The 72,089-nt window shown below is 34.8% G+C and overlaps 3 protein-coding genes across 3 annotated transcripts; 1 reads left to right on the top strand and 2 right to left on the bottom strand.

The window, feature by feature from the left end:
* The first annotated feature begins 29,327 nt into the window (after positions 1 to 29,327).
* Positions 29,328 to 35,761, top strand: LOC118646601. The gene has a single exon (XM_036289832.1). The coding sequence runs from the start codon at positions 29,362 to 29,364 to the stop codon at positions 33,781 to 33,783; it is 4,422 nt and encodes a 1,473-aa protein (XP_036145725.1). The 5' UTR covers positions 29,328 to 29,361; the 3' UTR covers positions 33,784 to 35,761.
* Positions 35,762 to 60,859: 25,098 nt separating this feature from the next.
* LOC118646684 lies at positions 60,860 to 68,378 on the bottom strand. The gene is made up of 10 exons (XM_036290135.1): positions 68,341 to 68,378; positions 67,514 to 68,243; positions 67,162 to 67,468; positions 67,055 to 67,118; positions 66,217 to 66,922; positions 65,861 to 66,059; positions 65,222 to 65,405; positions 64,838 to 65,075; positions 63,305 to 63,579; positions 60,860 to 61,052 (listed from the first exon to the last, which is right to left on the bottom strand). Exons 1-10 carry the CDS (start codon positions 68,376 to 68,378, stop codon positions 60,860 to 60,862), a joined length of 2,934 nt encoding a protein of 977 aa, XP_036146028.1.
* A 101-nt stretch (positions 68,379 to 68,479) lies between these two features.
* Positions 68,480 to 69,274, bottom strand: LOC118646685. The gene has a single exon (XM_036290136.1). It carries the CDS (start codon positions 69,272 to 69,274, stop codon positions 68,480 to 68,482), a length of 795 nt encoding a protein of 264 aa, XP_036146029.1.
* Positions 69,275 to 72,089: the final 2,815 nt, after the last annotated feature.

Raw genomic sequence — 72,089 nt, forward strand, 5'->3', positions numbered from 1 at the left:
TATCGTTGTAATATTTTTGTGTATACTTATATTTACATATAAATATATATATGTATGTACGTATATACATATGAGTATCTCTCTTTCTTTCTTAAATAAATTTAATTAATGTATGTTTAAAAAGTGTTTTATTGTCAAATTGAGAGAGAAAAAGAGAGAAGTGAATAACATTGTGTAATAATATATATATATATATATATGTGTGTGTGTGTGTGGGTGTGGTGTGTGTGGGTGTGTGTTTGTGTGTGTGTATTCTTAGTGATGTATGTACATATATAAATATATAAGTATGTATGTACATATATATACATATATATGTGTGTATGTTATCCCTCTTTCTTTTTCTTTGTGTAAGTAATGTTTTCTTCTGAATATTATATAATATAATTTTTGTCTTTTGATAGTGAAAACGAAAAATATTCTGAAGATAAATTTAATTGGACTGACTAGAGATACCGAGTGAAGAAAAGAGAGAGAAAGAAATTAAAGAATTGATACAGTAAATAGATAAAAGAAAAACCGAAAAAGGAGAAAGAGAGAGAGAGAGAGAGACAGAGAAGAAATAATGAAGAATATTAGGTAACAACAAAATAGACAATAACGTTGCTAATAATGTGTTTATATGTATGTATTTATTTTTATATGTTATGTATGTACATATAAAAATGTATGTATTTACATGTGCGTGCGTGTGTGTGTTCTCTCTTTTTTCTTTATATAAATAATGCTTTCCTTCTCTTTTTTCTTATGTTATACATAGTTCTAGTAAATTATTCGTTATTACTCGTATACTATATTTATTATGAGTAATTATTTAAATTATTAGAACTTTGTATAACGTACGGAAAAAAAGAAGAAAAGCATTACTTACACAAAGAAAAAAGTGAGGGAGAGATAAATAAAATTTACAAATAACACACACACACAGACACACATACACACACATATTTAGATACATACATCCTTTTATGTACGATCATATGAAAATACTTATATGTATATACAGGGTGTCCCAAATCTGGTGTGCAATACTTCATGGAAAGATAGACGGGATCGAGATGAACATAAAAATCCAATATTGTCTTGGTTAGGTCTATCAATAATCAAGATATAAATTTTTTAATTTATGCGAATGAGAGCGCGCCTTGCGCGCCGAAGGAAGGGCTCGAGCCGCTCGAGCCATAGCACGGCCTACTGTCTCAAGCATTGGCTGCCGGCGGCGGCGGGGGGAAGAAGGAGAAGCGTGGCGTCGTCGCCGTTCCCACGTCTTGCCGCACCGCGCCTAAGCTCGCGTCGATGGCTGCTACGCATACTCGCGATTACATGACAAGATTATAAATTATTAATAAAAATATGACAAATTTAAATCGTAATAAACTTCTGTAAATAAGAAAGTCAAAAGAGAGAAAGCGATGGAAACGTATGAATCCTGCAAATAATATAATATTTGCCGCATCAAATTCTCTTATCGTTTTTTATGGAATATTCAATTAACGAAGATTTATCACGATTGATTCTTTATACATTCTCCTTTCGTAACCATCTTATTAGAAAATTACAAAATGCACGAAATACTATCCCTAATATACACTCTTTGTAAAATAACACGATAGAAAAATATTCACGTTTGATCTAAGGACTTCAGGATAATCTATTCGATGCGACTTCTACGGTAATTATAGGTAATCAGAGATCAATGTTATGTCAAGTATCGTTAGTATGATTAACTACAAAGGATTTTCTCTTGTATATGATAGAGAACTTCGAGTTTCTTCTATCGTTAATACATTCTAAGTCACTGAAAATCTGTCGTAATTAATAATGCAATTAAAGGTAGAAGAAACTGTAAGTTTTCTATGGTTATAAAAGAAAATCCTTCGTTGTATTAACAATACATGATATTAAACATTAATTTTTAAGCATAATTATCGTAGCATCGCGCCTAAGCTATCGTGAAATCGTTACATCAAGAGGGAATATTTTCAGTGTTATTACAAAGAGTGTAACATACTATGGATAAGTATTTCGCGCATTTTAGTATGACACCTCTCTCTCTCTCTCTCTCTCTCTCTCTCTCTCTCTCTCTCTCTCTCTCTCTCTCTCTTTCTCCCTCTTTCTTCCTCTTTCCCTCTCAAGCACTACGTAGTACACAAATACAATAAATATTACCACGTTTAACAACATTAGTTTGTACTATTCTACTTTCATTATGTGTAATTAAATAAAGCAGAACGTTGCTACAATTTTTATATTAAAAAGACAAAGATAAAAATATGTATTTCGCGAAGTTAGCAGAATATCTTTCCCTCTAAAGTATTTACAGAAACACGATAAATGTCATTTTCAACAACAGTTCCAATCAATATTATTAGAGTTTCATTAAATGTCATATAAAATTTTTTTAACAAGATTACTATTTTTTAACATTTTTAACATTAAACACGATACGACACTCAGAAAGAAAGTATTGTGCTGATTATTTATCGCAGTTTTAGTGATAATTTTTGATAATTTTTTTTTCGATCGTGTGTAATACTAAAAATATAAAGAAATGATAATTGTTAAAATTTTATTCAATTTACACACATAATGAAAGTAGAATAGTACAAACTAATGTTGTTAAACGTGGTAATATTTATTGTATTTGTGTACTACGTAGTGCTTGAGAGGGAAAGAGGAAGAAAGAAGGAGAAAGAGAGAGAGAGAGAGAGAGAGAGAAAGAGAGAGAGAGAGAGGGGGAGAGAGAGAGAGGTGTCATACTAAAATGCGCGAAATACTTATCCATAGTATGTTACACTCTTTGTAATAACACTGAAAAATATTCCCTCTTGATGTAACGATTTCACGATAGCTTAGGCGCGATGCTACGATAATTATGCTTAAAAATTAATGTTTAATATCATGTATTGTTAATACAACGAAGGATTTTCTTTTATAACCATAGAAAACTTACAGTTTCTTCTACCTTTAATTGCATTATTAATTACGACAGATTTTCAGTGACTTAGAATGTATTAACGATAGAAGAAACTCGAAGTTCTCTATCATATACAAGAGAAAATCCTTTGTAGTTAATCATACTAACGATACTTGACATAACATTGATCTCTGATTACCTATAATTACCGTAGAAGTCGCATCGAATAGATTATCCTGAAGTCCTTAGATCAAACGTGAATATTTTTCTATCGTGTTATTTTACAAAGAGTGTATATTAGGGATAGTATTTCGTGCATTTTGTAATTTTCTAATAAGATGGTTACGAAAGGAGAATGTATAAAGAATCAATCGTGATAAATCTTCGTTAATTGAATATTCCATAAAAAACGATAAGAGAATTTGATGCGGCAAATATTATATTATTTGCAGGATTCATACGTTTCCATCGCTTTCTCTCTTTTGACTTTCTTATTTACAGAAGTTTATTACGATTTAAATTTGTCATATTTTTATTAATAATTTATAATCTTGTCATGTAATCGCGAGTATGCGTAGCAGCCATCGACGCGAGCTTAGGCGCGGTGCGGCAAGACGTGGGAACGGCGACGACGCCACGCTTCTCCTTCTTCCCCCCGCCGCCGCCGGCAGCCAATGCTTGAGACAGTAGGCCGTGCTATGGCTCGAGCGGCTCGAGCCCTTCCTTCGGCGCGCAAGGCGCGCTCTCATTCGCATAAATTAAAAAATTTATATCTTGATTATTGATAGACCTAACCAAGATTATATTGGATTTTTATGTTCATCTCGATCTCGTCTATCTTTCCATGAAATATTGCACACCATATTTGGGACACCCTGTATAAACATACTTATGCATATAATCTAAACAATCTAAGACATTATTTTTTCCATAAATTAGTATGTAGAAATATAATATGTATATATGTATATGTATTTTTTTTAGTAGAAAAGAACCTTCAAATCATGGTGGCTGTTTCTCGATTATCTGCTGAAAGAGAAGAAAAAAGAGAGAAAAAGGGAATAATAAACACAGCCATAAAAAACTTTTTAACTGTGATAATCAGTGAATATTCACTGTCTTTCAGTAATTTTCACTTTATTAGTGTATAATCACTGAAAGATCAGTGTATTTATTTCACTGATTGTCAGTGAAATAAATACACTGATAACCCATAAAAAAATTATTAAATATAATTATTATATATGACGTCATATACAATTATATATATTATATATGATTTATATATACTAGCATATATAATTATATATAAATTATATATGGGCATCATATATAATTTATATATAATTTATATATATTTATATGTATATATTTTTATATGTAGATTCCATTGTTCCTGCCGAGTTATATCTGAAGAACTGCAAATGCTTTATAAGATTATATATAATAATATCTGGTTATATCTGATTGTATTTATTGAAGTTGAGTGATCATATGTAGATATATATATAATCATATAAAGTCAAATATAGTTTCATATATAAAAGAACAAGAACAACGAAGTCTATATATAAATCATATATAAATTATATATGAGGCTCATATATAATTTATATATAATTATACATGCTGTTATGTATAAATCATATATAATTATATAAATTTGGATATAATTATATAAATTTGGATATAATTATATAAATTTGTCTTTTATTTATTATATATATATGTCTGTATAAATAAATAAAATATTTATTTATTAATACTACAAAATGCGTGATATCCGAACAAAATTACCTTTTTTAAAAAAAGGTAAAAAAAAGGCGCCAAGTGTGTGTATGTGCGCCCCTAAGAAAAAACCTATTATATTAGGTAAATTGTCTTATTGTCTTCTCTACGCAAATAATGATATAAAATAAATGCGCCAATTATAAGAATATTTATACAAAATTTATTTATTAAAATTTTTTATTAAAATATTTAATAATAAACGGGCTTGATAATCAAATAATTGAATGATTAAAATCAACTAACGGGATTATAGTGAAGCAAAAACTTGGCATGCCCGGGTCGTTAAATCGCAATAAACCATTAATGTTAAACAATAAAAATATGGAAATTATTTGTACAAATAAAATAATGAAAAAATGATAACCCATCAAAAATTTTACAAAGAAAATATGTCAAGTACATAAACGCATTCGAAAATGGGACAAGATCAATACAATCAGACAAGTATATTTAAAAAAAGACTTAGAAAAATCTTATACAATCTATTAAAAAATTATTTAAATTATTTGTACAAATAAAATAATAAAAATGATAACCCATCAAAAACATAAACACATTTAAAAATTGGATGAGATTAATTAGCCAAATATATTTGGTAAAAAGACTTAAAAAAGTTTTATAAAATCTATCTAAAAGTTATTTAACAAATGGAAATGTTATCAATAATAACTGATAATCAAGCAAAAAGTGATAGATAGTAAAACAAAACCCAAGCCACATTAATCGCATTCTTGTATATATACTTATTGATATCAATAACATAGTCTTGGAAATATTGAAAAAATGCGACGCGGGCACGCCAAGTTTTTGCTTCACTATAATCCCGTTAGTTGATTTTAATCATTCAATTATTTGATTATCAAGCCCGTTTATTATTAAATATTTTAATAAAAAATTTTAATAAATAAATTTTGTATAAATATTCTTATAATTGGCGCATTTATTTTATATCATTATTTGCGTAGAGAAGACAATAAGACAATTTACCTAATATAATAGGTTTTTTCTTAGGGGCGCACATACACACACTTGGCGCCTTTTTTTTACCTTTTTTTAAAAAAGGTAATTTTGTTCGTATTATTTTACGCGGTGAATATTTCAGTGTTTCTCAACTATTACAGTGATGCTCATGCTGGGGATCCTTCCCTTTTAGTTTTTAGTACTTATAAAAATTTCGAACGCCTTCGAGAATGTTCTAGAAAGTTCTAGAACGTTCTAGAAGGTTCTAGAAAAATCGATGAAACTGTTATATATAATACTTTCAAATTTTTATATCTCGACAACGATGAAGGGGTCAAGGGTTGGGGTTAGAACTTTAAAAGTATATAGGGGATGGACCCTAGGGGGTGGTAGGGGTGTGTGGTGTCGGTAAGGTAGGGACCTACCTTACCGGTCGAGACATCAAGATCGGTATAGTAGAAAACTGTTTTGCCGACTGCGGGTTAAGTGGTAAGTAAAATTATCGACGGTAGCAAGTTGGTAATTTATCTTTACAATTTTATCGACAGCAGCAATTTGATGCAACACCTTTACAACTTTATCGACAGTAGAAATTGATGCAATACCTTTACATTTTATCGACAGTAGCGACTAACAGTATATGATAAAATAGTTAATACAATAAGACTGTATCCCGAAAGATAATAATAGTAAATATTAAAAGGTATAATAACATGAGTAGTAATTATGTGTCAAGCGATTAATGAAACTGAGTACAATAAAAGTATAGCGTCAAATAATAGTTAAACAGTGTAATTAAAGATTGAACGAATATAATACGTGATAAATGGATAATGTTAAATCAGTGTACGGCCAAGATACGAATAATATCAGAACAGCGTATGTAATATGTTAGGAATAATAGAACATGAAGCAGAATAATTGAAATAAAAGTATTTGAACAAATATTACGTGAAGTTAAAAGAAATAACTGTATGATTATTATAATAGTTTTTAACTGAATGATTGAATGATAAGTGCAGCAAATTAATAATATATAAAATAATATAATAATGAACGATATTAAATTAGTATATAATTACGCGTGTTGTGCAGCGTAAGTTTAGTAAGTATAAAATCGAATATATTAATAAAAGAAATAAATGAATCATAATATATTAAACAAATCGTTGTACGAATAAAGGAAGTTAAATTAATAATTAATGAAATAATGATTAACAGAATAAAAATAAAAAATTTTACACGGGACGTGACAACATTTGTAGTCGAATCGTTCAAAACACACTGTTTTACCTAAAAAAGGAACTTCTTGACGTTAGGCACTGTATGGACATCAGATTTCATATTTGGAATCGTATGTAGTGCTTTTCGATACATTTGTAGTCGAATCGTTCAAAACTCATCGTTTTTACCTAAAAACAGAAACTTTTGATGTTAGGCACTGTATGGACATCAGATTTCATATTTGGAATCGTATGTAGTGCTTTTCGATACATTTGTAGTCGAATCGTCCAAAACTCATCGTTTTTACCTAAAAACAGAAACTTTTGAACATTAGGCACTGTATGGACATCAGATATCATATTTAGAATCATATGTAGTGCTTTTCGATACATTTGTATTTGAATCGTTCAAAACTTACTGTTTTTACCTAAAAAAGAAACTTTTTAACATTAGGCACTGTATGGACATTAGGTTTCATATTTGGAATCGTATGTAGTGCCTTTCGATACATTTCTAGTCAAATCGTTCAAAACTCACCGTTTCTATTTAAATAGAAAAATTTTTTAACGTTAGGCACTGTTTGGACATCAGATTTCATATTGGGAATCGTATGTAGTGCTTTTCGATACATTTGTAGCCGAATCGTTCAAAACTCATTGTTTTTACCTAAAAACACGAACTTTTTAACGTTAGGCACTGTATGGACATCAGGTTTCATATTTGGAATCGTATGTAGTGCTTTTTGATACATTTGTAGTCGAATCGTTCAAAACTTATGGTTTTTACCTAAAAACGGCCACTTTTTAACGTTATGCACTGTATAGACAGCAGGTTTCTTATTTGGAATCGTACGTAGTTGTTTTTAGGGTTTTTCGATACATTTGTAGTCGAAACGTTCAAAACTCATCGTTTTTACCTAAAAAAAAAAACTTTTTAACATTAGGCACTGTATGGACATCAGGTTTCATATTTGGAATCGTATGTAGTGCTTTTCGATACATTTGTAGTCGATTTGTTCAAAACTTATGGTTTTTACCTAAAAACGGCCACTTTTTAACGTTGCACTGTATAGACAGCAGGTTTCTTATTTGGAATCGTATGTAGTTGTTTTTAGGGTTTTTCGACACATTTGTAGTCGAAACGTTCAAAACTCATCGTTTTTATCTAAAAACAAGCATTTTTTAACGTTAGGCACTGTTTGAACATCAGGTTTCATATTTGGAATCGTATGTAGTGCCTTTCGATACATTTCTAGTCGAATCGTTCAAAACTCACCGTTTTTATTTAAATAGAAAAATTTTTTAACGTTAGGCACTGTTTGGACATCAGATTTCATATTTGGAATCGTATGTAGTGCTTTTCGATACATTTGTAGTCGAATCGTTCAAAACTCATTGTTTTTACCTAAAAACAGAAACTTTTGAACATTAGGCACTGTATGGACATCAGATATCATATTTAGAATCATATGTAGTGCTTTTCGATACATTTGTAGTCGAATCGTTCAAAACTCACTGTTCTTACCTAAAAAAGAAACTTTTTAACATTAGGCACTGTATGGACATCAGGTTTCATATTTGGAATCGTATGTAGTGCTTTTCGATACATTTGTAGTCGAATCGTTCAAAACTCATCGTTTTTACCTAAAAACAGAAACTTTTGAATCGTTCAAAACTCATCAAAAGGCACGGTAGTGCCTCGCGCCAAGTGTACGCGCAGCGAGGCACCACCGTGCTTCTTTTACGCGAGACGTCGTTTCAGGTTTTTTCGCGAGAAAACCGTAATTATCGGATCTCAATAACGACTGAACTGATGGATTTCTCAATAAGCTTAATGAAGAGCTCGCATCCGACTTATATAATAAAAATATTTTTATTTTTCCGCTACGTGATTTACGAGCGGAGATATTGCGATAAAAATTTTTCGCTCAAGAGTAAATCAAGTTTAAGAAACGTCGTAGTCATTGTCGTCATTTTTATTATTATCGTCGTCGTCGCCCGGCGCCTAGGACGAATGGTGGGGATTTGTACTGTTGTATCCTCGTTTATAAACGTTTGACGAACAAGGATGAACGATGCACCATGCGCATGAAACGGTACGCACCTTTATGTATCGTGATTGGTGATCGAGACCGCGCCGGCGCGTGTCGATCGAGAGAATATTGACAGTTCGATCGAGGTTAGTAATGTGATTGATAATGTGATGTGCGCGAGGTTATCATGCACGTAATTTGCATAATAATCTTTACCTAATATCGTTCGTGAATTACATCGTGGAAGGAAATACGGCTGTGCCTATTTTGAAGATATGTATAATCAGATAAGTTACACAGAATTTTCATTTTTTATAGAATTAAACTATTCTGCGATAAGATTATTCCTTTGTGTTGTTCTTTTTTAGTTTAAAGGAAGAATTACAAATTTAACAACGTTACTTACAAAACTAACAAAGCTACTAGTAACGTTCAAGAAATACGGCAGTGGCTCGCTTAATTAAAGCTACTATTCTCATTCCTCAATGCTCACTATTTAGTTTGAATTATTTAAAAGAAAGAGGTCATTCAAGAGACACGGTAGTGCCTCGCGCCAATTACAATACTTACAAAGCTATTATTTTTTTTCTACATGGTAAGAAAAATTTCTTTAATATTGTTTATTCCTTTAATATTCCTTTAATAATCCTATATCTTTACTGTTTATTTATAAGGTTATTTCTTATTTTGCAGTCACATTTATTGTAGATTATTTCTTATCACATTTATTGTAGATTGATTATTGGTGCAAGGCACTACCGTGCCTCTTGAACAAGTTTGCGCTCATACATAAAGAAAGAAAAAAGTGAATGAAGTTGCGAGTATAGTATTGGTCAGATAATGCTTGCTTTGAGGCTGTGGTAGTCATCAATACTATTCCTCAAGATGGTCACATGAAAGTTAAATTTCTACATGGTAAGAAAAAATTTTTTTTAATACAATATATCTTTACTGTTTGCTTATTCCTTTGGTACAATTATATCTTTATTGTTTTTATAAGGTTATTTCTTATTTTGCAGAGTCACATGTATCGTAGATTGATTGATTAAATGTCAAGTTTGCGCTCATACATACAGAAAGAAAAAAGTGATTGAAGTTGCGAGTATAGTATTGGATAATGCTTGCTTTGAAGCTATGGTAGTCATCAATACTATTCCTCAAAATGGTCACATGAATATATATTTTTACTGTTTGCTTATTTTGTTTTTATAATTATTTCTTATTTTGTAGTCACATGTATCGTAGAATTGATTCAATGTCAAGTTTGCGCTCATATATAAAGAAAGAAAAAAAGCGAATGAAGTTGTGAGTATAGTATTGGTCGGAGATGTCAGACAGAGCTATTGTAGATGATTTATGCAATACTTATGCATATCTTTAGTGGGCCAGCCATTAGTAGAATGAATATCGTATTAGATGATCCATAATCTACTTTACAGTGTAAAATTTTCAAAAAGTACCATATTATATGAAAATCTTCCGTAATCTACTTTAAACAGTGTAATTAAATTATTAAAAATTACTTCATCTACCTGCTTGCTTAGATCCATATTATAAAATGCCCCCCCAAAAATATGCCATATTTTCCATTCCATGCCATTAATAAATTCTTTTACCAGTTTTATTATTTAATATTCTCCCTCCCTCTCTTTCTCTTAATTTTATAATAATAGTACTTTTTCTAGTACAATAATTAGAATTTATTTATGTAAATAACTTATTATGTTACTTTTTTTAACTACTTTTAATTTTTTACATGTTTTTCTTAATCTTTGGTTATATATTTTTATATACTAATTGTTAATTTTAATTGTTAAATTGTTAAATATTATTTTATTATTTTTATAATAGAAATTATTTTTATTACTAATTGTTAAATTATTTTAATACTAATTGTTAAACTAATTTTACTAAATACTAATTGTTATTTTTATTATTTTTTTTAAACACAGGATTCAGGTAAGTGGGAGGAAAAGGAAACTAAATTTAATTTATATTTAGTACAATTTTTTTTCTTTATTACATTCTTTATTACAAAAAAAATACAAATATATTTAATAATATATTATTATTGTTTTCTTCTGCTTGTTTTCTTCTGCAACGGCCCAAATTGTACTCTGGAACAATAATAAAAGTTATTTATTTTATACGTTAAATATTACTGTGATGTAGTAGCTGCGGATCAAGAAATTTTTTGATGATTCACAGCTACTGTCGTATGATAGTGTACAGATAGTAATTTTTATATACTACTTACTTTACTTATAACTGATGTAAATATTTTGAGCGCCTCTCCCACGGCCTCTTAGACGGACTCGCCCGCGGGCCCTTTCGGTACGAGCTCTGCCAGCACGTTGCCAGCGAGGAGCTGTAAAAAAGAAAAAGAAAACATTAAAATAAAATAATATTAATAACATTAATAAATATTTTATTTTATAAATCTTTTTTTACTTACGTCTTGTTCGTTGCGACTGTAGTTGCTGTTGCTGTTCCTGTGGCGGTGGCGGTGGCGGTGGCGGTGGTGGTGGTGGTACCCAATATGAGTAATAATATGGGTATGACCCATATGACCATGTCGGCAAGGCTGACATCGTCGACGACGAGGCCATCGTCGTCGGCGGTGGTGGCAGCGGGATGGACAGCGGTGGTAATGTTACGTGATGTGGGATGGTCGTTGTTGGCGGCGTTGAGGGGGCGGCCGATGTTGTTGGCGGTGATTGTAAGGAAGCCAACGTCGTCATCGTCGTCGTCGTCGTCGGCGTCGTCGGCGGCGGCGGCGACTTACTCGTAACCTCCATTTGCAGCTTCTCAGATTGAGCTTGCATTTGCAGCTTCTCAACCTGAGAAGCTGCATGGTTAATAATGTCGTCATCATCTGCGTCCATCATGCTGAAATTAAATTAGTTTTAGTTTCTTAATAAATATTATTTTACTTTCACGAGAATACTCTCACGTAATACTTACAGCGTATCTTCGTTTGCCGCCATGTTTTTTACTTTAAGGGCCCGGGCACAAACTTTTGAATAATGTGGGTCACATTACTATATAAAATTGGCGCGAGGCACTACCGCGCCTCTTGACACTCGGATGTAGATAGTGGGAGGGTACTCGGGTAATGTTTGCAAATGCAGCTTTAGAAATTTTATGCCCGTTTGGATGGTGTCTTCATTGTTAATGGATTGTTTATGGCTGTGGTTTGTCTTCAATGCTTCAAGTTATTGATACAAATTGTCATTTTAATTTGATTATCATTAAATCAAAGGTGAGAAGAAAACATTGAGAATAATATTTTAGTAAGTATCAAAATAAATGTGTAATTATTTTCAAAGGAGACTCTCGGAATTTTACAAAATTAGCAAATAGGCATTAATAAGAGTGAAACACGGTTATGTTTATTCTTTCTTTATTTATATGAGTATCTTTATGTATTTATATAAGTACTGTGTTCTCAATCTCAAGTTTTGTTTGCTTCTATCTAAACATTGTCATAATTGAAATAAACTGGAAAAATATTAAAATTTTTATTTTTAAACAGAGCGTCTTTATTGACTTATCTCGGAAACGGCTTTAAATACGAAAAAATATTTTAGATGAAAGTTGTAGGTAGGATATTATGGGGAAAAAATGGATTTGACTTTGATGTGATTTTCAGTCAACGTTATTAAAGTCAAGTTCACATATTTAAGCCTTGTCTCGAATCAAAGCACAATAATTGTCTTGTGTCTTAATGGCAATATTGAAGACGACAAAAAGAAACAAAAATATTGCCATTAAGACACAAGACACAAAACAGTTATTGTACGTTGCTTCAAGACATAAGGCTTAAACCATAAAATATGTCTTAAAAGTGTAAGTTAATCATTCTGCTAATGGTTAACTTACACTCTTAAGCTTATCATGTTTTAAAGTTGTTTCTAAGCTTTAGGCGTAGTTTACAATGAAGAATTAAGTTTTAAGCCGTAAAAAATTGATTAATTACAATTGAATATTTTTATAAAAATCGACTGTGATTGGTCAATTTCTTATGGCTTAAAGCTTAAGTCTTTATTGTAGACTACGCTTTAGGGCCTTAGTAGAATGACTGACTTATAATCTTAAGACATGTTTTATGGCTTAAGCCTTGTTTTGAAACAACGCACAATAATTATTTTGTGTCTTGTGTTTAATGGCAATATCGAAGACGACAAAAAGAAACAAAAATATTGCCATTAAGACACAAGACAGTTATTGTGTTTCAAGACATACAGCTTATAAATCATAAAACATGTCTTAAGATTGTAAGTTAGCCATTCTGCTAAGGCCCTCAGAGGATCAGACTTTTGAAATTCTATTAAGCCTTGTCTTCAATAATCACAATAACGTAGTGATAAGGTAGTAAAGTTGTTGTAACGACTTTACTATCTGCGACAGCCAATGAGTATAAAGGCTATTCTACAATTGCGTAAATGTAAATAGTTGTTGTAAATGTAAAAAACTGACTAATCACATAATGTTATTTATTTAGTGACAAATAATTATTTATTTAGTGAAGAATAATCAACTATGATTAGTTTTTTTTTTTACTTTATGTTTACAGCTACATTTACGCAATTGTTGAATCGCCTTTAAACTTTTATGTTGCAATGACCTTACAACTTTACTACTACGGCCGCTATTGTAGACGAAGCTTTATATGTAATAATTGTATTATTCTTTTACGTGTTTTTTAGTCACATAAACACTTATTATTTACTAGTTCAGAGAAGAGAGGTAAGACTTTTTTCTTTTTTTTTACTCTTTACTATCTACTACTTTACTTTTTTTTCTTTCTTTATTTTTTATATTTATACTTTATTTTTTTACATTATAAGAGGCTGCTGTGCGCTCATAAAAAACGGCTGCTGTGCGCTAATAAAAAAAGGCTGCTGTGCGCTTATAAAAAACGGCTGCTGTGCGCTAATAACAAAAGGCTGCTGTGCGCTTATAAAAAAAGGCTGCTGTGCGCTTATAAAAAAAGGCTGCTGTGCGCTTACATAAATACGGCTGTTGTGCGCTAATACAAAATTGTCTGTTTTTTACGTAAAAATGTCTGTAAAAACAAAACAAGTAATGCTTTCGTTAGAAGAAGAAAATATTATTGTTCAAGGTGGATGGTTAGAAGATATGCACATGGAGCATTTTAATCATCTTTTAAAAAGTAATTCAAGTTATAAACCCGTTAGTACATTGCAAACTTACATTCCTGATACAATACCGTCTATATCAGAAAATGAAAAACATATACAGATTTTACATAGTTCTGATTTTAATTTTGATATTTATGAACCTAGTTCATTACATTTATCTAAGTTACATGAGCTATTGAATACAAATGGACATTGGGTGTGCAGTTACTATGATAGAAAAGACATATATATTTTCGATTCGTCTAATAAAAAGAAGTTGCACAAACGTCATGAACAAGTTTTGAGACGATTATTTCCATTTTATCCTTTTGATAAAAAGCCTATAATATTTCCTACTGTGCAACAACAACCAAACTGTAGCGATTGTGGTGTTTTTGCAATAGCTTTTGCTACTTCGTTATTATTTAACATTAAACCCGAAAAAGTAAGATACGATGTTAGTAAAATGCGCTCGCATTTATTAGATCTTTTTCAGTTTAATAAGATTGAGCACTTTCCACAAGATCTATTGTATGGTGTGCCTCAGACAGTGTTTCCATTAGCAATAATAAGAGCAAAAGAGGCTGAAGCATTTCGTTTACGTACAAAACGTCAAAGTAAAAAAATTCAGTCACAAGAATTAAATAAACAAAAAATTTGCACTTCTCAGCAAATTAAAAAAGAATTATCAAGCATATCAATATCAAAAAATATTAAGCAGTTTAATAAGTCTCAAAATGAGTTGTGTGTAGAAAATATCGATTGTAATAATAAAGATAAAAATAACGTAAAAATTTACGACATAAGCAAAGATATAGAAAATAATTTTCCTAATAATCATCTGCAAAATAAAAACAATTTTGGAGTTAAACATGTTAATAAAGAGAAATGTCAACGAGAAATGACGCTGTCGTCAGAACAGAAAAGTATTATTGCTCAAAATGAATGGTTAAATGATTTACATATGGATCATTTTAATTATCTTTTAGAAAAGTATTCAGCTTATAAACCTGTTGGAACATGGCGAGTACAAACAATAGATAGAATGCAACCGGTATCGATCAATAAAAAGCATATACAGATATTACCTGTTACAAGATTGGGACTACATTGGACATGTTGTTATTATGATACAAAGAGTATATGCATTTATGATTCTTTAAATTCAGAAATGTTAAGTGATTGTCAAAAACAATTTTTGGACAAATTATTTCCAACGTATGATTTTATTAAGTATCCTGTAAAGTTTCCTTTTGTGCAACAACAACCAAATTCACACGATTGTGGTGTTTTTGCAATAGCATTTGCTGTTTCGCTATTTTTTAACATTAAACCCGAAAATGTAAGATACGACGTTAGCTTAATGCGTTCGCATTTAATACAAATGTTTGAATTCAATAAAATTGAGCACTTTCCTCTAGATTTATCCATTAACAGTAGTATTAATTTAAATCAATTTCAAGAAAATTATAATTCTCAGCAAAGTAAGGAAAAATTAAATAATAATTTTTTAATAAAAACGCAAAGTTCACCCAAAAAATGGGTACAATTAACAATAAATAATATTTATGTTGAAAAAGTTAATAAAGGGTTAAGAAATGAATTATATGTTGAAAATATTAATGAGATTAATAATGTTATTGATAATGATATATGTAGTGGTAACAAGCAAGAGAAAATCAACGTTCAAAATACAAATGCAGAAAATAAAAATAAATATTCAGAATATAATGAAAATTCTGAATTAAGGCATATTAATGAAAATAAACAATATCAGCAAGAAAACAATAAATATAGTAACAATCAAATACATTATGATGAAAAAATAGAAAGTTATCGTGTTAAAAAGCGGTTCCGATATAAACAGGATTTAGCGAGTAATCGTGCTAAAAAACGAAAACGATATCAACAGGATTTAGAGAGTAATCGTGCTAAAAAACGAAAACGATATCAACAGAATTTAGAAAATAATCGTACTAAAAAGCGACGTCAATATAAACAAAATTTAGAAAATAATCGCGCTAAACAGCTACAACGATACAAACGAGACTTACAAAATAATCGCGCTAAACAGCTACAACGATACAAACGAGACTTACAAAATAATCGCGCTAAACAGCTACAACGATACAAACGAGACTTACAAAATAATCGCGCTAAACAGCTACAACAATACAAACGAGACTTACAAAATAATCGCGTTAAACAGCTACAACGATACAAACGAGACTTACAAAATAATCGCGCTAAAAAAATAGAACGTTATAAACGAGACATACAAAATAATCGCGCTAAAAAATTAGAACGTTATAAACAAAATTTAGAAAATAATCGCGTTAAACAGGTACAACTATACAAACGAGACTTACAAAATAATCGCGCTAAAAAAATAGAACGTTATAAACGAGATTTAGAAAATAATCGTATTAAAAAACGATGTTATTACAAAAAGACTTTAGAAAAACAACATGCACAAAAACGAATACGTTATTTTATCAATTCTGAGCGTGAACGAGAAAGACAAAAAGAATTATATTTTGATCGTAAGTGGCTTTACAATAAGCGATTTTATCAAAAAAGAAAATCTGAATCTATACTTGCAGAAAAAAATTGCAATATTGCGAAAAATATTAATAAAAAATATGCAAAATTTCGATCTACAAATTTTTTAAAAATTCGTGGGTTTTTTGACACATTTGTTAAAAATATATTAGAAAAACAAAAAATTACAGATTGTAATAAAGATTATATAAAAGAACGATTGAAAGCAGAACAAATTGTACGCTGGTGTTTCAATATTAGAGACAATTATATCCGTAATATTTGTAATAAGTTAACTCTGCTTAAAAATAAATCAGAAACATGTTTGACTGTTGCTGCAGAATATTCTACAATTGATGATAAATTAAATGCATTGTGTGGTGTATCTCGACATACAGCTTCGTCCGAGAATTATTTCACTGATTCCATATATCATAATATAACTTCATCCGAAGTCAATATAAGTGAACCTTTAATATTAAATACAAGAGGACAAATTGTTAATGTGTTACCTTTGATAAAAACACGAGCAAAAAAATCGTGGTCGTACAGTATTTTATGTAAAGTTAAGAATTTGTTTTTAATTGATCGATATCAAAAATTCTTACAAGCTATAAATAAATGTACTTTGAGAAACGTACCGGAATTAATGCAAAAAATTTATGAATGCACCGTGACAATTTTTGATAAGAAATTAGGTAATGCTAAGAAAGGTCATGCACATAGTTGTTATATTGATTTAAATCTTTGTAAAGCTATGTTTATTCCAATGCAATTATTATCACCTCATTTCCCAAAAGTAAGAAATATTAGACGTTTGCTTTATCAACTTTACAGCTTTTATAAAAAAATGTTAGAGCTGGATGAAGCGTTAACTTCTGGTGGGGTTGATAAATTAAAACAAATTATAACTTCAGTACAAGAGAAAGCAGATATGTACAAACATCGGCAAACTGACGCAATTTTGAGTGATGATGATATTATTTCTAAATATCATAATGCGTTTATAGCTTTGAAAAAACGTTCGTTGGACACACCGCGGTATATTTGTGTGTCATGTGAAAGACTTTGTTATAAAAAAAATGTTTCTAAAATTACCAAACTTCAGACACGTAGAAAAAATCCAATTTGGAAAGATTTAATGGCATACGTAGAGCAACAAAATATTAATCCGCAATATATATGTCATTATTGTGATAAAAAATTTCGTAGCGGTTTGTTGCCTGCTTATTGCATTTTGAATAATCTCTTTGCTAATGATGTACCGGAGGTAATATCGTCTCTTAATCAATTTGAGAAAATGCTTATACAGAGAGCTAAAGCTTTTCAAACTATAGTTAAAATGGGAACAGTTTTTAATACAAAAATTCCTGAGAGACAAAAGATACAGAAAGTTAAAGGTACAACTTTTCATTTACCACTTCCTTTACAAGAGACTTTTGATAAATTATGTTATAAAACTGATCCAATAAATTTAAATCATGAACTATGTATTTTGGTAAGAAATATTCCAACCAAATCAAAAATCATCTGGGAAGATTTAGTGGATCTTAAAAAAATATATAAAGCTTTAAAATGGTTGAGAATTAATAATTTCTTATATTCTGGTATTGTATTGCCCAATACTCATAATGAATTAAATTTAGGAAATCTTAATAATGCAGAATTTTATATTCAAGAAACAAAAAATGATACAGAAGTTTTATTTAATGAAGAATGTAAACCGTTAAATAATTCAGATTTACAAATGCAAGAGATAACAGATCACGTGGAAGTTACATTGCATCAGCGTGAGGCTATGTTAACTCAAAAAGATGAAAGTGACAGTTACTACGAGCAATATACTATATATCCATTGTATGAAAAAAAAGAAAATAAAACTGCGACTGCCTTGTATCAAATGTTAAAAATTCAAGATTCATCTTTAGATAATCGCGAAAAGAATTTGGATTTGATGTGTTTTCCAGATTTATATCCATTCGGTTCGAATGGACAATGTGATGAAAAAAGACCGGTCAAACTTCAAGAGCATGAATTTATTAAATGTCGTTTAACGTCTAGGCATCCACGATTTAGATTGAATCAACAATATTTATTCTATTTGTTAAATAAAGCGAATATTCGTCAGTTAAGTCGTGGAATTTATCATAAAATGAATATAACTGATCCACGAAGTCGTTACACGGCTGCAGAATACTTAGATGCTATGTCTAAAGATGCGTTGGAATCCAATTTAAATACTATATTTTCTTCACTTCGAAATACTGAGCAATATTGGCGTCAACCAAGAAATGATTTAGATTGTATGACCCGACATTATGGACCTGCAACATGGTTTATAACGTTAAGTCCTAGTGAATGGTTATGGGACGATTTAGGTGATTATATTCGTGAAGTTAATGGATGGCAAAACTCTTTGTTGAGTACCAGTGAACTTGTTGCTAAAGATCCTGTATCAACGTCAAGATTTCTTGATAATAAATTTCGAGCAATGATAGATTTTATTTGTTCCAAAGATTGTCCAATTGGTGAAGTAACGCACTATTTTTGGCGACGAGAATATCAAGGTAGAGGCATACAACATTTTCACTTGTTAGTTTGGATTAAAGATGCACCGATTTTCGGTGAATCCTCTATAGAAGAAGTTTCTAAATTTATTTTAAAATACATAACCTGCAAAAAGCCAGATAAAAATATTTCGCCATTATTGTACAGACGTGTTACTACGCATCAACGACATAAACATAATGATTACTGTCTTCGTAATAAAAAAGTAGGACGTAAAGTTATTCGTTGTTGTCGTTTTGGATTTCCTCGTCCCGTTACTGAAACACTGCGTATGAGAGATGTAGCAACTTCGATAGCAGGCAGGAAACAATTAAAACATCAAAGCAGATTGTATGATCTTCCTCGAACGGCTGATGAAGTTGATATTAATGATTACAATTCTGCTCTTCTTACTGCATGGGAAGGAAATATGGATATACAATATATTGGTGAAAAGTCGACACTGCTTACATGGTATGTTACTAAATATGTGAACAAACCAGGAAAAAGTGAGTTGTCGGACTTTGATCTTGAGAGTTTTAAGAATAATAAAAACAAGTCATTGGCAAGTGTTCTTTGGAATTTTGGTTTACGATCCTTAACTAATAGAGAATGTGGAGCTCTTGAAGCTGCTGATACATTGTTAAGTATCGCTTTATATGGGACTGATCGCAATACAACTATTAAATGGTTAAACGTTAATCGCATACGACAGAGGAAATTAAAAAGTCGTAAAGAAATTGAAACTCTTAATGGTGAATCTACAGATATATTTTGTCCATCTGTAATAGATGATTATTATCCAAATAGACCTCAAGAATTGGAGTCTGTATCTCTTTATGAATTCGTACAATGGTATGATATCACGACGATCGAACCACGAAATAACAATATTGAATATTATAAAATAAATAATAGTCATTATCTTAAACGGCGAAAACGCGCGTGTCTTATTAATCACTATAAGTACAATGTTGAAACACGACCGGAAGATTATTTCTTTTCCTTATTGCTTATGTTTAAACCATGGCGAAATTTAGAAGAAATTAGAGATGGTTGTGATACTTACGCACAAGCATTTGAAAAAGAAAAATTACATCTTACGGAAGCATGGCAATATCACGAAAAGGTACAAGAATTGCAAAAAGCATTTGAAAATGCAAAAGAGTTAATTCGACAAGAAGATGAAAAATTACAAAAAAATGTGTCTCAGGATGATCCTGATAATCCGATAGGTATTCAAAATATAGAAGCAGGTGAAGCGATGCAAGATTTTAGAGATTTTGGTGATAAAATAGAGAAAATTGATGTTTCTGAAATGATAGCAAAATTAAATTTGGATCAAAAAAGAGTATTTGATAGAGTTATTAATACTGTAAAGTCGGACAATTCAATATTACGATTATATGTTAGTGGAGAAGGTGGAACTGGAAAAAGTTTCTTAATTAAAACAATTAAATGTTGGATTAAACAAAATCTTAACAAAGATACTGCTCTAGCGGCACCTACTGGTATAGCAGCGTTTAATATTGATGGCTTGACAGTTCACAGATTGCTCCAATTACCTGTTGAACACGGTCAGACTTCAAAGTATAAACCATTGTCTAATCATGTTCTGAAAGTTTTACGCGCAGAGCTCAAAGATGTTGTTCTTTTTGTGATTGATGAAGTGTCAATGATATCAAATTTGACTTTAATGTATATACATCTTCGATTAAGTGAAATATTTGATACTAATGATGTTGAAGAGGGTTGGTTTGGTCGAAAACACATTCTTTTATTTGGCGATTTGCTTCAATTACCTCCCGTACGTGAGGATCCTGTTTTTGTGCAATTATCTAATGACAAAATTAAGACATGTGTTGGTTCTTTAATTACCGTTAATTTGTGGACTACATTATTTCATTATGATGAATTGACGATTAATATGCGTCAGCAAGAGGATGATACTTATCGACAATTGTTGTCGAGAATTCGTATTGGTTCATTGACAAGGTCTGATTGTGCCAATCTTGAAAGTAGAAAAATATCTTTTAAAGGTAATTCTGTGGAATCTAGATTAAAGGAAATATGTGATTTTATGGACAATTTGCCATCAGACACTGTTTGTTTATTACCTACTCGTGATATGTGTGAAGTTGTCACGTCCCGTGTAAATTTTTCAATTTTTATTAATTATTTGCTTTATGAATTTCCTTTATTCGTATATCTATTCATATATTCAATTATATTTTAATCAATTTTATATTACTATTCATTTATTACACTTATATTATATTCTTATCCAATTATTTTAATTATTCAGTTAATTTTATATTACCTAATTCACTTATTATTCATATTATTATTCACATTATATATTCTTACATTTTATTATTATTTTAATAATCATATCTCTATATTAACCAGTTAATACTTATATTATTATATTCTCTAACGTTCATAACTTTTGAACCACCATTTTACTTATATTAATTATTAAGATCATATAAAATGTTATATTCTTTAAGGTTACAATCGTTCGAAATCATGATGATAATAGTTAATTACCAAATCTACATTGAATATCGAATTATTCAATTAAATTAATCATACACCTTATGGTCGACACCTAAATTTAATATTGTAAAGGAATTGCATCAATAATCGTTCATTTTATTATAAAAATTCTTTAAATTAAATTAAAATACTAAAATCTTATAAGTACCGACTAACGGGATAACTCTACTATTAAAAACTTACCATTAACTTGTATACTTTGCCAATAGAGGGCCAACTGTCGATAACTTACCTGCACTTACCATCAATAACCATTCCCTAATTACCGACAATGGTATACTTACCATTTGTTACAAGCGCCTACCGAATGATAAACCCGTCATACACAGCCATCACGAATTCCTGGAAATGCTGCTGTAATTCTAAGAATTCCCGAAAACTTTTGCCAATATCTCGAGAACCATAAGAGGTAGAGTTGCCAAATTAATTCCAAGAAGCGTCGCAGACTTTGTTTATACTAAAAATCATGTTTCCAAAAATTTGGAAAAAACAATTATTTTTTGGGACAAATTTCACATTTTTTACCCAAAAACCGAAAACTTGCCAAAACGCTCCGTTTTACCTGATTCGACCTTAAATGATGTTCTTTTAAAAACTTCAATTTTCACCCCCACCCCGATTTTTCGGGAGGACCAAAATTCGGCCAAACATAGTCCTCGAGGTCCTCTATACGATGGTCCAAACCCCATCTCTTAATCTCTTACCGTTCACGAGATATAAATTTTTAAAGTATCAAGGACGACTGCCAGAAAACCTTTATAAGTACTATAGGCCTTGAAACACAAGTCTCTCACCTTGAGAACCGTCATGGTACATGAGTACCCTTGTGAAGGTGAATGTAAAATCATTGCATCACTATCATGAAATATTATTAACAGTAGAATATTCATAAGACCATTGTAGAAGCTTAAATAATATATAAAATGGTATAAACAATTAAATAATTATTAATATCAATTTTAGATTATTATTCCAAACATAAATATTAATTAACAATCACGTTTTTGCATAAATACTAATTAACAAATAGAATATTATATATACAAACAATAATTTAATTATAAATAAATAATCTTTATTAATTACATAATTTTGCAATTATCATTTATTCATAAAGCTAGTTAACAATCGATTTTGACTAAAGAAATAATTATTAAGGCTTTTGCAAGTGCATAATTAATAAATAAAGTCCCAAGGCCATGTCACTGAAGCTATTGCAGTGTACACAAGATGGCTGACCATCACTGTAATAAATGCGAACCTCTATAAGAAGAATGTAAAATTATTATAAAATTCACATATGCACCAGCGATGAAATATTACTTAAGGTAGAATATTCACTGACGATATTAATTGCAAACGTCTAAAGCTTTCAAGGTTAGCTCGTCGAAATTATTACAAGTGCTAAAATTCAAGAACGGCGAATCACTAAGGTGATCACCACTGTAATAGATGGGAACCCCTATTTAAAATATGTGCAAATATTATAACGCTTGAATAATGAAATATTACGCGCAACTAAATATTCATTAATAACACACTTGCGAAGGTTTAAAAAATATCAAAGTTACATATATCGTTTGAGAACCACTACTACTATACGTAAAAATTGTTACCACAAAGAAAAATGTTAATTAACAATTAGTTTATTGATAAAACATACCTACGTACGCATATTCAATTATTCAGACTCAGTTAATAATTAATCTTAATAAAACAGACCTCTAAATAATATAAAATCTATTTGTATCAATTAATATTACCATATAGAGTCATTATCTCAACAAATAAGTATTATAAATAATTAATTTCGTTAAATATCAAATAATTAATGCGTAGCGTCTATTAACAATTAAATTTTGCAAAAACTAAGCTTTACAACGAAAGAAATATTATTGTATAAAACCCCCGCAAGCGTACGAGTCGTAGAAACATTAATAATTTATTTCACAGTTATAATATTTGAATGAATATTTTATATGCATAAGATGCATAAATTCCATTCTCACGCTCGGGTATGAGTCATCGTGAGTCACTTGCGAAATTGTTTGATCAAAAAGTAATATGATATTTTTCTGTATCTCGAAAGACTAAACATCCGATGCAAGTACATCCTTTGTAAAATTATGCCGACATTCCGCGGCACCCTTTGAAATTAGAAGCGAGAATGATGCAACTCCTACTTCGTACCACACCCCGCGGCCAACAAACTCGAACAATATAAAAGCGAGCGCCGCGGCGGATCAGCATTGCGCGCCGGTCTTTTCAAGTAACAACACCACGTTTCTCTGAGTGTTCACATTGCGCACTGAACTTCAACACTGTACCGCATATCTGCCATCTTAAGAAGCATCCGCCATTTTGTCGACTGTAGAAGGAACATTGTAACTGAAAGAAATAAAGACTTAAAAAATAAACTTATAAAACTATAAGAGGATCCAGCCTCAATAATTCATATATCCCCGAAGACCTTTTGGTGAGTAACTTAAATTAATTTTATTTATCTGATTTATATAATCTCAATCAAGCTGTCATCAATCTCTACAAGTGAACACTCTGCCGCGCGTAATCACTTTTCGACCATCATTCTAAATTATTTTAAATTATTTTAATAATTAAATACTTAACAATTTAACAACCGAATAAATACTTATACAATATTACCCCAGTCTGCCGTTTGGAAATTTAATTCAATTTAATTCAATTTTAATATTGCTTAATCACGATTTAATTTAATTTAATTCAACTCAATTCGCGACTTTGATAATTTAATTCTAATTTAATACTATTCAATTGACATTTTGATTTTAATTTAATATAATTGACTTTAATTCAAATTATAAATTAATTCAATTTAATACAGCTTGGTTGATACATTGACATTTTATTTGACATTTATTGATATACTGATTGATGCATGAACATTTTATTTCTGATACACCGATGTTTTAATATACTGATACTCTGATTTATTTTATTTTAATGTGACATATTCTGCAATCTGATTTAATTTAATTTATGTTAATGTGCATTGATATCCCGATTTAATTTGATTTAATTTAAATTTCAATACTACAAATAACTCACCACTGAACTTGATTTAATTCATTTTAATGCAATTTAATTTACGATCCGATTTAATTCACAATTCAATTTAATGCAGCAAATCTGATATTTCACTTTGATTAAATACAATCCATACTACTATCCAATTCGATTTAATTTTATTCAATGCAATTTTATCCATGATTTAATACTTTGATATCTACTCTATTTCTATTTAATATCCAACTTGTACATCTCTAATTTAACCATTATCATAACATTCTACGTTACTTTGTGCCAGATATAATAAATAATATTCAAATCACTGATTCTAATAATTTACATGAAATAATATAATAATTATTCAAAGTTCACATGCAATTTACTTGATTTCATAACGCATTCGAGACCCAACTGAATTAAATGCACATATATATATATTTGATACAACAATTGATTTTCATTTATACATGTTTTATTATTGCCAATTATAACTCCGCTTATTTTACTAATTTGGATATAGAAATTTAACTGAAGTACTTCCACACTCCTTAAACCTTTATGCGATCTCCAGCATCGTTACTTGAATAAATAAATAAATAAAAATTATAAAATACGATCGCATCCTTCTATCTTTCAACGAATAATTCCATTTCATATGCCTTTATATTTTGAAATCTATAAATAATTACGCGTCTACCGCGACACGTCTGATACGGATCACCGTCTTGTGCGTCGGCTCCTTAATTAAGAAGTCGAGTTTAGTCACCCAACAGCTGGTGGTATTGGCTGACTGGAGCCCATTGAGGGTACTCCTGGTGATAAAAAGCTAAACAAGCGGATATCTAATATCTACTTTGCACGGGACAATACCTGTACGATCCGTCGGTTCGCTAACGCAGTTCTTTCAGACAATCAAATGAATAATAACAATATTCCGATTCTTAAATTATAAACTTAATTATACTACAAATATCCTGTCAAGCTGGATTCTCGGACTCTACTTCTTTTTTTTTATTTTTATTTTACTCCCGATGTGACGTGGGATACCGCATAGCGAGAGTGGAGTCGTAAGATACGTTCACAAAACCCTGATTGACAGTGATTTTCTTTTATTTTGATACGCGAAATCTGAAAGAACGATTGAACGAAATACACACATATATATATATATCCTCCTTACATGATTATTTCTCTGAGCGATCCCGCGCCGCGTTAATAATATCTTTTATTAATTTGGCAATAGTCTGGATGTGTCAACACCTAACTAAGGCAGTTGAGTTCGCGTGCATCCCATACATCTGTCTATGGTATTGACGGGTGTACAGGATTAGCCTGACGGAGATGATCCCCCATGTGAGAGGAGCGAACAGTGACCGCATAACGGTCGCTCCACATTTAGACAATACCACTAGTTGCCAAATTTAAATCCGTTTCGCTAAATCAAATCAAATCAAATCATTTCAACTAAATATTTAATTCGAGGTCGCTCATCTTCCATACACATTCCGATATCATTCCCACAAATCATACCAAGATCTTTTCTTTTCCCTTATTGTCTACGTACTTCACAAAAACAAGGTAAGACGCTTAAACACTAACATAATTAACCATTCTTCAGACGTCAAGAATTCGGCTGAACTGGCAGCCTACTTAATAACACAAGAAATATTCATCACAAGTTTATCCAATCAATAAAGTAAATAATTTTTATCCAGGTTGTAAAATCATTCAAGTCAGAGTTAAATCAATTAGATTTCATAAATCGATTTGTTTTTATTAAATGACTAAACGTTAAATGAATTCATATTTTACTTGATCATAAATAATTTAATAACATACTTATATTCATTACTTTATTTAATTGTTTCATATGCATAATTCGGATCTATCACATACTATTTTGAGTAATCAACGCACTCTTTATTTTATTTTATTTTATCTTATTATTTATATACATTCTTTAACATAATTTCTATCATTCCAATAATCACAAAATATATATATATTGGTTATGTACTCAATAAATGAAGATTAATACTGATTGAAAAATAATAAATACGTTTATTTAACCTGTCTCTCATCCCATTTATTTCTCTCTCAAACGCGATAAACGATCCTTCCGGCTCTCGGCGTATCCCTGGGAAATAAGCAGACGTGCTGCGGTCGCCCTAAAACAAATAAATTGAGAGCCCCGTTAGACAAAAGGACGAAAGCTGCCCCCGTATCGAGTAGTCTTCAACGGAACGTTACGAATCGGTTTTTGAAATTTTTGTCCGTAACAACACAAAAATTCTCTGGTGGCAGCGTGGTGGGATTATTTTACGCCAAAAAGAAGGAATCGCAAAGCTTTGAGTGAGAAAGGAGAGAGATTTGGTCTTGCTTTTAAACATTTTTATTGTATTTTTAATCTTTTTATTTTCAGCTTTGTCGAATCTTGCTATAATATATTATATATACCACATATTGGATATTAATACTGTGTCTCGAATTGCAATTTTAGTGAACTTTATTACGAAAAACTACTACAGCCTGATCTACTTATTTGCAAAAACCTTGTAAATTGCTTTTATTACAAAATTACATAAATGAAAAGTAACAAGAAGACAAAATCTTATTTATCAAACTCTTGTGCCTTTGTATCTTGTCTTTTATCTTTTGCTTCTTGTTTGCTATCGCTCATAGCCTGTTTATTTAAACTCATTAAAAATAAATCTCGAATACACGAATCACAAATCTCCTGGTAGCTTATCGTAAATATAGAAAATCAATTTTGATTACACTTGACGACAAACCCTAACAGTTTCCATTTTAAAACCTAATGCAAATAACAAACTTTCTGTTGGCTTAATAAAAATAATAATAGGAAAGAGAAATGTTTTAATCCAATATCAAAATTTTCTGGTGGCTTATTTTAAAATAAAATTCTAATTCTCAAATTCGATTTCAACTTAACTTTAATAGAATCACGAAATTCTTTGGTGACTATTTAATTTCAAACGAATTTTCTGGCGATTACAAAATTTTTAGTGGCAGCTTACTACGCGCCCTAAATAACAATCTTGCAATTATTATAACCAATCCCGTTTTTAATTTTAAATCACCCAAAATTCTTTGGTGGCAGCTTACCAAGCGCCCCTAGCAAAGACATTTACAATATCACAAAATCTCTGGTGGCTAATAAACTACAAACACACAAAATACTCTGGTAATTAATACATACTATATTTCAAAATGCCGATTACAAGATCTGAATCTGATAAAGCAATTTCGCGAGAAGAATTAGAAAAGTACGCTCAATTATTGGAAGAAAAAGAAAAAATATTGAAGGAACGCACAGAAACTCTAGAAGCTAGACAATTTGAATTAGAACAAAGTCGAGCAATTATGGAACAAGTAACACAACAGCTAGCTTCATTAAACGCGCTACCCGATCAAATAGAAAAGTTAAATTCCCGTTTTTTCGAAATGCAACAATCAAATACGAGCGCACCAACTCCTATATCTCCCAATCCTTCCCGACGGAACGACTTTGACTCACCAATTCGTTTTAAAGACGCGATTGATACTATTCCTAAATTTGACGGACGTAATATGTCCGTATTTCAATTCAGCAAAATTTGCGAACGCGCTTCAGACCTCATTCCGGAATACCATGAATTTTATTTGATGCAATTAATTACTAATAAACTACAGGGTCACGCTTACTCAGCCATCGAAGGCGCAGATCTTCGTAGCGTGCGCGATCTGACCCGGAGACTAAAAGAATTTTTCGGCCCGAACAAATCTGTTGACCAATACCGCGGAGAACTCGCAAATATCTACATGAAACATAACGAAGATATTTTTGATTACGTCGCTCGCGTCCAGGAATTACGTTCCGCAATTACTGACGGAGAATCTGATCGATACGGAAATATAGCGGAAGATAAGAAAGCAGAAATCGAACATATAGTCAAAACAAATTTTATTAACGGCCTACCCCCAGACCTTCTAGTACGCGTTAAGTTAGAAAGATGTTTCTCTCTTGAAGAATCCATTGTCACGGCAATCCAACTTTCGAAAACCCTCAAGGTAGAGAAGGCTCGTAAACAAATTAACCCTCCGTACCCTCCGCGTGCTGATTTCCCTAATCGCGCTCCACAACCTCGTTTGGTACCAAATCTACAAAATCAGAATATAACTTTACATCGTAACACCGCGCAACCATTTATTCGACCGCTTGTCCCTGGACAGCCCGGTCCCAACTATCCCACCGGTAAAATATGCAAATATTGTAAGACACTCGGTCACTTCATGAGTGAGTGTCGTAAATTCGCCTACCGTAAAGCACTAGAAAGCCAGAATCAGACTCAACAGCCAGTTATTATGCAACAAAAGCCACAACAAAATAATTCGGGAAACTTCCCGGGCGTTCCGATGTCAGACGCCCGTCGGAACGACTCCGCAATAGCGCGTCCGACAACATCTCAACAGACTTCCGCAGCCACAATCCAAATCCCGCGAGCCACAGTTTCTACAACTTGAACGTAACAAAAGACGTTCACGCGTTACCCTCTGTCGACATTTCGTCCCCAGATCTAGTAAATCAATGCAATTTTATGCTTGATTCTGGATCTGCATTTAACTTAATAAAATCACGGTTCCTACAAGATCACATTACTATTAATAAAAATGACATCGTTACATTCAAAGGCATATCCTCTGAAATAATTTCTTCGATAGGATCCGTTGAGATTTTATTACTCAACCAGCCAACCAAATTTCAAGTAATTCCCGACCTCGCTGGTCTTCCACACGATGGAATATTAGGAAACCCTTTCTTCCAGAAAAACTCTGTCAATATTAATTATCAAAATAAATCTCTAAGCTACCAAGATATAAAAATTCCTTTCGCTAACTCCGAAATCGTTATTCTTAAAGCTAGATCAGTTACCCCATTTCATGTTAACATTATTAACGTAGAAAAACAAGTTGGATACTTACCTCTATACGCAATTGCCGATAAAATTTACCTGGGAGATGCTATCGTCACAAATTCTAAAGGAAAAGCTTACTTACCGATCTTTAATACATCAGACAGCGAACAAAAGGTACGAATCCCTTCCGTCGAACTACAAGATTTCGACATGGCAACCTCTGTTGAACAAGTTGCCTCTCCCCCTCATTTACCAAATCATTTACTAAATCCTGAGAGTCTCACACATTTAAAAAATAATATAGATAACATTGGAAGCGGCATCGAACCGCTTGAAGCCAATGTTAGTCTGGGTGACGAAAATAATTCTTTACACACTGTCAAAACCCGAGGGCATGCGACAGTTCCACTTAATCTTGAAACCCCCCTGAACCTTAATGGAGATAAAAAAGATAACGCTGTGAGATACCGGAAGTCTCCTAAAATCAACGTTAATCTTGATAACAATCTTCTTCCCCTTCATGCTACCGAGACCCGAGGGCACACGGTAGCCCCGTCATTGAGCCCGGTGACTTATAATAAGAGTATAGATAACATCGGAGGAGTCCGAGGATCTCCTAACGAGGCCGATGTTAGTCTTGGTGTCAGCTCTGTTCTTCAGCATGTTACTGAAACCCGAGGGCATTCAGTAATTCTTGCCAATGTTACTAATTCTGCTAATTCAACTAATTCTACTACTAATTCAGAGACTCGTTCAAACTCTCATACCAAAGGAGTCCGAGGACGTCCTGAGGTTCCTGCATACGATAATCCTGTATACTTTCATTATACGACTGAATGTCATCCCAAATGTACTCACTCGCTCGAAAACAATCGTACCTCGACAATTCTTAATCTACTCAGACTCGATCATTTAAATCCAGAAGAAATAGAAAATATTAAAACGCTAATCAATGAAAACGAAGATAGATTTCATCTTCCTGGTGATAGCCTCGAAGCCACAAACGCTGCTGAACACTTCATTCCAACCACTGACGATATACCAGTTCATACAAAACAATACAAATTTCCTCCCGTACATAAAGAAGAAATAAGTAAGGAAATTAACGATTTATTAATAAACGATTCCATAGAACATTCCACTTCTCCTTACAATTCTCCATTATGGATCGTCCCCAAGAAACCTGATTCTCAAGGAAATAAACGATGGCGACTAGTCATCGACTATCGGAACTTAAACGAAAAAACAATAGGCGATGCCTATCCTCTTCCAAATATTACTGACATACTAGATCAATTGGGATCAGCAAAATACTTTTCCGTGCTAGATTTAGCCTCCGGTTTTCATCAGATACCTATGGCATCCAAAGATGCCCCTAAAACTGCTTTTTCGACCCCATACGGTCATTACCAATTCAAGAGAATGCCATTCGGATTAAAAAACGCTCCCGCAACTTTCCAGCGCTTAATGGACAACGTTCTCTCTGGCCTACAGGGGAACGAACTCTTCGTTTATATGGACGATATCGTTATCTACGCAAAATCTTTACGAGAACACGAAATTAAATTCACCCGCTTAATGCAACGTTTAAGAAACGCGAATTTGAAACTCCAGCCAGATAAATGCGAATTCTTACGACACGAAGTAGCCTATCTTGGACACATAATTGGATCAAACGGCGTAAGGCCGGATCCCGGAAAAATCAACTCAATAATGAATTTCCCTACTCCCAAAACTCCTAAGAACATTAAACAATTTTTAGGCCTTGCTGGCTACTACAGACGCTTCATTCCAAATTTTTCTAAAACCGCAAAACCTCTCACAGACTTATTAAAGAAAAACAGCACCTTTTCGTGGCAAGTAAAACAAATAGACTCATTCAACACTCTTAAATTAGCATTGTGCTCTAATCCAATACTCCAGTACCCCGATTTCACTAAGCCTTTTATTCTCACGACCGATGCATCCGGATATGCTATCGGAGGAGTTTTAAGTCAAGGTCCCGTCGGACAAGACTTACCCATTTCCTATACTTCGCGAATTCTAAATGCTGCAGAAAAGAACTACTCTACAATTGAAAAAGAATGTCTAGCCATAGTATACTGTATTAATCATTTCAGACCATACTTGTACGGAAAACGCTTTACAATTATTACCGACCATAAACCTCTCGTTTGGCTAAACTCGATTAAAGATCCGTCTTCGCGCTTATGGAAATGGCGCAACAAATTATTCGAATACGATTTTGAAATTAAATATAAGAAAGGAACTTTAAATAATAACGCAGATGCCCTGTCGCGAAACCCACCTGAGAATCATGTTTTTCCATTAATAAACGCGGATCAAGACGATTCTTCTGATGAATCCTTATTCTTTTCTAGTAATAAAAACCGAACCTTACCACAGACCCCACCGCAAAATACTGATAATGAAAATCGCAATTCAATAGAAACTCACGACGATTACGTAGACATGAACACATCACAAAATTCCAATCACGAAAATTTAGAGGAAACCTCCGACTATACCGAAAGTGATACTGATGACGACGAAGAATATTACGACGAATTACTTACTCCTATATCAACCCCTCATGAACAAATTCCGCTTCTTCCTCTCGCACTCCAAGAACCAACAATCGATAAAACTCGTGAAAACTTACTTAGCCGAAAAGATAACCATGTTATATTCATATACCTAAACGGTACTCCTTTTGATAACGGCGCGAAACAATATTCAGAAGCTAACTTACTACCGAACTACGAAAACTTAACTTACGAAAGAGCTAATGTAAGAACCATAAAGGGAAACACTGTAATTTCACTCCCTATAAAATTTAATAATCGTACACTATTAGAGCCACAAACTTTAAAAAATTGTTTTCAATCATTAGTAGACGTAATAACTGAATTAGAGCTCAAATCAATAAGCGTTAGTAAAACCGAATCTTTTGACGACATTCCATGGTCTTACGTCCTTAAGCAATTCAAAATTTATTTAACAGGAACTAACTGTCAAATTACTATTTGTGAAAATTTAATCCGAAATCCTGAGCCTCACGAACGTGAAGCATTGATCTTAGAAAATCACGCGTCCTCGCACGGTGGTCACAAAGGTGTAACGAAAACCTATAATCGATTAAGACCACATTATTTTTGGAGCTCTATGAAAAAGGATATTTCAGATTTAATTCGAAAATGTAAGCAATGTCAAATTAAGAAGCTAACCAGAATTAAAACTAAACAACCCATGATAATTACAGACACCCCCGGAACAGCTTTCGATAAAGTTTCGCTTGATATAATGGGACCATTACCAGTTACCATAAAGGGAAATCAATATATTCTAACAATGCAAGATTTATTAACGAAATATTCCGTAGCCGTACCATTAAATGATGCCACGTCGGTATCTATTGCCGACGCATTTGCGAAGAATTTCATATGCATTTACGGTGCTCCGAAAGCCATACTCACAGATCAAGGAGCAAATTTTTTATCTTCTCTTATGCGATCTTTGACTAAGAAATTCAATATTCAACATTTTAAAACAACCGCCTATTATCCTCAGTCAAATGGTTCTTTAGAACGATCGCATCACGTACTAACCGAATATCTTAAAACGCAAATTGACAAGGAAGATAATTGGGACGACTATATTAACATGGCTATGTTTTCTTATAATACTAGTGTACACGAAGGTACAAAATTTTCGCCATACGAACTTATATTCGGCAAACTAGCTCGTTTACCCTCTAGCCACCCTCCTTTAGAGTCCAATAACGAAAATACGTATCACGAATATATCACAGATCTCGCGAATAGATTACACGAAACATGTGAAGAGGCTAGACAAAATTTAATTTCTGCTAAAGAAAGAAGCAAACGATACTATGACAGACACATAAATCCTCGACATTTTGAGGAAGGCACAGAAGTATTTCTATTGAAAGAACCAAGTAAAGGAAAATTCTCTGATCAATATGTGGGACCTTACAAAGTAATTGAAAATCTCCCACCCTGCAACGTAAAAATTCTAATTGGCAAACGACCACGCGTTGTGCATATCAACAAATTGAAGGTAGCACACGTGGATCCAGGATGAGCGCCTAATCATTATTTCTGTTCACAGATGCTTTGGCACCGTCGGCCAGGACTTCCGGCCCGACATTTAACCACTCCTATAAAACCAGTCGATAAATCACCATTTTGGTACTGTGTACAAAACACAGGCTACCGCAAAAAAGTAACTAATTTTTGCCTATGTCTTAAATGTTTTAAACAAATTAGAACTCTTATAATTCGAGCCCAATATAAATTTGAAGCATCACATTTTGCCATAAATTCTTTAACATACCACGAAGTAAATTGTAGTCAATGCTTAAAATCAGTTACGAAAATTAAACCAATTAGAAATTGTTTTACATGTACCAATCGACTATGGCAATATCTACATGAAATCGATATAAGTGAACAGATAATAGATCATATGAATGAAACAACCTACGTGATTTCACGAGGTTCCTTTTATTAACGGGCATGCAAATACCATGCGCTTGATTCTTCGAGCAGCGGAAAATCAAGTGAATATCGAACTTACTGTCTCACCGGAAACACTAAGCTCGATCAAACATAATTAACACTTATTCAATCTAACATTTAATCCACCTAATCAAAAACTAATAACCCATTTCCTTATTTAAAATCATAAAACTTAATGATACATTATAGATCCCGCCGCACAAAAAAAAAACACAAAATAAAGAAAATAACAAATAATGCTTATAATTAATTGTCCACATAACCGATTTACGCAAATCTATTTATACTTTAAATATTAATAATTAATAATAAGATCGCATGAAAACAAAATAGAAGTATTATACTAATCATATCCAATAACCATTCTAACATATTATATTAATCGCATTTTATCTACACTAAATCCCACCGCATAAAAAAATAATAAAGAAAAAAAAACAAATATGTAATACCTATATTATATAAAATATTAGTTTTATTCTTATTAATATTATCTCGTAACGTTTTATAGAATACATATAATCATACAATTTTCCATACATTATATTACTTGCATTCAATATTATACTTAGTACGCACATACGTATATACATACATTTTATTTTATAATTAATTAGGTAAAAATCGATGCTTTATATGACCAATCATAATCGTTACCACAGGATACGCACAGTTGCCTTGTTTCTTTTTATTATATACACATATATCGTTTGTTTATTCCGATACACAGTTACAATTAGTTTACTATATACCTTGCAATATGTAATCTTATGCCACAAGCGCAATTTATACAAACTATTAATCCCACCGCAGTATAATAATTTTTATTAGTTGTAGTTATCACTAATCCCACCGATGACAAAAACATAATCCCACCGCTAAAGCAATAACCGATTAGCTTATTTCACTACTAATCAATAAATTACACGTGGTCATCGATCAATCAATATCGCGCTACGCGAATAAGGCACCGAGCTGCCTATGCCGCCGATAGACTTCTCATATCGATTTAACGATTTGATTCATTTCGCCTTATTGCTACAAAATACACATAATCCCTCCGCAGTTAATAATTCTACTAGCTTTATCACTACTGCTTGATGTTAAGAAATAAAAATAAAATCCCACCGCTAAAATTTATATAAGCATATCTCACAATAAAAAAGGGGAAATGAAAAATATACATGAAAAAAAAACATAAATCCCACCGCTATTTGAAAAAGCCTCATTGATTGATCTGACCATACAAAATAATAAAAAAATATATACATAATAAAATAAGAAATAAACATACATACATATATATTTATATCCCACCGCTTTACAATATGATGCAATGCTAACTACATAATATATCCCACTATAATATATATATATCCCACCGCAATAAATATAACATAATAATACTAACCATATTAAATATTACTTTTAAGGATTATACTTGAGTTTTAAACTATATTAACCATATTTAGCTTTATTTTCGCCTCCCGTATACTTACATACATATTTTACAAATAATAATCATAAATTATCCATACAAAGGAAAAGGAGTTACGCTAAAAAAAAAAAAAAAATATTCTTTAATTTTATTAAGTGCATTCAATATCGGCGTTGTCACACGAATAAACATAGGAAACATATATCATTACAACTTAATACTATTAACTTTAATTTTACTTTGCTTAAATTTTTTATTTTATCATTTTATCCCACCGCTATTAACATTACTTGCTACTAAATAATAATATTTACTTAACAATATTTTACTAATCTTACATATTATCAATACTATATATCCTACGCAAGTCAAACTAATTTACCTTGCGTTTTATTTTATTTTATTTTATTAGATTGCTAGCATTTATACTTATAACCTACTACACAATATACACATATCTTGCGATTCACAATCTTATATTATTGTACTCGACACTCTGATAAGCGTATTTACATATCCGTTCTCTGCCGTACATAAATCTCTATTACTATAATTATATTCAATACTATTTTATTAACATAGACATAAAGTTATTCTTGTTCTCTTTCTTACATATATCTTAGTTACAAGTTATAGGCCTACAATTATGGTATAATATCTCATGAAATATCACGCGCTATTTTCAATCGTAATATAAACATATATATGTTACAATATACTACTTTATACCTTTATATTACATTTAGTTTTATTACTATAAATACATATACGCATAAAGGATCATTATATGAAAATGAAGTCATTTATAATAGTTTTGACTTTCGTAATTAACGTTCACGCTTTAATCGGTTTCGATTGTGGCGGACGACACCTCAATATCACCGCTATATCATCGCTCGACGTAGGCGAGTGCGACTTGCAATACAAAAGGCCTAATACCACGGAAATCTCTATTCAACTTCTACAATTATCTAATTACAATCAAGCCAAAGTTTTCCAGTGCAAAGTGGAAATTTCACGAACAGTCTTTTATTGTGGAATGAACTCTCACATCTCCGCAGTCCACAACGGCCAAGCCGAATATATCCACGAAACAGGATATACCACATGCATGAGGATGTTCAACGACGGAACCATATCAATGGGACCAGTTCTCTTCACAGGAATCAAAGCCAATCAAACGACTTACCGCAGCTTCACCCTTGGAGGAAGAATTGAAAATAACGGATATTGTAAGGGTACAGCACAATATTCCGATCCGTATGGATCATGGCCTGACGTCATAGTTCAAGCCAGCGCCAAAATAACCATTAAATCATCTATGAATCCCGTTCATCTCGAATCTGGAAAAATAAAATTACGCTCTGGAACGACCTGCACACTTGCTGATAGCTTTTGTCTCGACACGGATGACGGATATTCATATTGGAAGCCAATACCGACTTCCGCCTGTGGATTTAATCAATACGATGTCCTCTACGAAGGACCTGCAAATAAAACTACTGAAAGCGACAGTTCTGAATCGCCAGTCTCTCAATCTACAGTCTCACGACACAAGACGTTACCTTCGCTCTAACCAGCCGAGGAGAACAACCTCTGTGCGGTTATAATTTACTACGCACGGAGCATCCAAAATTGTTTATAATGGAAATTAAAAATGGAGCTACTTTTGCTAGCCGTACCTCTATTCCAATACACAACCTCGACATCTTTGCACATCTAAACTCTAAATTTGTGTACGTCGAAAAACACGTACGCAGCCAGATGACATCTTTATACCATAACGTAATGACGCAAAAATGTGAGCTCGAAAGACAAGTAATTACAAACGCTCTATCTTTCGCTGCTTTACAACCTGACGAATTCGCATACAGACTCATGAAAGGACCCGGCTATATGGCAGTCAACACCGGAGAGTCTGTCCACATTGTAAAATGTATCCCAGTGGAAGTCACACTGAGAGAAACAACAGAATGCTACTCTGAATTACCAATAACCGTACGAAACGGATCGTTTTTCCTGACGCCTAGATCAAGAATAATTTCTAGGGTAGGGAACAAACGAGAATGCAGCAACAAACTACCGACATTATTTAGAATCGAGCAAACCTGGCTGCAATTCACGCCGAAACCCCAGGTCTTGCAATTACCGCCCGAACAACTTAAACCTCTTACTAAACTAACTTGGAACTACGCCAAGCCAGCACCTCTAGCCGTTTCTGGATTATATGCCGATAAGGAAATTGAAAGGCTCAGAGATCATATTATGTTTCCCGCCGAGAAACCTGCACTACTTCACGAAATCGCTAGACGCATCACTGGACACGATATTGGATCAAATGCCGTATCTGTCTATAATCTCCTGGACGAAGAAGCCCTTAACAAAATCGCTGACAACACTGCTTCTCGCCTATGGAAGGGCTTTGTAAATTTCGGCTCAGCAACAGCCGGAATAATGGGCATTTTTATTATTATACGTGTCATTAAAGTCGTGATCGACACACTCCTTCATGGATACGCTCTTCATTCAGTATATGGGTGTAGTCTACATTTACTTGGAGCCCTGTGGAGCTCTATCACTCATCTGCTACTTCACTTGAGCCGCGGACCGACGCGGAAGCCCGATAAGAAAATCGAACAACGACCACAGCAGCCGCCGCCACCTCCGTTGCCGATGGCCCCTCCAGCATTCTCCCGCTTGAAGGATGCCCAGATATACGTAATCAACGAGGAAAATTTATCCGACTCGAACAGGTCAGTTTGTTCTCATCAGAAGGACGCCCAAATGAGCACGATCTAGGAAGAAGCCAACGAAAATAATCCTTAACGTCCTTATCAGATAACCATAACGCCTACCCTTACAAAACTTTAAGAGATCGTTTCGACGATCTTGAACAAATCCCTTCTAAATCATCGGGATTCGTTCTAAAATAGGGGGGAGGTGTCACGTCCCGTGTAAATTTTTCAATTTTTATTAATTATTTGCTTTATGAATTTCCTTTATTCGTATATCTATTCATATATTCAATTATATTTTAATCAATTTTATATTACTATTCATTTATAACACTTATATTATATTCTTATCCAATTATCTTAATTATTCAGTTAATTTTATATTACATAATTCACTTATTATTCATATTATTACTCATATTATATATTCTTGCATTTTATTATTATTTTAATAATCATATACTATCTCTATATTAACCAGTTAATACTTATATTATTATATTCTCTAACGTTCATAACTTTTGAACGACTATTTTATCTATATTAATCATTAAGACCATATAAAATGTTATATTCTTTAAGGTTACAATCGTTCAAAATCATAATGATAATAGTTAATTACCAAATCTACATTGAATATCGAATTATTCAATTAAATTAATCATACACCTTATGGTCGACACCTAAATTTAATATTGTAAAGGAATTGCATCAATAATCGTTCATTTTATTATAAAAATTCTTTAAATTAAATTAAAATACTAAAATCTTATAAGTTACCGACTAACGGGATAACTCTACTATTAAAAACTTACCATTAACTTGTATACTTTGCCAATAGAGGGCCAACTGTCGATAACTTACCTGCACTTACCATCAATTACCATTCCCTAATTACCGACAATGGTATACTTACCATTTGTTACAAGCGCCTACCGAATGATAAACCCGTCATACACAGCCATCACGAATTCCTGGAAATGCTGCTGTAATTCCAAGAATTCCCGAAAACTTTTGCCAATATCTCGAGAACCATAAGAGGTAGAGTTGCCAAATTAATTCCAAGAAACGTCGCAGACTTTGTTTATACTAAAAATCATGTTTCCAAAAATTTGGAAAAAACAATTATTTTTTGGGACAAATTTCACATTTTTTACCCAAAAACCGAAAACTTGCCAAAACGCTCCGTTTTACCTGATTCGACCGTAAATGATGTTCTTTTAAAAACTTCAATTTTAACCCAACCCCGATTTTTCGGAAGGACCAAAATTCGGCCAAACATAGTCCTCGAGGTCCTCTATACGATGGTCCAAACCCCATCTCTTAATCTCTTACCGTTCACGAGATATAAATTTTTAAAGTGTCAAGGACGACTGCCAGAAAACCTTTATAAGTACTATAGGCCTTGAAACACAAGTCTCTCACCTTGAGAACCGTCATGGTACATGAGCACTTGTGAAGGTGAATGTAAAATCATTGCATCACTATCATGAAATATTATTAACAGTAGAATATTCATAAGACCATTGTAGAAGCCTAAATAATATATAAAATGGTTTAAACAATTAATTAATCTAGGACGACTAACTATAATCACGAGGCACTACTACTTCTCAATTCCCTCTCATTTCCATAGTACTTCACAAAACAAAGGTAAGACGCTTAAACACTAACAGAATTAACCATTCTTCAGACGTCAAGAATTCGGCTGAACTAGCAGCCTACTTAATAACACGACAAGAAATATTCATCACAAGTTTATTCAATCAATAAAATAAATAATTTTTATCCAGTTTATAAAATCAATCAATTAGATTTCATAAATCGATCTGTTTTTATTAAATGTTTAAACAATAAATGAATTCATATCTTACCTGATCATAAATAATTTAATAACATACTTATACTCACTACTTTATTTAGTTGTTTCATATGCATATTTTGGGTCTATCTACTACATACTATTTCGAGTAATCAACGTACTCTTTTCATTATTTATCTTATTGTATATATATATATATTGGTTATGTATTCAATAAATGAAGATTAATGCTGATTAAGAAATAATAAATACGTTTATTTAACCTGTCTCTCATCCCATTTATTTCTCTCTCAAACGCGATAAACGATCCTTCCGGCTCTCGGCGTATCCCTGGGAAATAAGCAGACGTGCTGCGGTCGCCCTAAAACAAATAAATTGAGAGCCCCGTTAGACAAAAGAACGAAAGCTGCCCCCGTATCGAGTAGTCTTCAACGGAACGTTACAAATCGGTTTTTGAAATTTTTGTCCGTAACAACATTTGTAGTCGAATCGTTCAAAACTCATCGTTTTTACCTAAAAACAGAATTTTTGAACGTTAGGCACTGTATGGACATCAGATTTCATATTTCGAATCGTATGTAGTGCTTTTCGATACATTTGTAGTCGAATCGTTCAAAACTTATGGTTTTTACCTAAAAACGGCCACTTTTTAACGTTATGCACTGTATAGACAGCAGGTTTCTTATTTGGAATCGAATGTAGTTGTTTTTAGGGTTTTTCGACACATTTGTAGTCGAAACGTTCAAAACTCATCGTTTTTATCTAAAAACAAGCATTTTTTAACGTTAGGCACTGTATGGACATCAGATTTCATATTTGGAATCGTATGTAGTGCTTTTCGCTACATTTGTAGTCGAATCGTTCAAAACTCATTGTTTTTAATTAAAAACAGAAACTTTTGAACGTTAGACACTGTATGGACATCAGATTTCATATTTGGATTCGTATGTAATGATTTTTGATACATTTGTAGTCGAATCGTTCAAAACTCATTGTTTTTACCTAAAAACACGAACTTTTTAACGTTAGGCACTCTATGGACATCAGATTTCATATTTGGAATCGTATGTAGTGCTTTTCGCTACATTTGTAGTCGAATCGTTCAAATCTTATGGTTTTTACCTAAAAACACAAACTTTTGAACGTTAGGCACTGTATGGACATCAGGTTTCATATTTGGAATCGTATGTAGTGCTTTTCGATACATTTGTAGTCGAATCGTTCAAATCTTATGGTTTTTACCTAAAAACACAAACTTTTGAACGTTAGGCACTGTATGGACATCAGGTTTCATATTTGGAATCGTATGTAGTGCTTTTCGATACATTTGTAGTCGAATCGTCCAAAACTCATCGTTTTTACCTAAAAACAGAAACTTTTTAACATTAGGCACTGTATGGACATCAGCTTTCATATTTGGAATCGTATGTAGTGCTTTTCAATACATTTGTAGTCGAATCGTTCAAAACTCACTGTTTTACCTAAAAAAGGAACTTCTTGACGTTAGGAACTGTATGGACATCAGATTTCATATTTGGAATCGTATGTAGTGCTTTTCGATATATTTGTAGTCGAATCGTTCAAAACTCACCGTTTCTACTTAAATATAGGAATTTTTTAATGTTAGGCACTGTTTGGACATCAGGTTTCATATTTGGACTTGTATGTAGTTGTTTTTAGGGCTTTTCGATACATTTGTAGTCGAATCGTCCAAAACTCATCGTTTTTACCTAAAAACAGAAACTTTTGTTGTTAGGCACTGTATGGACATCAGATTTCATATTTGGAATCGTATGTAGTGCTTTTCGATACATTTGTAGTCGAATCGTCCAAAACTCATCGTTTTTACCTAAAAACAGAAACTTTTGAACATTAGGCACTGTATGGACATCAGGTTTCATATTTGGAATCGTATGTAGTGCTTTTCGATACATTTGTAGTCGAATCATTCAAAACTTATGGTTTTTACCTAAAAACGGCCACTTTTTAACGTTATGCACTGTATAGACAGCAGGTTTCTTATTTGGAATCGAATGTAGTTGTTTTTAGGGTTTTTCGACACATTTGTAGTCGAAACGTTCAAAACTCATCGTTTTTATCTAAAAACAAGCATTTTTTAACGTTAGGCACTGTTTGAACATCAGGTTTCATATTTGGAATCGTATGTAGTGCTTTTCGATACATTTCTAGTCGAATCATTCAAAACTCACTGTTTTTACCTAAAAAAGAAACTTTAATATTAGGCACTGTATGGACATCAGGTTTCATATTTGGAATCGTATGTAGTGCTTTTCGATACATTTGTAGTCGAATCGTTCAAAACTTATGGTTTTTACCTAAAAACGGCCACTCTTTAACGTTATGCACTGTATAGACAGCAGGTTTCTTATTTGGAATCATATGTAGTTGTTTTTAGGGTTTTTCGACACATTTGTAGTCGAAACGTTAAAAACTCATTGTTTTTATCTAAAAACAAGCATTTTTTAACGTTAGGCACTGTTTGAACATCAGGTTTCATATTTGGAATCGTATGTAGTGCCTTTCGATACATTTCTAGTCGAATCGTTCAAAACTCATTGTTTTTAATTAAAAACAGAAACTTTTTAACGTTAGGCACTGTATGGACATCAGGTTTCATATTTGGAATCGTATGTAGTGCTTTTCGATACATTTGTAGTCGAATCGTTCAAAACTTATGGTTTTTACCTAAAAACACAAACTTTTGAACGTTAGGCACTGTATGGACATCAGGTGTCATATTTGGAATCGTATGTAGTGCTTTTCGATACATTTGTAGTCGAATCGTTCAAAACTCACTGTTTTACCTAAAAAAGGAACTTCTTGACGTTAGGCACTGTATGGACATCAGATTTCATATTTGGAATCGTATGTAGTGCTTTTCGATACATTTGTAGTCGAATCGTTCAAAACTCATTGTTTTTAATTAAAATCAGAAATTTTTGAACGTTAGGCACTGTATGGACATCAGGTTTCATATTTGGAATCGTATGTAGTGCTTTTCGATACATTTGTAGTCGAATCGTTCAAAACTCACTGTTTTTACCTAAAAAAAGAACTTTTTAACGTTAGGCACTGTATGGACATCAGGTTTCATATTTGGAATCGTATGTAGTGCTTTTCGATACATTTGTAGTCGAATCGTTCAAAACTTATGGTTTTTACCTAAAAACACAAACTTTTGAACGTTAGGCATTGTATGGACATCAGGTTTCATATTTGGAATCGTATGTAGTGCTTTTCGATACATTTGTAGTCGAATCGTTCCAAACTCATCGTTTTTACCTAAAAACAGAAACTTTTGAACGTTAGGCACTGTATGGACATCAGATTTCATATTTGGAATCGTATGTAATGATTTTCGATACATTTGTAGTCGAATCGTTCAAAACTTATTGTTTTTACCTAAAAACAGGAACTTTTTTAATGTTAGGCACTGTATGGACATCAGGTTTCATATTTGGAATCGTATGTAGTGCTTTTCGATACATTTGTAGTCGAATCGTTCAAAACTTATGGTTTTTACCTAAAAACAGAAACTTTTGAACGTTAGGCACTGTATGGACATCAGGTTTCATATTTGGAATCGTATGTAGTGCTTTTCGATACATTTGTAGTCGAATCGTTCAAAACTTATGGTTTTTACCTAGATACAAAAACTTTTTAACGTTAGGCACTGTATGGACATCAGGTTTCATATTTTGACTCGTATGTAGTTGTTTTTAGTGCTTTTTGATACATTTGTAGTCGAAACATTCAAAACTCATGATTTTTACCTAAAATCAGAAAGTTTTTAACGTTAGGCACTGTGTTGACATCATATTTCATATTTGGAATCATATGTAGTGCTTTTCGATACATTTGTAGTCGATTCATTCAAAACTCATCGTTTTTACCTAAAAACAGGAACTTTTTAATGTCAGGCACTGTTTGGACATCAGATTTCATTTTGACTCGTATGTAGTTGTTTTTAGTGCATTTCGATACATTTGTAGTCGAAACATTCAAAACTCATGGTTTTTACCTAAATACAAGAACTTTTTATTCAAAACTTATCGTTTTTACCTAAAAACAGGAAGTTTTTAACGTTAGACACTGTATGGACATCAGATTTCATATTTGGAGTCGTATGTAGTGCTTTTCGATACATTTGTGATCAAATCGTTCAAAACGAAATATCTCTACTATTGAAAACTTACCATTAGCTTGTATACTTTGCCAATAGATGGCCAACTGTCGATAACTTATTTGCACTTACCATCAATTACCATTCCCTAATTACCGACAATGGTATACTTACCATTTGTTACAAACGCCTACCGAATGATAGACCCGTCATACATAGCCATCATGAATTCTTGGAAATGCTGCCGTAATTCCAAAAATTTCCGAAAACTTTTGCTAATATCTTGAGAACCATAAGGGAAAGAACAATTATTTTTTGTGACAAATTTCACATTTTTTACCCAAAAACCGAAACTTGCCAAAACGCTCCGTTTTACCTGATTCGATCGTAAATCATGTTCTTTTAACAATTTCAATTTTCACCCCCACCCCGATTTTTCGGGAGGAACAAAATTCGGCCAAACATAGTCTTCGAGGTCTTCTATACGATGGTCCAAACCCCGTCTTTTAATTTCTTACCGTTTACAAAATATAAATTTTTAAATTGTCAAGGTCGACTGTGTGACGTCTTCGCCAAACTAATAATTTTTTTTACTTTTCCTTTACTTTTATTATTCATATTTCTAACCATATAATTAATTACATAATAATTAATTATGTATTTAAGAAAAACTACTATTATTAATTCGCGAACAACCTTACTATTATTAATTGTATTAATATTACATATTAATTGATTATGTATTATTTCTTATTATATCTTAGAATATTTCCATTTCCATTCCAACTTAGAATATTTCCATATCTTAGAATATTTCCATTTCCAATTCAAAACTTAGAATATTTCCATCTCTTTACCTTAGAATACTTCGATTTCGAACATAGAATATTTTCATATTCTCTTGTGTACTTAAAATAATTTGCTTTAATTTAGAAAGCGAACTTGTGTTGAATAATACTTGTTTCAATCAAGTATATCCGACACTTTTATAACAATACCACATTGTAAACTCTGTGTTTCAACATTTAGTTGTAAATTTAATTATTACAAATATAGTAATCATTTAGGAAAATTCCTGCTTCTTTTATTTTTACAAGAGCCTCTCTCCTATTCAATTTCGTGATGAACATAAATTCTTAACTTATAAACAAACTACTTCATATACATATACTCGATCAATCACGAGCTGTGAGTAATAGCCATCGGTGCGGCTGACCTGCACGGTCTGCAACGACTGTTTCAGCGCTGATTGATCGCAGATCTATTACAATTATTTTAATAACAATTACGAACACTTATTCCACTTTTACTATATAAAAATATTTTCATGACGAATGCCGAAACAGCGACGTAAATACCAGGTTCGCAGAATTAAAGCACAACTTTACGAAACATTACCTACCCACCTACGAATTTCTTCACTACCTCGGTGTAGAAAGAGAAGATTACACGGTCGTGGATAAAACCGAAACGATAATTTACCAGCTTTTTCTTTTTCTTTTGTATGTGCATCTGAATGTGTGTGTGTGTGTTTAGTATATAACTTAGTTTATAAGGAAGCGATTTATTTAAGCTTAGTATATAAACTTAGTTTATGAGGAAGCGATTTATCTTTAAGGGAGCGGTTAATATCTGTCTGTTATGCGTGCGTACGTTAGAAATCCCTCTCTCTCTCTCTCTCTCTCTCTCTCTCTCTCTCTCTCTCTCTCTCTCTCTCTCTCTCTTTCTCTTTCATGAGTGCGTGTGTTATATATATTTTAGTATGTAAGTTAGATTGTAAGAAAATGATTTTGTATTAAAGCAAATTATTCGGTTTAGCAGCGCCAAGTTTTTGTAGTAAAATATTTATTTGTATTAAAGTATTTATTTGTAATATTTATAATTTATTTGTATTAAAACTTATTTGCCAGCTCAATATTATCTCCTTTATTTCTTGCCATATGCTTCCTGACAATTGTTTTTTGCAGGCGTACAGCAGCCTTGTATCGGCGCACAGCAGACAATAATGTAATACAAAAGGCCAATATTTATAGTTTAATCTTATATTTAAGAATCTTCTTAAGTTTATCGTTAAAATACTTTGTAATTAACGAAATTGCATCTAAAGACAAACTTAAAACAATCAAACTTAAAACAATCAAACTTAAAACAATCAAACTAATATTCTCATTTTATAGTATTAAATCTAAAAAATTGTTTTGTATTATAAAAACTAGCTAAAGAATAGTAATGTTTTAGTTTCTATAAAAATATTTGTTTTTATATTTGGCGCAAAATATTTAGATATCACTATTTTTGTAGAGAAGTTAATTTGTGTGTGTAAGTATAAACTTTAAAAATTTCAGAAATATATATTACTTAGATTAAATTTGACACACTTAGTATATAATACTTAGGTTGAACCATTCAAAAGTACATACCACTTAGGTTGAATTTGATTAAAAGTTTTATTTTAAATTTGTTATTTTTTCCTTATATTACTTAGGTTGAACCATCCAATAATTTTTTTGCTTAAAGGAAAAACCAAACACTTGGCGCCTTTTTTTACCTTTTTTGAAAAGGTAATTTTGTTGAGATATCACGCATTTTGTAGTGTTTATAGACCACTTAAATTGAATGCATATATCACTTAGATTGAATTTAATGAAAAATATCTTATTTGATACATAAGTAAATTATTTTTTTCTATTTCATATATTACTTAGATTGAATTTGTTCAAAAGTTTTATCTTGAATTTTGTAAATTTTTTGTTAAAGAAAAACCACACACTTGTAAAACTGAAACCTTTGACGAAAGCGCAAAGAAGTTATGTTTCAGAATTTCTGTGGATATTGAAAATCTATAGTTGTGTATGGAACGGAGGAAACTACTTGATGTTCATGGTAAGAGGCTAAAGTATCTATAATTCTATTCTAAGGTTGACAACATTCAGGAGTAGTATGGGAGAAGCGTGCACTGCACGATTATGACAGAACAGATGGGTGCGTTGATGGAGATGACAGGTCAGTAAGACGGAGGTTAGTGCTAAATATTTTTTTAGATTCTGTACAAGTTATTGTAAACTGACTTTGCTGTTTAACCCTGGTTACATTTATTATCTAAAGATTATCATTTTCATAAAATTATGTTGTGACTTTAACACATGTTTGCTTTAATAATTAAATTAATTAATAAATGCAGCCAGAGTTAAACAGCAAAGTCAGTTTACATTATTGTATAGATCCTAAATTAATAATCTATAGTTATTAGAAATTAATCTTCTTATTGAGATTCTTTCAGAGTTTATTTTTATATAAACCATTAATCAATCTTGCAGAGGTGGTTTTAGACAAGGAGTAGCAAATATTCCCCATACAATCCACAAACACCTTCAGGAATAGATGTTGCTTCTGGTATCATAGGTAGCTCAGAAGATGAATATAAATTAATATTGCAATATCTTAATTAATTCAGTCAAAATTAGAATCAACACACAATCTCTTACTATTGAAATTGATATTGCAATATCTTAATTAATTCAGTCAAAATCAGAATCAATACATAATCTCTTATTATTGAAATTACTTGGATGACTGTTTTTTGTCCAGTGAGCGCAGGATTGTCACAATGAGAGAGTCACAAATACGTACTTCAATATCCATCATATGCCAATTTGATCTGAGCTACCTATGATATCAGAAGCAACATCTATTCCCAAAGGTTGTGGATTGTATAGGGAATATTTGCTACTCCTTGTCCAAAACCACCTCTGCAAGATTGATTAATGGTTTATATTGAAATAAACTCTGAAAGAATCAATAAGAAGATTAATTTCTAATACTCTAAATTATTAATTTAACTCAGATTATTAATTTAGGATCTGTACAATACAAGTTACTGTAAACTGACTTTGCTGTTTAACTCTAGCTGCATTTATTAATTAATTTAATTATAATTTTATGAAAAAGATAATCTTTAGATAATAAATATAGCCAGGGTTAAACAGCAAAGTCAGTTTATAGTAACTCATATTGTACAGATTCTAAAATATTTGGTACTAACCTCTGTCTTACTGACCTGTCATCTCCACGAGATTATTTTTGATTGATTTATCAACGCACCCATTTGTTCTATCATATCATGGTTCTGCACTGCACACTTCTCCCATGCCTACTCCTGAATGTTGTCAACCTTAGAATATATTTTAGCCTCTTACCATGAACATCAAGCAGTTTCCTCCGTTCCATACACAACTATAGATTTTCAGTACCGACAGCAATTCTAAAACATAACTTCTTTGTGCTTTAATTGATAATCGTATCGATGGTAGAACGTCGTCGTCGAAGATGCAGGAAGCTGTTCTTTGACGACGACGTTCTACCATCGATCGAACCATCGACACGATTATCAATTAAAGCACAAAGAAATTATGTTTACACAATTTTACATCACACAACATCTCATCTATTTCATTGACATAAGTGTAAAATCTTAATGAACGATGATTAAATAACCAATGTAAAATTAAAAAAATTAATAATCAAAAAGTAAAATAGCTTTTGGATTTTACATTAGTGTCGGTGAGAAATGAGATGTTGTATGATGTAGAACAATTGTGTATTGGTTAAAAAAAAACCTTCACTACACACGTCACACTTGACACGAGCTAACTCGTGGCCTGAGCAATCCATGTGACTCATTAATCAACACCAATATAAAATTAATTAATCAAAAAGTAAAATAGCTCTCAGATTTTACATTAGTATCAATGAGAGATAAGATGTATGATGTAGAAGAATTGTGTATTGGTTAAAAGTTGCTGTAATTGTCAATCAATATTAATAAGTATTAATTAGATCTAACAAAATTTCAAGTGAATGGTTTTATAATACTATTTTTATTCTTTACTTTACTAGTAATATATAATACTTGTTGATATATAATACTTGGTGACAAAAGTAATACCGTTGTGATGGTGATAGTTCTTATTCTTACAACATTATCATGACAATTACAGCAATAATACACATTTTACATCACGCAACATCTCATTTACCTCATCGACACCACTGTAAAATCTGAGCTATGTTACTCTCTGATTAATTAATTTTACATTGCTGTCAATAATTATAATTGACAATTACAGCAATAAAAATACACAATTTTTTTACATCACACAACATCTCATCTATTTCATCGACACAAGTGTAAAATCTTAATGAACTATGTTACTCTCTGATCAATTAATTTTACATTGGTGTCGATAATTAAATAGATGAGAAGAGACACGGTCAATATAACCTCACACTATACATGTCACTTCGCGTAAGCTGATACATGGCGCGAGCGAGCGACTGGCGACCCACGTGACTTATACTCCCTCAGCCTGCTGGAGTGAACATCTGTGGTGCAATATGCTGCACTAGTGCAGCACTAGTGCAGCACTAGTGGCCCAAAAGCCATAAGAGCCATCTACTGTTGATTTCATGAAAGGGACAAAGAATCGTCTCGTCTTGCCTCTCTTCGCCCCTTACATGCCAACAAGGTTGACGACGACGACGTATCTTAAATGAAATTTTGGCTTCTCGGACTTTGCGTCGTGATAACTCCTTTCATAGATTACGTAAATGATAAATGAAAACAGTTTTCTTATATAAATCGACCCCAAGCTTTCGATTGAGCCTAGTTAGAACTCGATCCGTTTAGCCATTTCTGAGATCCGATAATCTTGGGTGCTCGCAAGTCGCGTACTCGTGTAAAGAGCACGGTCGGGCTCGCGCTGCGCTTTCACTTGGCGCGAGCCACTACCGTGTCTCTTGATATTAATATGTGCCTTGCACAAATATCATGGGCGTGACTAATCGCGTTTCCCCACGAAAGTATGAACGAAAGTATGAAACTCCTCTTCGCCCACGCGGAATCACAAACGAGATAATTTCGTGCAATAAAGTCTTTCTTTTCCGGAATCGCCTAAATAATTCTATTCTTTGTCACGATTGCATCAGCGATCAATCCGACCCTAGCAGATACGACGAGGAAATCCGTCACTACATCCACTGCGATACTAGTCCCATCTATGAAGAGTGCTCCGAATGCTGCGTAATATTAAATACCACCGTCTCATATGACGATTGTAGCGTCTGCACCGCGAAATTTGAGTCGTTTATAATACTTACCCTTTCCGCACGTTATCACACCCCTTTTTATAATACTCTGATTACTGTAACCGTCGCACGATCTATATCTCTGTATCGCCTTCACAATTCCGACGAAGACACCGAGTAAAGAAAGAATAGACAAGTTATGTGCCCTCCGCGTTCGCTTCATTCTCCGGCGACTTTCAACACAAACGCGCGGCCAGCTCATTATTTCGAATGGATCGCATCCGCTAAATGTTCTATCACGCGAATTTATCAACACCGTCTTGACATAGAACATATAATCGGTTCCGCGTGCTATATCCGTGCTTCTTGGGAAATCCGCTCATCTTACGTTTTGAAACGAAAACACGCTATACATATCGGATTTACTCAATGCTACGACGCGTGTATTTCCTGTTCAACGCGTTTAACAATTTTTAGACATCTCGATGAATGTCTTATCTGTAGCGATTTTTTAAATGATTTTATACTATATTTAAATCTATCGGGAGAAGATCCGTATAATTCGGAGCGACCGACGTTAATCGCGATTTCACAAACAGACGCAGATTCCTCCGAATAAACGTCGCGAATAAAATTTTTTTTTGTTGTGAAAATTGCCTGAATTTGCTTGTCACTACTTTATTTCCAGAGGAACGGTGGACCGCTCGACTCTGTTCCTTTAACCTTTTTCCCCTTTCTCTCCGGCTACGGGAGAATATCGGCGACGCTGCCCCTCCCGCACGCCTGGGACGTAACAACTGCCAAAAAACCTTTATAAATACTATAGGCCTTGAAACACATGTCTCTCATCTTGAGAACCGTCATGGTACATGAGCACCCTTGTGAAGGTGAAGTAAAATTATTGCATCACCACCATGAAATATTATTAACAGTAGAATATTCATAAAACCATTGTAGAAGCCTAAATAATATATAAAATGGTTTGAACAATTAAATAATTATTAATATCAATTTTAGATTATTATTCCAAACGTAAATATTAATTAACAATCACCTTTTTGCGTAAATACTAATTAACAAGTAGAATACCATATATACGAACAATAATTTAATTATAAATAAACAATCCTTATTAATTACATAATTCTGCAACTATCATTTATTCATAAAGTTAGTTAACGATTGATTTTAATTAAAAGAATAATTATTAAGGCTTTTGCAAGTGCATAATTAATAAATAAGGTCCCAAGGCCATGTCACTGAAGCTATTGCAGTACACAAGATGGCTGGCCATCACTGTAATGAATGCGAACCTCTATATGAAGAATGTAAAATTATTGTATAATTCATATATACACCAGCGATGAAATATTATTTAAAATAGAATATTCACTGACGATGTTTTAATTGCAAACGTCTAAATAATATACATAGGTTCGTTTCTATTACTTATAAATAATTAATATTAAAACTATTAATATTAAAGTCATAATTACCATATTAATTTACAACTAATTTTATTAACTACATAATTTATATAAATATTTGATACCAAGATATTGGTTAATAATCCGTTTTTAATTAATTATATAATTTATACGAGCTTAATTAATGTTCAGATATTAATTAACAATTGATTTTTGATAAAAAGGATATCATTAAGACTTTTGCAATTGCATAAAATAACGAAAAGCCTTCAAGGTCAGCTCGTCGAAATTATTACAAGTGCTAAAAATTCAAGAGCGGCGAATCACTAAGGTGATCACCACTGTAATAGATGGGAACCCCTATTTAAAATGTGCAAATATTATAACGCTTGAATAATGAAATATTACGCGCAACTAAATGTTCATTAATAACACACGTGCGAAGGTTTAAAAAATATGAAAGTTACATACCTATACAGCACATGTAGATGCTAAGAATGTTTGAAGAATATTGCAGCAGTACATTGCGTAAGTTCTGAGAACATTTGAGATACGTACTGAGAACATACTGAGTACATTCCTATTTCTGCCTTCTTTTGCTTCGTAGAATAAACTGAGAATATTTTGCAGTAAATACCAAGAATATCACTAGTATCAACGTAGAACCAATGATAAAATGTGCATGATATATTATGTTAACTGGGCATCGGGTGATAACGACGATGACAATGACAATACCGGCGTGGAAATTTCGCCTTGCATATAGGTAGGTTCTGAATAGTTTTTCTAGATTCTGTCTAGCATCTATCTAGAAAAAATGGCTAGTACCAAGCTATATATGTAACTTTCTGAATCTTAGCCTCTAAACATATAATCTATCTAGAAAGTAGCTATAGTGTTTCTCGCTCCTTCCTGGCAACTGCATAAGACCAAAGATCAAGGGTTAAAATTTTATTTTTATATTTTCTCAATTCTCTGAAGCTCTATTCAAGTGGCAAAAATGATACTACACTTTGCTGTTAGATATACCTATTGAGCTCACTATATACATCGAGAGATAACTTGTTGCTGTGGGTGATTTTCTTTTATAAGCCTTTTGGTGTAAATTTTCTCACGAGAAGGAGAAGCGCCGTGCCCTCGCCTAGCAGCGATCTCGCGAACTACTCGCGGAATAATGATATACATATATATATATATATATATATATATATAAAATAGAAAATCTTATTACAATATTCTTACTATATTATGTACGGTATATATATTTACAGTACAGTAATCAAAATAAAGAAATTATTTCGTCATTTTTGGTAACGTTACATTTTTTGACACTAAAAATAAACTTTAAACATTAAAAAGTATTTAGATTGCAAAAGTAAATTCTAAAAATGTACGAGAAATAATATACTAATTTAGATATAACAGATCCGTTCTAATAATATACGAATAATGATACATATATTATAGAAAATATTATAAGAATATTCTCAGTACATTATATACGGTACGTATGTTTACAGTATGAGTACAGGATATTCTAATGATATCATGTGCTATGTGGGTATATCGTTAGAGAACCACTATTACTATACCTAAAAATTGTTACCACAAAGATAAATGTTAATTAACAATTAGTTTATTGATAAAATATACCTACGTATTGTTATGAACGCGAGCTTCGCGAGCGTGAGCTTTGCGCGCATTGTGAGCGCAAGCTTAACGCGAAAAATCAATATTTTGATTGCCTCAGTCAGCTGAGTCTAACGGCCCCGGCGTTGTTTAATTATGTATAAACAATGGTTTTGTTTAGAACTTCCTGAGACGTCAACTCGTGCGGACGTGCTCGGAATAGTTGTAATCGTGTTCGCAGCTTTCAATAAAGTTTCTTGTTTGCCAAAAGCGTGTTTTTATTCCGCCGCGCTCGCGGAAGCGCGAGCGGAAGAGTGTGTGTTGGTGAAAGTGCGAGAGTGCTTCGGGAAGCGCAACAGTATATTCAATTATTCAGACTCAGTTAATAATTAATCTTAATAAAACAAAACTCTAAATAATATAAAATCTATTTGTATTAATTAATATTACCATATAAATTCATTATCTCAACAAATAAGTATTATAAATAATTAATATCGTTAAATATTAAATAATAAATGCGTAGCGTCTATTAACAATTAAATTTTGCAAAAACTAAGCTTTACAATGAAAGAAATATTATTGTAAAAAACCTCCGCAAGCGTACGAGTCGTAGAAACATTAATTAATAATTTATTTCACAGTTATAATATTTGAATGAATATTTTATACGCATAAGATGCATAAATTCTATTCTCACGCTCGGGTATGAGTCATCATGAGTCACTTGCGAAATTGTTTGATCAAAAAGTAATATGATATTTTTCTGTATCTCGAAAGACTAAACATCCGATGCAAGTACATCCTTTGTAAAATTATGCCGACATTCCGCGGCACCCTTTGAAATTAAAAGAGAGAATGATGCAACTCCTACTTCGTACCACACTTCGCGGCCTGCAAACTCGAACAATATGAAAGCGAGCGCCGCGGCGGATCGGCATTGCGCGCCGGTCTTTTCAAGTAACAACATCTTGCTCCTCGCGCATTGCGTGCCGATTTTTTGAAGTAACAACACCACGCTTTTCGGAGTGTTCACATTGCGCACTGAACTTCAACACTGTTCGGCATATCTGCCATCTTAAGAAGCATCCGCCATTTTGTCGACTACAGAAGGAACATTGTAACTGAAAGAAATAAAGACTTGTAATATTATTTGGGGATCCAGCCTCAATAATTCATATATCCCTGAAAACCTTTTGGTGAGTAACTTAAATTAATTAAATTTTATTTATTTGATTTATATAATCTCAATCAAGCTGTCATCAATCTCTACAAGTGAACACTCTGCCGCGCGTAATCACTTTTTGACCATTATTCTAAATTATTTTAAATTATTTTAATATTGAATATTTAACAATTTTACAACCGAATAGATTTTGATACAATATTACCCAAGTCTGCCGTTTGGAAATTTAATTCATATTAATTCAATCTTAATATTATTTAATCACGATTTAATCTAATTTAATTCTATTCAATTCGCAACTTTGACAATTTAATTCTAATTTAATACAATTCAATTGACATTTTGATTTTTATTTAATTTAACATAATTGACTTTAATTCAAATCATAACTTAATTTAATTTAACACAGCTTGGTTGATACATTGACATTTTATTTGACATTTATCGACACATTGATTGATGCATGAACATTTTATTTCTGATACACCGATATTTTAATATATTGATATTCTGATTTATTTTATTTTAATGTGACATATCCTACGAATCTGATTTAATTTAATCTATATTAATGTGCATTGATATCCCAATTTAATTTGATTTAATTTAAATTTCAATACTACAAATAACTCGCCACTGAACTTGATTTAATTCATTTTATTGCATTGTTTATTTTACGATCCGATTTACTTCACAATTCAATTTAATGCAGCAAATTTGATATTTTACTTTGATTAAATACAATCCATACTACTATTTAACTCGATTTAATTTGATCCATGATTTAATATTCTGATATCTACTCTATTTCTATTTTAATATCCAACTTGTATATCTCTAATTTAACCATTATCATAACATTCTACGTTACTCTTTATGCCAGATATAATAAAATAATATTCAAACCACTGATTCTAATAATTTACATGAAATAATATAATAATTATTCGAAGTTCACATGCAACTCACTTGATTTCATAACGCATTCGAGTTCTACCTGTTAGAATGCAAGTCGTGCCCTGAAGCGATCATCTGTAACCTAGCGCAACCGCGACTTGCTATCCGACTAAAGGAGTAGCAGGTAGAGATTAAAAGGAGTGGATTTCGTGCATGATTAGGAAAAAGTGCTAGCCTCTACAGGTGCGATTCAGCCTATTTCCGAATTTTCTGGACGCATGGAAGCGGGTGCTAATTAGTGTTAGGGGTGGTTGCCCAATCTACCGCGGGATAGTAAGGGTCATAGAAATGAGACCTTCGACATGTAACGGTTTTAATGCCGAGTCGTGCTAGAAAGTTGTGCTCGGTTGGACGGACGCTACGCAAAACGGTGTCACCACTATCAGTCTTAAGGGGTTGCAAATCAGGGTTGAAAAGGGGTATCAGGGCGCACCAGGGACACTCTGAGCGACACCTACAGAACTGGCTTAGCCCATTTCCGAATTTTTCTGGTTCGTTTTTTGCATCAGATTGTCCTGTACTTTCCAAGTTACAACCTTGCAACTTTTGTTTTTGATCGGAAGTTGCTTCGACGGGCATAACTTCGAAATTACTGGACCCACAGCAGGTAGATTTAGGGGTCAAGTCAACACTTCGGGCTATATCATATATAAAATTCAGATTTTTTGCTTCTTTTGTTTTTTTAATTTTGTCCTGTAGTTTATTAATTATTGAGACCATATAAAATGTTATGTTCTTTAAAGTGACAATCGTTCGAAATCATAATGATAATAGTTAATCACTAAACTTACCTTGGATATCAAATTATTCAATTAAATTAATCGTATACATTATAGTCGACACCAAAATTTAATATTGTAAAGGAATTGCATTAATAATCATTCATTTTATTACAGAAACCTTTTAAATTAAGTTTTATATTAAAATCTTATAAGTTACCGACCGACGGGATACTTCTACTATTGATAACGTACCATTACCTTATATCTCACTCTCGATAAAATAGGTTTTCACTTTGCCGACTGCCAGAACTAAAATATATTTACCGGTTACTATAGAGGGCTGACTGTCAATAACTTATCCACACTTATCATCAGTTACCATTCACTAATTACCGACAATGGTATACTTACCATTTGTTACGATTGCCTACCAAATGATAAACCCGTCATACACAGCCATCATGAATTCCTGGAAATGCTGCTGTAATTCCAAGAATTCCCGAGAATTTTTAGTAATATCTCGAGAACCATAAGAGGCAGAGTTGCCAAATTAATTCCAAGAAGCGTCGCAGACTTTGTTTATCCCAAAAATCGCGTTTTCAAAAATTTGGAAAAAACAATTATTTTTTGGGACAAATTTCACTTTTTTTATCCAAAAACGGAAAACTTGCCTAAACGCTCCGTTTTACCCGATTCGAGCGTAAATAAATTCTTTTAAAAACTTCAATTTTTATTTCCACTCCGATTTTTCGGGAGGACCAAAATTCGACATAGTCCTTGAGGTCCTCTACACGATGGTCCAAATTCCATCTCTTAATCTCTTACCGTTCACGAAATATAAATTTTTAAATTGTCAAGGTCAACTGCCAAAAGACCTTTATAAGTACTTAATATACAAATCCCCCACCTTGAGAACCATCCCACACAGCACCGAATTATTGCAGTAAGATTATATAAAGGTTACAACCTTACACATTTTAATGTGCATGTTACTGAAATATTGCACTAACCTTATAATATAACCTTATATTATAATATTGTCGGAAGATTAATGAAACCTTATTTTAATATTTCCGCAATCTTACGTCCAATCATTTTAATGTGCATATTACTGGAATATACCACTGACCTTATATTATATTATTTTTGAAATTCAATAAATCTTTATTTCAATATTTCAGCAATTTTACATGCAATTATCTCACTTAATTTTCGCATATGTTAAAAATATTATAAAATTATGAAATATGGGTTTTTATTTTAATAATTAAATTTGATGTGCATGTTTTCATATTCCCTAAAATATTATTTATTTGTTTATTAAAAAATTATATATAAATCAAGTTGAGGAGGGATAATGGCGTCGGTGAGAACGGGTGTGAATTTGGAAGCTCCGAAGTAAGGAGTAGTGAAGTGATAATGGAGGTGAGAAGAAGAGTAGGAAAGTGAAAATAGAAAAGGACGAGTGGTGGTCGGGCGATTGGAGGGAAGCAGGAGGACGGCGGTAAAGGAAAGATATGAAAAGATATTGTGGTGGAGTTTTGGAGGTGAGAAAAACGAATGTGTAGTGAAGTAGCCGTGGAGAAGAAGAGGACAGTGAGAGGGCGCTAAGAAGAAAGAAAAGGTTGGCAGGATATGAAGACGGAAGCGAGGAAGATGATGAGGTGAGGAGAGATGGCGCGGATGGAGAAGATGGTAGAAAATGGGTTGGCAGAAATGAGGTGGCAGACGATAGCAAGCTTTGGAAACGCAGATTCTCACAGTACGTGGTCCATCGAAAGGAAAAGATAGTCGGCGCAGAGACAGTAATAGCAGAGTGAGAGAAAGCAGATGAGGTGAAAATAGAGACAGAGAGGAAATTTAATAATGAGGAGAAGAGAACGGGATAATGAAGGAGACGGAAGAGGACAGAGTGAGAGAAGAAAGTGCGGTCGAGAGGGGGATGGAGGAGATTGGAAGAGAATTAAGAATACAGAATGAAAATGTCAAAAGGGTTAAAAGAGGTTAGGGAAAGATTTAGAAGTCTGGAGGTGAGGCTGAAGAGGTGGGAAACGGAAGAAGAGGACTTGGATCCAGACGAGGAAGAAAAGAGGGGAAGAAAGGTATGGAAAAGCGGACAGGGAGAAAGAAGAGGAAGCAGAGGGGAAGAAAAAGACGGTCGGATGGCGACAAGCGGGAGAAAAGACGGAAAGAAAACGAGGAGCAGAGAAGGTCGGGCAAGAGAGGGAGCGGCGGAGTGGAGGGACGATGGAGACTGGTGGTGGGAAGGGAGCAGAGACAAAAGGGAGAAGAGAGAATGGAGGAGAGAGCGGAGAAGGTAGAAGAGGCAAAGGATGAGAGGGAGGAAATGCTGAATTAGAAGAGAAGAGGAAGACAGGCGAAGACGGCAAGGAGGAGGGAGGAAGTAACAGGGAGGAGGAGGGGGAACAGGAGGATGGGCGGATTGCAAGAAGGAAAATAAGAGTTGTTTTTGGTTATAGGTAGGAGTTAAAAGGAGGTAATAATAAGGAACAGAAACTGGAGAGAGGAAAGACAGAGGGTAGAAGAAGAGCCAGAGGATGACGGTAGGAGCCAGAAGATTTGGAGTTCGGGAGAGGACAGTCAGATGGAATGAGAGAGGAGCAGAGAGGAATTAACTTGGAAGCGGCAGTGAAGGCGTTTGGTAGAGGAACCGGGAGGGGATGGAGGAGAGGAAAGAAGAGGAGGATAATGAAGGAGGGAGAGGGAGAAAGAGGTATAGAAGGGCCGTGGAGGGGAGGAGGGATATAGTCTGTAAGGCTGCACAATAACCAGATCGGTAGGAGGGGATTAGACATGTAATGTATTATAATGAGATATTGATAGGGAAGAAGTTGGGGGACAGATGGACTTCCGCTTCGTTGCAATTGTGATAGTCTTGTTATTGTATATTTCGTTTCCTGATTGTATTATATATTTTATGTTTTTATATGTAAGGCTGATATGTAGAGGAGTATGAATGTATGGATAAGAAGTGTAAAGGGTTTGGTGAGCCCTTTAAAACACCCCGAAATTATTAATATTTTGTAAGTGTTATCAAATATAATTATTTTATATTTATTTTTGATTACATTATAATTTTATTTTTCTTAATATTAGCTTTAACATTGTTCAAATTGCGCACCACAGTCAACGTTTTGGGATGCGTTTCCACCGAGCGCGTCATTCTTCGCGTCCAATCGCGGATGACGCGACGCGTGACGCGTTCGGTGGGAACGCACCCTGACTATCTCGCGGGTCGCGCGGCATTTTTCTTCTATAATCGGACATTATAACCAATCCGGCGTCAGTATAACTAAGAAGAAGAAGGGCATGGCCAATTCACGTACGCTGCATACACTGCTTTGTAAAAAAAAGTAAATTAGACTGTGGAAGTTAATTATACCGGAAAATTTTGTGTGTACACACCTCTCTCTCTTCAACTCATCTATATTGTAATAAAAATTGGGTAATATTAACAATTTTATATTTAATTGTAGATTTGTTTATTAATATGTTTGGTTGTAACCGATACCGAGCGTTGGAAAACGATGATAAATGGGATAAAATGCGAATTCAAACCTTTACGGAGCGTTGGTCGTGTCTCTGTACTGGTCGCCAGCTTTTTTTACCTCCCAGAAGCAAGGATAACAGTTTCACTAATTCTCTTCTTTGTTTCAGGTGCCGCCTCTGCCGTCGGATCGTCGTGGACTCTCAGGATCGCCTCAATCCTTAGGATCTCTCCAGGTATGTAACGTTTCCCTTTCTTTATTTCCAGGAATAGCACTTAATCCCAATATTTTATTTTCAGGTGTCAATGGCTTTCGTCACACAGGATCTCATGCAGGTACGTAACGGGATTATGGAAACACTTTGCACAGTATGTAATTTTCGAATAACTCACAAATAGAATTTATTGCAAATATAACCTTAAATCACTAATGACAACTCCCGTACGCGTCGCTTCCTTCACATTCATTTGCGGAACTCCTTTCCCCAACTTTCACTTTCGTATTTACATGTCTCCGAACGCGCCGCTTAATTCACAGTCGTGTCCGGTAAGTGTTCTTTGTGTACTCGAGGTACAGTGGGTGTAACTCGCGTAGCGTCGCCTACTCGCATTCGGCAACACGGTAATATCTCGCGTCTTATTCAGCGAGGTTATGTTACGCGCCGCTCGCTTCTGCTTGTTAATGTCGCGCGAAGGTACGCTCGACAGCTTTCACTCGCGTTCGCGTATTCGTACTTACGCCCTTGGTATCGCGGCACGTCGCCCGCGGAACGATTGCACTTGTTACTACGCGCGCGAATGACCACGCCCGATTGTCGTATATATATCGCGAAAACTTCCCTCAACGCTTACGATGTGTCTCGCGTGGAAGTTCTGACGAAAGTCGTTGGTGGGAGTACGCATTGCACGCTTTTATACGCGTCTACACCCTCTGACTCCCTCCGCTAATAACAGAGTCGCTACGAGTCGCTCACTTCTCTCGGCCAATCAGAGAGCTACGGTGTCTTCTCCATGTTCTTGGTCCAATAGCAGCTCGCCCCACTGCTCGCCGCTGCCGGATGGATCGTCTGGCCAATCCCAGAAGTTCGGCTTGGCTGCGCTCCCCTCCACTCGGGATCCAGCCAATGGGCTCATTTCAGCTCTCGTTTTCGCTCGGAGAAGATGGGTACAGTTCGTGGCACTATAAAGTGCCGATGCATGTCTAACGCAATTTCCATAGGCAATGTCTACGTACACCGTCTGCACTTTTGAGTGGCACCGATTTACAAAATACTTAAGAATTAAGCCTAATACTAATAAACAATATATCAACTTAAAAATGACTATTAATTTAAATTTAATGAAACTTACAAGGGAACCTCGCGAACTCGAAAATTCTGATTTTAATGAAACTTGGCATAAATGTAGAGGGGGTAAATACATGAATTTAGAAATTTATCGTAGCTGCCCATAAACGGTTTAAAGGGGTGAAACCACTCTTTAAAGATTGAGACATTTTTCGTTTTCTCGATATATCTCGTAAACTAAACAAAATATTAAAAAATGTTTTATACAAAAGTTTTACAATAAAAGTACTTCTATCTAACTACAGTAATTAAATTAAAAAAAAATTTTTTTAACAATTGTTTTTTAATTTAAAAAAATTTTTTTTTAAATTTTATTAATATAGTTAGATAGAAATATTGTTATCATAAAACTTTTGTATAAAACATTTTTTGATATCTTCAATACTTTTCGAGATATATCGGAAAAAGCAAAAATCTGCTCTACACTATGCATTGAAAAAAGCATGAGAGAATGCGATAGCACCGCGACGGAGAGCGTTAAAAAATATTTTAAAGAAATTTTTTATTAAGGTTTATTTATGATATTGAATATAATATAAGATACTAAAAATATAATAAAATAAAATAATATAAAATAATAATATTTTGTATGATATAATAATATGTAATAATATAATATAATAATGTCGCACGTGAATGCATGCTGATGTGTGAGTCAGAGAGAAAGAGTAAATAATATTAATATAATATAGTAATATAATAATATAATATAATAATATAATATAATATAAAATATTTATATCCAGACTTCTTGTTCCGGATCCATTAGCGGTGACATGCCAGAGAGTCGACGCAGATCGACGACATCTGCCAATCCAAATCGACCATATGATTTGTCAATTAAGGCATTATTTCGCTCTCTGTCGATCTTTCAAAAGTTTTGCGTCCAAAATCTTTTTCTTATATTGATAAATCCATGTATGTGGATGTTATAGAGATATATCCATGTCTAGATACAAAATTAACATATTTTAGTGTGGCATTATACGTAGAGCAGATTTTTGCTTTTTCCGATATATCTCGAAAAGTATTGGAGATATCAAAAAATATTTTATACAAAAGTTTTATGGTAACAATATCTTTATTTAACTAAATTAATAAAATTAAAAAAAAAATTTTTTTTTAATTAAAAAACAATTGTTTAAAAAAAATTTTTTTTTTTAAATTTAATTACTGTAGTTAGATAGAAGTACTTTTATTGTAAAACTTTTGTATAAAACATTTTTTAATATTTTGTTTAGTTTACGAGATATATCGAGAAAACGAAAAATGTCTCAATCTTTAAAGGGTGGTTTCACCCCTTTAAACCGTTTATGGGCAGCTACGATAAATTTCTAAATTCATGTATTTACCCCCTCTACATTTATGCCAAGTTTCATTAAAATCAGAATTTTCGAGTTCCCTTGTTAGTTATGTCACGGTGACCCACATGCACACCGCATAAGATAATAAGAACGAAATATTTAAACGTAATAAAATAATGAGTAATAAAACTAAGTAATATTTTTGCACTCGCTTAACGAGTTTTAACATAACTAATATGTTCTAAGATAAGAAATACGCGATTAAATTTATCGATTATATTTTTTTTGTCTCTAACGTAAAATAACAAAGTTAATAAACTGTGCATTTGTTACACCCGCGCCTATCGTACGCGTAAGCTAAGGAACGTAATTTCTTCGTGTTTCGCACGCTTTACTTTGAAATAATAATAAAAGAAAATAAACTTTTAAGACGTTTTACTCGCCTTGTCAAATAATAACTTAACCAAAATTTGTACTAGAACAAAATACTTTTTGACTTTAATTTTTACGCTTTTTCCGCGTGACTCGCGTCAGGTAAGTGCTCTAACGCTTTACGCCGCGTTCGTTTAACCGTTCCAACATTATGGATGGCTTCCGCGTCTCGGCCCGCTCTGCTGCGCTTGCCGCTGCCTTGTCCGCTGCACCCCAGTCGTCTGGCTGTGTGTAATGGATGGTGTACGCGAAGGTTCCTTTTCACCACCTCCTGGACGCGGTTTCAAAGTTAGGTTGTGACCGGAGAACCGATTGACGCTAAGTACGAGGATGGACAGAGAATGACTCACGAATCTTTTTTTCGCAGGTTGACACAGTCGCCAGCCTCTTTGTACCCTCCAAGAGGCAAGGGATCGCCTTCCAGGATCGCCGCTTTGCTCAGGAACGCTGGAAGTTCGTCGCTGTTGCATCCGTCGGAAAGACTGCTACCACCAATCGGATCACCTCCACTCGGATTCTCACAACACACGTTTTTTCGACTTATTATTAATCGTATGTTTCTTTTTGTTTCAGGTGCCGCCGTCGTCTCAGGATCGTCTCTAGGATCGTCGTCGTCCCACGGGAACTTCGCCAGGTAAATGTAAGTTAATGGTGTGTATACCCGCGATCTTGTGTTTTAACTGGACTACTTCTTTTCAGGTCACCCGGACTCCCTCGAACTCAGGAACAATCACCAAAAAATTGGATCCAGGTAAGTGAGAAACACAACACTTATTTTTTGGTTTAACAAATAACAAAACAGGTAAGTATATTCTCTTGAAACCTTTACATAAGCAGATCACATAATCCCATCCGCGACGCTTCTTCACACTCGCGTAAACGCGGTTTGTTATTCGCCCTATTTTCGCTAAGGCCTACTAGCATTCGGCCAGTGCGCTTTGATTTGTAACGCGGAAACAGCTTTTTTTTGTGCGTCCGCGGAACTTTCGTCAGAAGACTCGCGCCTTCTCGCATATGGCGGGAATTCTTTTGTATCGCTTGTCTGGGATGTTTCCCTCGTGACATTCAACGCGCGAAAGCCTCCGGGAGCTCTCGCCGCACGCTTTTGTACTCGCACGGGCGAGTCTTCTTCCTTCTGACGCCGTCCGCCAATCCCGATGCATGGCTGCGCATGTTACCGCCGAGACCGCTCGGGGTTACCCCCTCTTGTCCGCACGCGCCAATCCGCGAGGCCTTGATCCCGCGCGACGCTGGACGCTGGGCTTACCCCACTCGCTGACTTCCGTCCAATGGGAGAGTGTTCCTAACTGTACCGGAGTGCAACGGGAATCATCCTAGGCCACTCCTAGTACTTATATTTATACTTAATAAAATTGCCCTCGAAAGTGCAATCAGATTACACTTAAGGTGCGATTTTATGCACGCGAATATGTACTATGCCTTAAATTATTAAGTAACGGCTACAAATAAACAAAACGCATATAATACAAAGAATGTAGCGTTTAATCTAAGGATAATTAAGTTAATCAAAACAAAATGGTAGCACACGAGTTGTGCTTCTAACATTGCAATAAACTGTGTGAAACGTACTACTCGCAGAGTTAGCTTAAAAAACAAACTATATTATGAATAAATGGGCAAACACACAATAATAATAATAATAACTAACATAAGTATAACCGCCAGGGTAAGTATAATAATGCAGAGTAAGTATATCATTTTTATATAATAATAATAATAATAATGGTGACGGGGGCGGTCCTCCTGCGAAGCCCACATTGGCACTCAGACCGAGTCATTATGCCTCCCCGTTATCAGCTGCCTTAGCGGGGCCCCGCTTCCTTCCAAAAGCGGAGCAAATCCCCCACAGGTAGCTGCCTCACCTGGTTCGGTTCCAGAAAACCTGAGCCCAGCAGGCGTGTTTTTGGTCCGACCAATGCTGGGCAGTTTCCAAAAATGTGGAGGCTAGTTTCCTTCTCTTCACCGCACAACCTACAGCTGGGCGTATCGCTACGACCCAATTTGTGCAGGTGGTAGTTGAGGTCGCCATGGCCCATGAGCAGTTGTGTCGCGAGCCTGGCGTCCTTCCTACCTAGAGATCTTATGCTCTTGGCCAGGTCCCTGCATTCCCCAGCATGACCCTAGCCTGTCTGCATTTGCTCTATGTTTCTTTCTTTTAGTATTCAAGATGCTGGTCCCGGAGCCAGCTCCTGATTCTCCCCCTGCCTAAGCAGAAAGAGATCCCAACAGCCGGTTCAGGTCCCAACAGCCTTGTTTCAGCCGCCTCCTTAGCAAGCAGGTCCGCCATTTCGTTGCCCTTGATCCCCGCGTGCCCAGGGACCCATACTAGGCCAACATCATTCTTCTCCGCCAACTTATCCAGTACGCACTTGCAGTCCCAGACCAGTCGCAAGTTAATTTTTGGATCCTCAAGCGCCTTAAATCGCTTGACTGTACGAGCAAATCCGGATGCGCTTTCCCACCCTATCAGACTCTAATAGATTCTGGGCACATCTCATGATGGCTAACACCTCCGCCTGGAAAACCGTAGCGTGCTCGCCAAGCGGAACGACGATTTTTGCCCGGTCGCGCTGGCAGTAAAGACCAACTCCAGAGCCCGCACTCGTTCTGGAGCCGTCCGTGAACCAGACGTCCCCGTCCCGAGGAACCGGTCCTTTAGAGCCGTTCCACTCCCAGCGCCCGGGAAGCTTATTATGTACCCTCTTTCGAAGGTACGAATCACCGGCCTCCTATCCTGTTTTATTGCAAAAATGGTGCCCGATAGGATTCCTTCAGGAAATCTCGTGTGGAGGGCTCCTGCCTTCCACCTTGATTCACACCTTAGGCAATAGACTGCCGTCGCCGCAGCCGCCACTACTACCCATCCCCATCGCCGCCACCACTACCCATCCCCATCGCCGCCACCGGCGTGGTCCGCATGGCCCCCAGAGCCCCTCTTAAAACTAGAGCTCTGACGTGCTCCAACGTTAACTTAGCGGTCTTTCCCAGCACCTTTGGCCACCATACGACAGACGCGTAAAGCAGCCTACGTCTGAGTATTGCTGTGTATATCCAGTGGACCATTTTTGGTTTGAGACCCCAAGTCTGCCCGAATGTCCTTCTGCATATCCAGAAGTAGGAGCACACACTCCTACAGCAGTTCTCGAGATGTTCCTTCCGTGCCAGCTTCCTATCTAGGATCACTCTCAGATATTTAGTCGATATGGTTGGAACTAATCTCGTTCCCCTCCACCGAGCCTACCTTGTACTTGCGAGTGAAGATTACGAGCCCGGTCTTTAGTGGATTCACTGCCAGACCAGTCTCGCTAAACCACTCCTCAATCGCCTCTAAGGCTCTCTGCGTGAGTTCCAGAAGCGTCTCTAAAAAGGGTCCTCGTATCAGGATAGCCAGATCATCCGCATATCCTAATGTAAAAAAGCTCCTTTCGTTCAGCGTCCTGAGCAGTCTGTCCGCCACCAGACACCACAATAGTGGAGAAAGAACTCCCCCTTGCGGGCAGCCTCTCTTCACCCATCCACTAACCTTCACTGTTCCCAATGAGGCCGTTACCTGCCGCCCGAGCATGCCTCTGATCCAATCCACGGTTCTTTCCGGCACGCCCCTGCGAGTCGCTTCCTCACACACCACCTCGTGCGGTGTGTTGTTGAAAGCCCCTTCTATGTCTAGAAAGGTGCCAACTACGAAACCCTTCCTCTCCAATTGCTCCTCGATAAACGATACAGCGGAGTGAAGCGCCGATTCTGTGGAATGTCCCGTGCGATACGCGTGCTGATTCACGTGCAGCTGGTGCTGCAGTAGAACCACGTCGCGTATGTAGACATCCACCAGCCTTTCCAGCGTCTTGAGAAGAAAAGACGTCAGGCTGATTGGACGAAAATCCTTGGCGGAGCTGTAGCCCGTTCTTCCCGCTTTGGGAATGAACACAACTCTCGCCTGCCTCCAAGCTCTAGGTGTATAGCCCAGTACCAAGCAAGCCCTTAGCGTCCGCGTGAGCGGCCCGGTGATCTACTCCAGCCTTCCTGGAGAAGGGCTGGAAAGACCCAGTCCGCCCCGACTTGAAGGGCTTGAAACTTTTTACGGCCTATTTGACCTTGTCAGGCCCAACGATTTTTGTCGCAAGAGACCAGTCTTTTCCTCGTACCCTACGGAGATTTGAAGTTCCTTGATGGACGTCTTCCTATGGGCCTCCGCGGAAGCCCGGAAAGTTCGACTCCAGCAGGTGGTTTAGGCATCGTTCTCCAGACGCTATCGTCCCATCGTCGAGCCGAATGGCCTCCAGAGCCGCGTCCCGATCTCTGGCTAAGATTCTGCCGAGCCTAGCGGCTTCAGGTATCCTCTCCACCGACTCGCAGAATCTCCTCCAGCTCTCCTTTTTAGCCATTATCACAGAGTCTCTATAGGCCTTCTGAGTCCTTCGGTGAAGGTCCCAGTCAGCCTGGCGGCCCTTGTTCCTGGCCCTGTTCCAGGCACGACGTGCAGCACTCCTGAGCTCCTGCAGCTTGGGGTTTCACCAGGCAACTTCCCTAGTATTCCTCACTGTCCTTTCTGGACAGTTGTCCTGAAAGCTCCCGACGAGAGCCCTTTGCAGGTGCTCGACGCACAGTTCGATCTCTTGCGGGGTCCCATGTCTTTTGGGAAACTCCCTAAGACCGACAGCCAGGTCCTCTCGAAATGAGTCCCAGTCCGTCTTCCTCGGATCCCTCACTGATCTTACCTTCGCTTGCACTTTAGCCAGCCTGAAGGTGATCTGTCTGTGATCCGACAACGAGAGCTCGTCAGAGACCCTCCAGCCGGTCACCTCCTGCACTACCTGTCTTGAACAGATAGTTAGGTCCAGAACCTCCTTTCTCACCGCCGTGATAAAGGTAGGCTCCCTGCCTCTGTTGAGAATTTCTAGGTCTGTGGACACCAGAAATTTTAACAGCTTTTCGCCTCTCCTGTTGGTGTCCGTGCTTCCCCACACCGTGTGGTGCGCGTTCGCATCGCACCCCAATATCAGGGGAAATTGCTCCTTTTGGCAGAACTTCATCAGTCGTACAACCCGGTCTGATGGCAGCGGATCGTCCTCTTCGTGTGGGAAGTAGCCCGACGCCACTACCATCTTTGTCTTAATCTCGGTCCCGCTGGCGTCCTCTATCACAACTGCTACCAAGTCCCTGGAACAGAAATCTGACAATAGCTGGTTCTCCAGCCCTTTAACGGCCACACAGGCCCTAGGCTGGTCCTCGTGTGGTGACCTAAACAGCCTACCGCACCCCGCCAGACCCCTAATACAGCCTTGGACCAGCCAAGGCTCTTGTATTAGTGATATGGCTGTGTGCACCCCAGCCTGGCGCCTGGCAAGAACAGCCGAGGCTCCTTTACAAGTTGGTTTGGGTGAAGCCCACCCCGGTCAGGCCCATTATGAAGACGAGACCTTCGAATCGGGCTTTTCCCTATCCCTTCCCGCCCTTTCCTGGGATGGACCGGTCACTTTAAAAGTGACTCCATCCCAAAATGGGACCTAAAGTCCAGCGCTATTAAGTCTATTGACGCTGGACTGGGGGATGCCGAGAATGAGGTTTCTACCCTCGCAGGTAGCCCCCACATTCTCAGCATAAACGCGCCAGCCCGAGATGACGATTCCCGGATTCTGCTGCTCCAGCAGCCCCAGGACCACAGCCGCGCCTACGGGAGGTCCCGGGACCCACACCGCAGCCCTGTACTGCTTTTGCAGCACCTTCAGTTCCGTCACCCTGAGCTTGGCGCCCTCCCACGGCACGATGCCCCCGATTCGGCTTTCGAGCCATTTCAGGGACTCCGTATCCGCGCACCTCACCACCGCAGCCCCCCCCCTCAGAGTGGTGCTGTCAAATCTGGGCAGGATACCCTCTGGAATCCCCTGGATCTCCTTGAAGACCGCACTCCTCAGCTGCGCTAACCGCTCAGCAGTCATCACAGCATCAGGGTAACCCTCCTCGACAATCACCCTCGTCAGAGGGTCCGCGGCGTCAACGTGAGCATTGGTCCCTTGGACCCTCTGCTTCTTCTTCGCCCCTTCCGCCGATTGTGGGGTCCCATCAGGGTCCTTCCGACGTTTATTGCCGGAGTTCCCCTGAGGCCTCCCAACCGGCGTCTGGGGGATAGCCGAGGACAAGGAAGAAGAGGTCCCCGGAACGGCCGGCGAAGGCCCAATCCCAGTCCCAGCCTGAGCCTGGGCCTGAGCCCCCCCCCCCCTCCGCTCCCGAGCCTTCCTTCTCTTTGCGGCTCCGGAGAGTTTCTTCTTGCGAAGATCCTCTTCCGTCGCCGGTTCGTCCATTGCGGCTTTGGAGCCTCCCGTGCCCCCGGGGGCCCGCTCGGCACTCGAAACCGCCCCCCCTCCGCGGTCTTGGTGCTTCCCGTGCCCCTAAGGGTCCGTTCAGCTCCAGATCCCGCTTTATCCACCCTTCTGGAGTCCTCAGGCAAAGCTTCCATCGGGGTGTCCTCGGTGAGTTTTAAATTTTTGATATTCGTCTCCATTTTGTTCCCACGAGCAGCTAGGGAAATATACGGTCACCCACACAGAGCCTCGCATGCGTGGGTAAGGCTAAATACTCTGGGGTTTTGCCTGGTTCCCCAGAGGCATCGTTCAAGACACTGTTCCCCCAGTGCCACGCAGCCCTCGCCACGATAGCTTCCAGCTTGACTTGGGTCGAGTTGGTCCGCGGTATCGGCTTCTCCTCCCCTGGGCAGGGTTTTACGCCCGCCGGGGCAGGATATAACCGTTACTATCCGGGCGGTCCACCCCCGGCACGCGGGAGTTTAGGCCCGGACCGAGGTTTCCCACCCGGGTCCTCCTATTCGCCACCCGGAGACGCGCCCGCTAGACACTCAACCCACGGGCATTTTTATATAAGAGGTTATAAAATACAATGCATGCGAATATGTGAACACGCTTTAGAATTCAAACAGGTTTAACTTTATTAAAACACGTAAAATAAAGTTTGCGCGCGCTTTTTGTCGCCAACGTAAAAAAAACTCATATCGAACGAAAAAACAAAATTTGTATTGTAAAACTAAATTTTATGCGCTTAGGCGCGTTAGACAGGGCAGGCTTGCTGCTGTTCTTGACCCTCCTTGTTAGTTTGGTCGTGCGCCCGCTCGAGGATGACGCTGACCACCTTTTTTCCTTCTATTACTTTCTTCTCGGTCTTGGCCGCTGTATACACCTTGGCTGCGCCTCGGGTGTTCCCTTCCGCTGATGTGGATGGTCCGGGAAGCTGGGCGCCCTGGGTGGATGGTCGCAAGATTAGATTATTTCTTTTGCTTACCGTTATTTCTTTTGCTGTCTATATAATAACGACAAAATTCATAATGAATAGAACACACAAATATAAAGTATATTCAAAGAGTCATCTCAGGCGTTTAGCTAGGTTAGAGGCAGATTCTTTTAGTAAAAGATCAGAGGCATGACAAATTTTGCCTTGTAGTAGTGCCAGTTCAATGAATGTAGAATGTAATAAATCAGAGGCACGACACATCTTGCCTTGTAGTAGTGCCAGTTCAATGAATGTAGAATGTAATGAAGAAATTACTACAGAGACGAGAAATGATGATAATATTGCTTACGTATTACCAAATCAAGACAATGATAATTACGATGATGCATTGCAGCCAAATTTCATTGAATGTAATGAACAATTATTACCCGAGTCTGTAGAAGTAATAAGTACAGACGGTGATAATAATTTTTATTTGATTAATGAATCATTAAATGAAATCGCAGATAACAATTTCAAAAAATCGGTAGCTGAGTGGGCAATAAAATATGAGATTATGCACTCTGCGCTGATAGCACTTTTGAAAATTTTAAATATTTGTACAAACGTTACGTTTCCAAAGGATCCTAGAACTCTTTTACAAACTCCTAGAAGTACTGATATTAAAATGGACGATAGTCAATATTGTCATTTTGATATTAAAAATATTGTAAAAAAATGATAACTGAAATAAGAACAAGTGGTATAAATATTACTATACTAAATTTGTTAATAAATATTGATGGTATGTCTATATCTCGGTCCTCAAATGGTTGTTTTTGGCCTATCCTTGTATCAAAAAATGTGTATGGTAGTGTATATGTTGCAGGACTATATTATGGATATACAAAACCAAAAGATCCCAATAAGTTTTTAAAAAGATTTGTAGCTGATATAAAACCATTAGTAACAACAGGAATTATTGACAATGGAATAACAGTGAAAGTAAATTTAATGCATTTATATGTGTTACACCAGCAAAATCATTTATTCTTTCAGTGAAAAGCCATACAGGATTCTTTAGTTGTACAAAATGTACCATAAGAGGTGAATGGCATGGGCGTGTATGTTTTCCTGAAATAAATGAAAACATCCCTTTACAAACTGATTCAGAATTTGCAGATAATAAATATATGGGAGAATATCAGCAAAAGGAATGCATATTAAAAGAAGTAGAAAATTTTGGATTAGTTTCTTGTGTGCCACTTGATTATATGTATTTAATATATTTAGGGGTGAAAATTAATAAGTTTATGGTTAAAACATCTATTTTCAAGAAGAATAACCTTCTGTAAACGAATTTCTCAACTGCTTAAAAACATAAGATTAACAGTTCCATCAGAATTTAATAGAAGACCTAGATCACTGAAAGATTATAAACAATGAAAAGCTACAGAATTTAGAACTTTTCTTTTATACTTAGGGCCTGGTGTTTTAAAAGATATATTAGACAAAAATATGTATAATAATTTTTTAACGCTTCACGTTGCTATTTCGATTTTGATAAATCAAGTTTTTTGTAAAAAAGCAGATTATTTAGATTACGCTGAAAATCTATTGAAGCACATTGTTCGTTCTTTTATAAAACTATATGGTAAAGCACATGCATCTCACAATATACATAATTTATTACATCTTGTCGCAGACGTAAGAAAATTTGAAATATTAGAAAACTTTAGTTGCTTCAGATTTAAAAATTATATGTCGACAATTAAAAAACTATTGAGAAAAGGAGACAAGCCATTGCAACAATTTTTAAGAAGACTTGGCGAAACAGAAAGTGTGAATATATCTGCAAAAACAAGAGGCTCTAAATTGGTTTTAAGAAATAAACAT

The sequence above is a fragment of the Monomorium pharaonis genome, chromosome 7, assembly GCF_013373865.1.
Source record: "Monomorium pharaonis isolate MP-MQ-018 chromosome 7, ASM1337386v2, whole genome shotgun sequence".
NCBI classification, from domain to species: Eukaryota; Metazoa; Arthropoda; class Insecta; order Hymenoptera; family Formicidae; genus Monomorium; species Monomorium pharaonis.

Excerpts from the sequence above, each read along its gene's own strand:
- LOC118646601 (XM_036289832.1), top strand. The coding sequence starts at position 29,362 with ATGCTTGATTCTGGATCTGCATTTAACTTAATAAAATCACGGTTCCTA.
- LOC118646684 (XM_036290135.1), bottom strand. The coding sequence starts at position 68,378 with ATGGGCCTGACCGGGGTGGGCTTCACCCAAACCAACTT. Across the intron at positions 68,244-68,340 it reads GGCTTCACCCAAACCAACTT|GGGTCTGGCGGGGTGCGGTA; the intron begins GTAAAGGAGCCT and ends AGGCTGTATTAG. Across the intron at positions 65,076-65,221 it reads GAGGCGGCTGAAACAAGGCT|GGACCTGGCCAAGAGCATAA; the intron begins GTTGGGACCTGA and ends TGGGGAATGCAG.
- LOC118646685 (XM_036290136.1), bottom strand. The coding sequence starts at position 69,274 with ATGGACGAACCGGCGACGGAAGAGGATCTTCGCAAGAAGAAACTCTCC.